Here is a 57,117-nt window from a genome sequence, read left to right as displayed (position 1 = left end):
TTACAGTGTGTGGAGCCTGTCTGTAATGTTGTTGTTGCTGCTGCGATATTACTACTGAGGGTACAGTGTGTGGAGCTTGTCTGTAATGTTGTTGCTGCTGCGATATTACTACTGAGGGTACAGTGTGTGGAGCTTGTCTGTAATGTTGTTGCTGCTGCGATATTACTACTGAGGGTATGGTGTGTGGAGCTTGTCTTAATGTTGTTGCTGCTACGATATTACTACTGAGGGTACAGTGTTTGGAGCTTGTCTGTAATGTTGTTGCTGCTGCGATATTACTACTGAGGGTACAGTGTGTGGAGCTTGTCTGTAATGTTGTTGCTGCTGCGATATTACTATCAGGTTACAGTGTGCGGAGCCTGTCTGTAATGTTGTTGCTGCTGCAATATTACTACTGAGGGTACAGTTTGTGGAGCCTGTCTCTAATGTTGTTGTTGCTGCGATATTACTATTAAGGGTACGGTGTGTGGGGCCATGATTTGTGAACCCTATTGTTTCTGTGATATAACCAGAAGTATAAGCAAGAATTTTAAATTCCTAAATTCCTCTCAGAGATTATTTCCAGTCCTATCAGAACAGAATATTAAGTAAAAACTGTTATCATATTTGGTATTTCATCATGTCCTAGTCAGTCTTTAGTTTGCGATGTATGCCTGAGTTTATCATATGTTACAGGATATATGTATAGAATATTTGTACAGACAAACTGAATGTCTTGCTCTTAGTCATTCTGTATCTGCCATTAGGCAGTTGGCAAAATAAAAAATTAAAATATCGTGTGATTTGAGGTTAAATTCTTTGATAAAATACAATCAAACGATGTTAAAAATACACACACATATACATAACATAACATAACAGCGTTTTTAGATTCTTTGAAAAAAATTATATTTTCATGTGTTAATAAGTTTAACCAGTTTGACCTCAGCATGAGGATTCATGCACATTTAAATCAAATCATTCTGCTTGGGTGAAAATTTCTATATATTTAAAACTGTTTGTACAAACTGCCTGTGATGAAAATAGATAAGCTTTCGTTCATGTATTTGTTGACTGCGGAGGAACACAAAGACACATCACCCACCCCAGCCTTCTGTCAACCCCTCGCTGTGCAGAAATTCTGCTTGGATAATCTCTTCTCATTTACTCTCAATATACTCTAGTTCTCAGGAAAACGGTTCAGTGACTGTTTGTTATATTTGTTTTCGGGAAATGAACTGTCGCAATCGCATTCAGCTTTGTGGAAAGAACATTGAATTGCACATGCTTTTCCTGAATGTTTGATATAAAAGCATGTTGATTAATCTTTAAGGGAGTCTAGCATCAACCATAGTGGTGGCTAGACGTTAGAACACATGGTTAGACTGATGATCATCATCATAGCCGGAATGACATCATTGGTAATAGTTTTACCTTCAGTCATATTCGGACTGATTTCGAAAAGGAAATGCTACTATATTCGTGTTGTGTTCTGTCTTTAATTGTTTTGTATGTAAATATGTTATTGTGGGACATTAGGTGAATAGAAAAACTTTGTTAACAAATTCATTTTCATTCCACTGCGAAACACCGCTAGTCACCTCTTACGACAGGCGTGGGTTGCTGAAGTAAACTAAACAGTAGGAGCCCATTTTTTGTGTCTTATATAATCATGTGTTGCTGTGTCATCTTTGTTGTGTTGTATAACATGTATCTTTTAGTTGTCGTTTAATGCCACTCAGCAATACTCCCACTATATGATGTCAGCCTGTAAATAATCAAGTCAGGACCAGATGAACCAGTGATTGATATTATGAGCAACTCTCAACACCATCAGGGTACAATGACATATACTCCCTGTGGGAATAGGTCTTCAGCAACCAATGCTTACTGAAAAAGGCGACAATGCTTACTGTAAAAGGCGACAATGCTTGTTGTAAGAGGCGACTCACAGGACCAGGTGGTCAGGCTCGCTCTACAGCAGGCAGAGGTTGCAGGGGACCTATTCTAAACCATAATTCTACAGAGCCTGCATAACACGAGCAAACAGAGCAAACAGAGCTTCCTCATCCCAAGCTGATGTAAACCGTACATTCATGTTGTACTACTTGTCCTTCTCTGTGCTGTTGAGTTTGCATGTATTTTTAATGGAGCTTCAAATAATGTTACTCTTCAATAACTGAATAAGAAATAACCTTGAAAAGATATGAAATTGTTTTTCAACAATGCCTAAATATTTATTTTATTCAAATCATGACATATGTATTACAAAATGTGCTCTGCAAATATATTAATCAAACTAAGATAAGGGTATCTCAGCTTAATCTGGCCGGTGGAGTAGCCTAGTCTCATCGACTTTTGTCTGCATTAAGTAGAAAGGCAAATAAATGTTGTGTGGGTTGGTGATACTTATTCCTTCCTTGCTGTATCGACCATTACCCAACATTTAAATAAATCATAATCTTAGCAATTATGTTGCTGAGCAGGATATTAAAAGTTTGAGGAAAAGAATGAAATTATCAATTCCAGTGTTGACAGTTTTTTTGTTTCTGCCTAGCCAATAAAACCAGATCTGCCTCTCAATAGACAAGACATTATATGTTATTGCTGATATCTCATGTTTCCAACACATTTTTTGCATCACGTCAAATTGGATTCATCATAAGTATGGAACAACTTCCCTAATATGACGTTGCATGACAACAGGATAGGGCTGGGACAGGTAACTCGGGTACTCGGGTCGGGTGGGTCCTGAGTAGGACCCGGGTACCCACAGTACTACAGTCACGAGACATAATGTTTAATGACAAAAACTCACTAGAGCTCAATGGTTACACTACAAGTCGCTAATGTTCCCATTTCTTTCTGATGATGCACACATTCCTTTTGACTTGTATATGTTTGAGTAAAGATAAAGCTTCAGTCAACTTCAGTGTACACATGATTTGATGGTTTCATAAGAGACCATATATATATTATATGGTCTCTGGTTTCATACATATATCTAAACAGTTTTTACCAGGGCTACAGTTAAACTATTCCCAGTTAGACATTGTGTTCCCGACTCGAGACCTACAATAGGTACCCGGGAAGGGTCGGGTAATAGGGGGTTGGGTACCCGGGTAGTAAATTTGGACTCCTCCCAGCCGTACGACAGGATTGTACATTTCAAATTAAAACAAACTACCAAAGATGAGAGATCTTTCGGAGATCAGGTTTTGGGGCTGGTTTAACTTTGCACTCAGCAATATTCCAACTTTATGATGGCAGCCTGTATATAATCGACACTCCAGTACAATGCTGGGTTTATAGCGCTAGTCCAATGAGATACCATGCCGCAGTTTAACATGAATACCCCACTCAGACACAGTATACTGACTCCGAGCCGACCAGTCCTTGTATAAGCCCCTAAATGCCAAGCGCCAGACAAGGTAACTCTCTTTTGGTACAATGTGGCCTTGGATCAAACCACCGACCTTCCACTCCCTGAGCAGATGCTCTATCCACTAGACCACAGGGTCGGTCGGGTAGCCTAGTGGTTAAAGCGCTCGCTCGTCACGTCGAAGACCCAGGTTCGATTCCCAACATGGGTACAATGTGTGAAGCCCATTTCAGGTGTCCCCCAACATGATATTGCTAAAAGCGGCGTTAAACCATACTCACCCACTCACTAGATCACAGAGGCATTTACATAGGGAAGAACCATGCTCTTCATGCAGTATGTACTGTATAAATCAAACACAGTCAAGACTTAACAGCCTCACAGAAGGGAATGGAGGGAAAGGAATCAACCTCATCACTTTGTGGCTGTCATCATCAGCTGGTCAATGAAACAACTATTCTCTATTCCACATTAAATATAGTTTATTTACACTCAAATACTTTGTACAAGTCGATTAAGTGGCACATAGTTGATATACATTGTATCACAGTTTCAAAAAATACAAACCAGTTACAAAACATCAAAACACAGTTTTCATCTTCCACTGGCTCGATTCTGAATCCCTGGGTACAGAAAGCAACAATGTAGCTACACTGGTAAAGCAGAACACCGATACCTCATCTCACCATAGCCTCAAAACTGTTCTAAAAGCAATCAGCACAACAATGTCATTACCAATATACTCAAATTAACATAGTCAATGGAGTCTTCATAGATAGACATACCACTGTCACATGCCATGTCGTTCCGTGAAAAGGAAACCTGTCATCAAGATGATCAGCTTTGTAAGAAGTCAATTTAACAGCTACCATGTCCGAGTGAGTCCTGTGTCACATGGTGTTTGCTGGCTGTCGACACAGTTGTGGAAATTAAATACTTGATTGACTGTGACCCTGGCAACATGTACACAATTAAACCAGCTGTGACAAGTGTTTATGAGATGGCGGTCTGGCGAGTACAGGCCTAGATCGGTGGGACAGTGAATATATGTGAAAAATGCACATAATTTCTTTTGATATAATCATATATATTTTAATGCACAATCACTCAAAATAACCAAATATGGATGCAGGTATCGGCATATTTAGTCATGACAAACTGAAGAAATATAATTAGAAAATACAAGTGAAATAATCAAATGACTATAGATACTATTCAATCTATATTAATAAATGTTCATACTACATGTGTGAAATGACACAAAAACATCTAATTTTGATGGTGCGCTGTATTGGAAAATGCTGTTCACAAAAAGTGTGACTGAATGTTGGCAAATACTGATATAGTCTGTTGCAATACTGTATAACATGTCCGTTGTACTGACGAGATATTGACTGAAATTGTACAGAAATTTCTCTACAGCTGACTACCACATTGTGTATCACTCCGTTTTAAAATAGTTGAGGCTTAGAAATGTAGAATTATTATCATGGAAGTGTTCAATATTGAATCTTTGCAAATACTGTAGCCATTTCTATTTGATGCATGTCATTCATTTACTGACTGAAGTTGTACTGAAATAACCACATTGATAAGCATACAGAGTTGTATTGTAGAGAAAAAACTATTTGAAGCTCAGAAATGTAGAGTTATTATCATGGAAGTGTTCAATACTGAATCTTTGCAAATACTGTGGACGTTCTTTGATTTGAAGCATATAATTCATACAACATCAATTTTCATTCATTGAAAAAAGCAATGACATGGACTATCTAACTTCAAAAAGGAAAAACTGTTAAATATTTGAATATACCAAATATTTGAATAAAGCAAATTATTATGCCATACAGTCAAAAATATAGTCCTGCATTGTGAAATACTGTTGACAAACACATGTAAAATGTGTACTAGCATGTTGTTGAATGGTACTGACATATTACAATGTCAGAACAAATGTCACTGACAACATATTGACAAGAATATTGATATTGATATACATAGCAAGTGTCATTATAGGAATCTGGTGGAGTATACTATAGACCCTCAATAGTGAGGTGTTGGAACCAGTTCTCAATTCACTCGCGGTTCATCATGTGTTTACATCATTCCAGTGGAAGAAAGGATTGGTGTTAATGTTTTATAATCTTTGTTAATACTTTTTCTTGGTGACAATAGCATCCGGTGGGAGAAGGGGGATGCTGCAATACTGAATGTCGTGAGTTATTCATCAGTTCCATTAAGGGAGAATATTGATAATACAATTGTCCATGAAGTTAGCTTAAAGCTGTCCAATATGGATCAACAAATATATGCTGAAGATAAACACATTAATACTGATTCAATTGTAGTGTCAAATTGGAATGTTTACAAACTAAAGGCTGAACATTACAGTGGATCTTCTGTCTATACATACCGTATTCGACGTAATAAGCTCCCCGCTCTAATAAGCGCCCACGGTGATATTATCTAATATATTGGCTAGTGAACAATCCTAATTAGCACCTCTTCCTATTGATCAATGTACTTATCTATTCGTGTATAATACGCACTCGTGTGTTATATGCACCCTTAATTATGGGCAATTGAATTCTGGATAATATTCGTGTATAATATGCGCAGATTTTTCTTTTGTATCATTTAAGGTACATAAACCTAGAAATTCACGATCTTTCAACTGTTCTTTTTTCACCAAAAATATATTCTCATAAGAGCCCCCTATTTCTAAATTTGAGAGAGCCCTGGACGCTTATTACGTCGACTATTGCTGCTTATTTGAAACACATATTTTCAAACTTCTGTAAAATTTATTTCCTATTTAGCTACAACCCAGACAGATGGTTAGAATAAATAACAATTAAGCCTCAATCTGTATGTGGAAAAGAGCCATGTGGCAGAAGTTTGAAAATGACAAGATATGGTGTAACATACTACTCAAAAGAAGTTAAAGAACATCCGTTTTTTTAATATGACCATAGTTAACCTGTCATGGCATGACAAATTAACTATAGTCATATGCAAAAAACAGGTGTTCTTTAACTTTTTTTGAGTAGTATATTTTCTTAATTAAAAGGATTGTATGTACACGTCTCACTATTCAAGTTGATGATGATGCGTTCATCTTCATCATTTGCTAAATGGCACGTAACAATGACAACAGTTTCACATGGTAAAACTAGGAAAACCTGTGACAAAACAACAGGGGTTGACAATATGCATAATAGCAATTGATATTTTACGAAATATTGTTAAATAGTAACAAATCAATATAAAAATACTTGTGCTGATAAAAATATTGAAGTGCGGGTGTAAAAATGAGTTTCTAAGACAGGAAAAACCTTACTACATTGCCACAGCTTGATGCAGCTTCTCGTGTTTATTTATTGGGTTGTAATACTATTGACCGTTGTCATAACGCTGATCTTATTGTTTCGTTGTTCAAAATAATACTTTGGAGGGTTTAAAACTGGTACTTCGTTTGATGGCAAATTCTAGTGACAGCTTCAGCTGACATATCACATCACATCATTTGCATCACAAATCAATCGTATACTAATATGGAACACATTATTCTAAGTTCTATCAGGAAATATCACCTAAATTTTGGTAAACAAATACACTGCCGGGCCAAAGAAAGTAAAAACTTCAAACTGATTTGAACTAAATGTTACAAATTTAATCAGAATGTTACTAGGCTGAAAGCAGTCGCCAAAACACTGCAAACTTGAGGTCCAAAACACAACCAGGGATAATTCTAGGGTGGGACTTGGTGCTTTTAGCCCCTAAATATGAAAAAAGGCCCACATTTTCAAGTACTCACATTTTAACATTGTGCTGTATGGGCAAGTGTGGGTGTACCTCTGGAATATTTGAAATTTTCACAAAAAGGGCCCATGTCACATTTACATGGTGTTGTATGGGCAAGTGTGGGTGTACCTCTGGAATATTTGAAATTTTCACAAAAAGGGCCCATGTCACATTTTAACATTGTGCTGTATGGGCAAGTGTGGGTGTACCTCTGGAATATTTGAAATTTTCACAAAAAGGGCCCGTGTCAGAAAATTCCGAGAATGAACCCTGCACAGCTATAATACCCGTATCAAATACATCCCCATCAATAACCATTCTTGTTTGTTTCAGTTTTTCCCACCATTAAACATGGGTGTATACTTTCTTTTGCCCGGCAGTATATATGGCATACATTTGAGATTACAAAATGCATCTTAGATTCACACCTGAGGATTTCAAAATAATATACTTCAACTATTACATGACTAAAACAAATCCACATTTTTTTTACCCATTATGTTAGTGTAGTTTGACCAGCGAATATTTTGATTATGGTTGCGTTACGATATTTGATTTAGAAGCAATCAATCTATATTAATACATGTTCATTCTACATGTGTGAAATGACACAAAAACATCTAATTTTGATGGTGCGCTGTATTGGAAAATGCTGTTCACAAAAAGTGTGACTGAATGTTGGCAAATACTGATATAGTCTGTTGCAATACTGTATAACATGTCTGTTGTACTGACGAGATATTGACTGAAATTGTAGAGAAACTTCTTTACAGCTGACTACCACATTGTGTATCACTCAGTGTTAAAATAGTTGAGGCTTAGAAATGTAGAGTTATTATCATGGATGTGTTCAATACTGAATCTTTGCAAATACTGTAGCCATTTTTTACGCATGTAATTCATTTACTGACTGAAGTTGTACTGAAAGTACCACATTGATAAGCATACAGTTGTATTGTAGAGAAAAAACTATTCGAAGCTCAAGAAATGTAGAATTATTATCATGGAAGTGTTCCATACTGAATCTTTGCAAATACTGTGGACGTTCTTTGATTTGATACATGTCATTCATACAACATAAATTTCCTGACAGAAGTTGTACTGAAACTATCACATTGATAATCACCCCTGTCATATTGTATAGAAATAAAATATTTGTGACTTAGAAATGTATAAATACCATGCAGGAGGAACTGTATCAGTTCATGTGTTATCTATCAGAACACTTCTGGGACATTAATTACTGATAAACAAATATAAAATAGTTTCCTTGTAATATACTGGCATGTTTACAACCAGAGCATTTCAACTTCTTATTATGTCCATGAGCATTAAGTTTGTTACCAAAAAATATAAAAAGTTATACACTAAATCACTTTAAGATAATAAATAGATAAATAAGATTGCATTGAAACTGTTATTTTAGACTGCCATGGGATGATTTTCAGATTTGATGTCTTCAGCCTGTATATCATCGAGGACGTTCCTGAAAGCCTCCAGACTGACGTGTCCCTTTGGGTGTCTGTCTGCCGCACATCTCCACACACTCTCAAATGTTTCCCCGGGCATGTGGACGCCGACCTGCGTGAAGACATCCCGTACCTGAAGCACACAAACATATCATGGTACACATCCAAGCTAAAGTTTAAGCCACATCCATGCTAAAGTTTAAGCCATGACTGTGAAGAGAAAATAACGAAGTATCAGGAGACATACTAGTGAGTGAGTGAGTGAGTGAGTGAGTGAGTTGGGTTTAACACCGCTTTTAACACTATTCCAGTTATATCGCGACGTGTCAGCTTAATGTGGGAGGAAAGCCCGAAGTGATGCAGGTCTCAGACGTTTACCACTTCGGTGAAACCCACGAGCACGAGTGCTAACAAACCTAGAAACATAATCGGGGTGAACCGGGATTCGAACCCACAATCATAGGTTTCTGGCGTGCCCAAGGGACGCAACTCTGCACAGCGAATCGCCTTAGACGACTGGGCCACCCGTGCCCCCAGGAGACATACTAAAGGAATATGTCTGGATGTGCTGTGTTCAAACTCATCAGTGTTATACAAATGTGACAGATACAACCATTGTACATATTTATTTTATTCATCTTCAGTGTCTGCTTTTTAGTGTTCAACTTTTGTGTATACTTAGTTGTTAAGATAGATTAAATGCAGTTCTTGTGTCCTCCATGTTGTAAGCCTTAACAAACCCAAGCCATGACGTCCTCAACTGATTGGCCAAGCTAACCCTCAAAGTTAACCCTTTGTCTCACTGCATGTTCTCAGTCTGCACACATTTTTTACACAGACAAGTTGCCAAGTAAAACCATCTAAATCAGGTTAGTTGAATATGTTTGTGTATACATGTATTTGTATTGTAGGTTATTGCATTTAAATGTTGCAGTATATTAAACCTGTAATAATTAACTTAACTAAACGTGATTAATATTATCATTAGGGCTGCAACGAATACACTATGAGGCAAATACGATTCATGTCATGAATATAGGGTAACGAATACGAATATTAATTCACAATTACATTAACAAGTCAGCAGTTTATGTAGTATTTATTATATTCAGTGAAACAATAACATCATAATTTATTTGACATGGTTTGTTAATTATTAATAAATTATACATTTATATACTGCACGTATCCAGGTACTAGTATCTGCTCAAATGCGACAATGACCAGTGACAAGAATACTATCAAATTAAATATTATTAGAGTGTTGTCATTGAAAAAAATCTATGCATATAATATGTTGTTATGGATATTTTTAGGTACAGGGTATGTAAATATATATGACTGCATATTCATAAATATTCGATTCTAGTGGCCATGAATAACAAATTCAATTCATGAATGGTTACGGTTTGATTCACCGAATACGAGAGTGAATCGTAACAGCCCTAATTATCATATTCTCAGTTACAATCTATTTAAGCAAATGTGGTAAACAAGACTTATAAATTGTAAGCTTTGGTAATTACTAATATATCAGTTTTCTGCCTTGTTATTCTTGTATGTATGAGGAAGAGTGTATGTGTTGTTTTACAGAATAGGCTATGTTTTAAATGCTATTGTGACTAGTTCTGTGTGATATACAGTCTGTACTATACGGGATCCGGAGTAATATTTTAAAGTGTATGTAAATAGTATAGTTGTATTAGTCATAGTTATAAAAGTATATGTTTTATTCAGATATGTACCACATGTGTGACCACATGTGGTGTCACCTTAAGCAAGTGACTTTGTTCGAAATGTGCCTCTGTTCACCCAGCAGTGAGTGGGTACCCGGTAGGATGAGATGGTAATGTGTCTGTTAACCTTCTAGCGCCTCACAGGCAGCTTGGGTTGTATACTCCCCAGGGAGCTGAGAATGAAAATGGAGTGCTCACTGATCCATTGGCTGGGGTAATAATAGTGTAGCGCTATGAGCATCCACATTGTGAATGGAATCTGGCGCATTATAAATGCACTTATCATTATTAAATCCGGAATATTGAGTTGCGGCACTGTGTTCGGGAAGGCACCCAAGTGCACACTATTACATGTAGAGTGTGTTTTTATATTGTCACACCCATAAATTCCTGTGCATGTATGTATTTTTAAAGAGATTTATAATATCTTTACACATAGATAATATGATATATGGATAATTATTCTATTTGGCTCTTACATCAATTAGCAGATTACTGTACACTATAACAACTAACATAAGAATAACATCTGTTTGTAATGTAAAACGGTTTGTGCTACTGTGATGTTGATGGCTGCATTATGTGTATTGTTGATATTAATTATTATCGATATCGCTGTATAAGGCGAGTTTTTTGTTCCTAAAATGAGGGGGCTAAGAAGGGGGGTCGTCTTATACACGGAGTCGAAGATCTCACATTTTTTTCCACTGGCGACGTCAACCGGCGTCCGATAGCCAGCCCAGCATTTGACAATAAAACTTTGCATTTCGTCCTAAATAACTGTTCCAATAACTATTTCCATACATAAACATGATTTGTATCTCTTTTCCTTGAATAAAGTTTAATAATTTCTGCAGTATTCCTTTAATATGTTTCAGGGTGTAGATAAATACATGAAACGTCCATTGGCGAAATAAAACATCTCTCGCCCGTAGCGTGTGTTTGTTTATTCCTCATTCACTGCCCTGCTACACAAACTTAACCATAAGGTTCAAAAGATGTTTTATTGTACAGAGAAAGGTGGAAATGTGTTTTGACGACCTGTTTCCCATTCCACAAAGCGATCTTAGTGCTAAGATCATCATAAGTCTATGTTAAAGTAAAGAAGTTACAATCACCTATGTGCTAAGATGGTTTTGAGGAATAAGGCCCTGTTCAGCATTACGTTCTCGCAGCATGACCTTTGGGAAAATTGCTCCGACATGTTCCGTGTCAGTGACATGCCAGGGGAGAGGGAAGAGGCAAAAGGTGTGTTGCAAACAAGATTGTCAGCTGTTGCCAAAGCAACCCCATGACAATAAATAGCCAGGTTGTCAGTAAAGTTACTGACAAACTAACAGCATTCTTGGTTGTCCCAAATCCGGCCGACATGAGTTACCACCCCTGTTCAGGACCATAACATCGCTGTCTCTCATCTGAACACTACCAGCGGACAACATGAACAATGAGGACTCTCCAAGGACAACAGGGACTCTCCTACAAGGACTTTCCTAGGACAGCAAGGACTATCCAAGGACAGCAGAGACCCTCCAAGAACAATGACTCTCCAAGGACAAAAAGGACTCTCCAAGAACAACAGGGACTCTCCAAGGACAACAGAGACTCTCCTGAACAATAGGGACTTTCCAAGGACAACAAAGACTCTTCAGGAACAAGAGAGACTCTTCAAGAACAAGGACTCTCCAAGAACAACAGGGCCTTTCCAAGGACAACACGGACTCTCCAAGGAGGACAAGGACTCTCCAAGGTCAACAGTAACAGTGAGGACTGTATGCAGCTGCTGACAGGCTGCAGGACCAATGGTCACTCTGAGCAGACGTGTGATGTCTGTAAGTTTCACTGATTGTTTCTTTGTATTGTTCCAAAGCTTGGATTTCAGATGGTAAGAAATAGATTTACTTTGCACTAAACAGATTCAAAGTTAGCACTTCCACGATCAGCTGGTGACTTTCTTTTGCCTCTCACTGTATATTTAAAATGACTGATGGTATGATTTTGTGCTAACATCTCAAATGTTGTGTACGAGTACCTATGGAAAGTCAACACTGGGTGCAGTCCAACTGTCAAGGAAACAGCACAACAACAACAATAATCATAACAATAATAACATTGTTCATTAGTACAAATCAGTATCACCAAATTCAACGCTTGCTGGTATGGTCAGTGCTGCAACATTATTACCCTGGTCAAAGTGAGTGAGTGAGTGAGTGGTTTTACGCCGCTTTTAGCAATATTCCAGCAATATCACAGCGGTGGGACACCAGAAATAGGCTTCACACATTGTACCCATGTTGGGAATCGAACCCGGGTCTTCGGCTTGACGAGCAAACGCTTTAACCACGAGGCTACCCGATCGCCCCACCCTGGTCAGAGACCATAAAATAAAAAGATAATAATCATTGTAATCCGCTAAGATCTGTCCTTTTGTTGGATTGTCGCTGGTTGTAGTCGGAGAAATTTTGGCTAAGGGACTTCCGTTTAGCCCTGGACAATATGTAATATTGTTTACGTGGTTACCGGAATGGTCCGTTGTGAATGTCTGCAGCAGTACAGGGAGGTTAACAGCAGGGTGTCGGAGTGTATCAGTTACATGCCAGACTGTAGCGGGAGGGCTATCCCTTTATTTTATTTTCTCTGGATCAATGGGCACTCAAATCCATTCTCAGCTCCCTGGGGAGTATACAATGACCTCTGTATCTTACCTCCTGCTGGCTTCTGGGGAGAAGGAAGTCCTTCTCATACACTCCATGCTGGCTGAAAATGGATGGGTTGAGGAGGCCATAGGCATTGGACTCATCCCCATAGTTGGTGCGGTCATCCACACGGCGGATGCGTGGCGCGGAGCGGTCAGTCCTGATAGTGGGAACTCCATATGTTCGATAATCTGGAGATAACAAATAGCATTATAGAATTGCTTGTCATTCACGTCACATGAAAACATCAATACATCATAATATATCAGTTAATGGGAAATGGGAAAAGGGCTCAGGAATATTTTAAGGGGAATGGACAATGACAGGGTTGCAATGTACAAATCGTTGTGGTTAAATAGTCATACATAACATTAATCAAGACCAAACTAGAATGAGTTTTTACCCATGAAAACAGATGTCTCCCTTCTCCGTCTTTTTGTATACACCAGTTCAAGTTGTTTCTATAAATGTTTGCAAACCCGAAAAACAAGAACAGTAAAAAATACTCGTACAGATTCTGATGAATGCATTAATGAGGCTGCATTACAGTTGATGCCATGTTGGCTCTATGGCTGATAAGACTATTGAACTGTTCCAGCAGTTTGGATAATAGATTGTATTGGGGAAGTAGAAACCATAATAAACAGTAGCTTTATGCTAAGTGGAAACACAAGAAATTAAAAAAACTAAAGATTTAAAAATATGAGAAGGCAATAGTTGAGAATGTGGTCATTGCACATATATAGTTTCATGTAAAAATAGTCATTATTTTGAGAGTTATGGCTCGGAGAAGGCCAAGAGTTGGTTTACACTAAGTCCAAATTGTTTCTATGGAAATAAATGAAATTTAGGAAAGTTTCAAAATAGCAAGTCACCAGTTGAGCTGATGAGTAATGCATATGCAATGTTTTGTTGAAAAAGATTGAATGTTTTTCAAGTTATAGCACGGGAACAACCCTAGGTAACCATGGAAACCTAAAACAATATGATTGAGAAAAATTTCAAAATACCAAAAGGCAACATGCCCAGTTAAGCTGCATCATGAGCAATGCATACGCCAAGTTTAACTGAAAAACATGGTCTCCCCTTTCTTTTTGGAAGAAACACAATTGCATATATACAGACATTTCCAAAGCTTCAGTCATTAAGTGAAAAACAATGAGATCTTGATTTTGTAATTTTGTACAATCTAAATCCTTATTCTGATTTTCTTTAAAATTACAATATCACACTTCATCCTAATTGGCTGTTAAATGTGCTGCACAAACCTTCATAGAAAACACAAAAAAATATTGCTCATTTTGAAATTGACCTGAAGCTTGGAGAATAAAGGGGCATAACTCTTACAGCCCCCTGTCCAGGGTACCTCAGTCATAGCTGCATACCTCGAGTGCTGAAACCTCCGACCACAGCATTGATCATGTTGGCGCTTGTCCTGTGTCCCCCGATAGCCTTGTCCACCTGTTTCTGCAGCCTCCGGGGGGTGCTGTCCTGGCTCTGGGGGGACTTGGGGACCAGGTCCTTGTCGTCAACCACCTGGCTGTCACTCACAGCAGGTGCGTCCTCTGATTAAACAAGGACACAGTCATATGGGCATTCTGCATCACAATGCTGTATCAGGTAGCTCCTAATGGTGAATCAATGACACGTTCATGTCTACTTGATGTACATCAACATGTCTGGCATTGTTAGTATTGATTTCAGAAATATAATAACTACCATATGTTCATAATAAACATGACAGCTTGAGTTATGAAAACGTTGAAAATCAAATATTGTTTGTGCAACAAGAAATTACCACATGTCATGATGGGAACATGAGCATAGCTTTTGTTTGTTTGTTTGTTTGTTGTTTATCGTTGCATTCCAGCTATTTGATGGCGGTCTGTGAATAATCGAGTCTGGACCAGACAATCCAGTGACTGACATCATGAGCATCGATCCACACAATTGGGATACGATGACATGCATCAACCAGAAGGTCATATTCTAACCTGGACCTTCATGGGTCGAGCTTAGCTTTTGAGGGATGGGTGAGAGTAGGGTGGTAGCTGGGAGTGGGGGGGTGGAAGTGGGGGTAAAAGTGGGGTGTGTGGTGGGTGAAAGTGGGGTGGGTGGTTGGATTATAGGAGGCAGTAAAATGTCAACAAATGTCATCGCTAAGGATGAAACTGTGATGATCATGAGAATATAAAGATCATTTTCATTTTATGCATAGGTTTGGACTTTTGTTTTTCATTTTAGACATAATCCGAAGATGACTCATGTTTTCCGGTTCACAGTAATGCCAACTTCTTAGCACCTAATCTACAGTTCAACCCATGGTCATGATAACTTCCTTGTATGGTGACTTGAATAACTAGTGATATCAGAATCCATGTCACTACAATAGTTTCATTCTAATGTGTAACAAATGGATGGTTTGTTTGTTTGTTTAACGCCGCATCCAGCAATATGACAGTCTGGACCAGACAATCCAGTGATTGATAGCATGTGCATCTATCCACGTAATTAGGGTCCATTGTGGAGTTTGTTTGTTTGTTGCCGCACTCAGCAATATTCTAGCTATATGACGGCGGTCTGAAAATAATCATGTCTGGACCAGACAATCCAGTGATTGACATCATGAGCATCGATCCACGCAATTGGGATACAATGACCTGCATCAACCAAGTCAGCGAGCCTGACCACCCGATCCGTTAGTCGCCTCTTACGACAAGCATAGTAACCTTTTAGGGAAAGTATGAGTTGCTGAAGACCTATTCTACCCCGGATCTTCACGGGTCTTGTGTAACAAATAAAAGTGAAAGTATTGTCATCATCAGCATTAACTTGAATTTTTAAATCAAATTTTACATTTATTGTAGGCTAATTTCTACACTAATTTAGAGCAGGTCGGGTTATTTCTCAAACTTAACAGAGGGAAATAGATAAATAGTGTTACATATTGCCAAAAGGATAATATTTAATATGGTACTATATTTCCCATGGGAGCAAAGATATCAGCGCAATTATTATCGGTAATTCTTACTGAGCTAATTCATGCCAACTGTTCCATTGTCTTACTTGTTTGTGAAGATGCCCATAGCCATGTGATATCACATCAACACACTGTTGCAATGGCTAAAGATGACATCATCCATTTATTATCATACCTCCATGTCAGAATGATGAGATCTGGTTGGTTGACGTGATCTTGATAAAATACTGTGTAACCCGCCTTGGAGGGTAATAAACTTCTCAATCGAGAGAATAAATCCCTTATACCCCACCATGAGGAAGACAGGCTGCACATGGATTTCTGAGAGGCAGAATAAATCCCTTATACCCCACTTCGAAGCAAATAGCTGCATGCTTTTTCCAAGTCAATGAAAGTCACATGACATAGCATAAGCTAACCTCAGCTCAGTCGATAGGCTGTTTTGCTATCAATTTTGAATTTGTCTTAATTCTTCTAAAGCCCCATTCACATGGACAAAATTTACTCATGTAAGCAAAAGTATATTTACATTGCGTTCACATGAAGTTTATGCAAGGCAGAAGTAAACATCATTTCATAAATAAATTGTGGACTTTTATCATTTGAGGCCATGTCGCTGTCGAAGATAGTCAACCAGAGGCGAAAGAGAGACTTTCCATACTTTCTTAGTATGGGATTAGTCTTAGGATTATGCCAGGAAAGAGAACTGTGGAAGAGAGAACGTTCTCAACACTGGTGGAACAATGTCGTCAAACGATCATTTGATGATAAACTGTGGATCGATAACTTTCGCATGACACGCGAAACATTTTATGAACATGTTATGTTCTTTGCAAGGAACTACAGCCGTATTTTCCTGATTATCAGTATCTTGGATTTAATATGCTTACGTAAGCAAATAGAGAATCTGTTCACATGACCAGAAATACTCCAGGAGCATTTATACTTATGAGTAAATATACTTTTACTAGACCTCATCAGGTGTAGCAAATATACTTTTACTCATGCCTCTTTACTCCTGGAGTAGATTTACTCACGTAAGCAAATGCGTTCACATACCACCACAAGTAAATTTACTTACGTAAGTATATATACTCACGTAAGTAAAAGTGTGCATTGGGCTTAAGTCATATTAAAACATGTTAAGATATACTTATACATTCTTGACATCACAGTTGGTATTATGTGACATATCCAACAATAATGGATGACGGAGCTGATCTCACCACTTATGATCAAGAAGACCAATTCTGTCTTCATTTCTAAGAAAAAAACCTATGGGTAATATATAGAATAACATACTTACTACTATGAATTACAGATAATCCCTCTAGGCTTACAAAATCAATTCACTTTGGCCTCTGTAATTCCCCACAGAACGTAGGTTATTCTCTAAATGTATCACATCCTCAAACAGAACACACTTGCTTGGTTTTATGGTCTACAGAGTTTTACCAAGAAAATTTGTGCAGCTCAATATATTTTTCTCAATTGTCACAAAGTTGTTTGGCTTGGTGAAAATTGTTTTTTATTGTTTAAAGTGCAGGATATTTTTGTACTTTTACCATGACATGTATATTATTTACTTCTAAGAAGTTTTTGTTCTCCAAATGGAAGGATTGTAGCAGGAAGAGATTACAAATAATTAATATCATACATCAATTGTACAAAAAAGTTAATAGTTGCTTGATATTTTTTGTAGTTGTGTGTTTTATTTTTACTAATTCATTCATTTATTTTATTTTCAAACAGTGACTTTTGGCTCAGATTAACTTGTAAAAATATAGTGTTTCATTGAGTGAATTGTGACGATATGATGAACACATAAGTTGATGTCTCCATTCAAATATTACCTGTCTTCTCGCCAAATCCTGAGTCAATCTTGTCTTTCCAGTTGAGGAAGTTGGAGAATTCCACATAGTCAATCTGGCCGTCCCTGTTCACATCACAGGTGTCCATGAGTTGCTCCAGCAGCTCAGGCTCCACAGGCAGGTTGAACTGGAAGCAGGCATCTCGCAGCTCCACCATGTTGATCTGCCCTGAATTGTCCTACAACATTGAACAGTCATTACACAGGGGGAACAATTTGTACAGTCACTTACACAGGGGGCACGTCTTGTACAGTCACTTACACAGGGGGCACGTCTTGTACAGTCACTTACACAGGGGGAATGCTTGTACAGTCACTTACACAGGGGGAACAACTTGTACAGTCACTGACACAGGGGAAACAACTTGTATAGTCACTTACACAGGGGGAACATCTTGTACAGTCACTAACACAGGGGGAACATCTTGTACAGTCACTTACACGGGGGAACATCTTGTACAGTCACTTACGCAGGGGGAACATCTTGTACAGTCACTTACACGGGGGAACATCTTGTACAGTCACTTACATAGGGGGAACATCTTGTACAGTCACTTACACAGGGGGAACGTCTTGTACAGTCACTTACACAGGGAGAACATCTTGTACAGTCACTTACAAAGGGGGAACAACTTGTACAGTCACTTACACAGGGGGAACAACTTGTACAGTCACTTACACAGGGGGAACATCTTGTACAGTCACTTACACAGGGGGAACATCTTGTACAGTCACTTACACAGGGGGAACATCTTGTACAGTCACTTACACGGGGGAACATCTTGTACAGTCACTTACATAGGGGGAACATCTTGTACAGTCACTTACACAGGGGGAACGTCTTGTACAGTCACTTACACAGGGGGAACATCTTGTACAGTCACTTACACAGGGGGAACATCTTGTACAGTCACTTACGCAGGGGGAACATCTTGTACAGTCACTTACACGGGGGAACATCTTGTACAGTCACTTACATAGGGGGAACATCTTGTACAGTCACTTACACAGGGGGAACGTCTTGTACAGTTACTTACACAGGGAGAACAACTTGTACAGTCACTTACACAGGGGGAACAACTTGTACAGTCACTTACACAGGGGGAACAACTTGTACAGTCACTTACACAGGGGGAACATCTTGTACAGTCACTTACACAGGGGGAACGTCTTGTACAGTCACTTACACAGGGGGAACATCTGGTACAGTCACTTACACAGGGGGAACGTCTTGTACAGTCACTTACACAGGGGGAACATCTTATACAGTCACTAACACAGGGGGAACATCTGGTACAGTCATTACACAGGGGAACATCTTGTACAGTCACTTACACGGGGGAACATCTTGTACAGTCACTTACACAGGGGGAACATCTTGTACAGTCATTACACAGGGGAACATCTTGTACAGTCACTAACACAGGGGGAACATCTGGTACAGTCATTACACAGGGGAACATCTTGTACAGTCACTTACACGGGGGAACATCTTGTACAGTCATTACACAGGGGGAACATCTTGTACAGTCACTCTGAGTATGACACCTATGATTGTGGGTTTGACTTCCGGTTCTCCCTTATTATGTTTCTAGGTTTGTCGGCACCATACGCATTTTCATGGGTCTCACCAAAGTGGTAAATGTCTGAGACCTGTATCACTTCGGGCTTTCCGCCCACATTTAGCTGACATGATGTGATATAACTTGAATACTATTAAAAGGGGTGCTAAAACCCAACTCACTCACTCACCCTCCAGTATCACACATAATTATCCTTAGTTTTCATGGATAAAAAGTCCACAGAAACAGGAACATTACTATTGCACACAAGGATGTTTTATACAATCACAACGTATTTATGGCATGTGATGTTTTAGGTCTGGAAGTCTTTCAGTCAGGTTTGATGGTCACCTTTAAACTCACCTTATCATAGAATCTAAAAGCATGAAGTAGATCGTGGAAGTTGTGGTAGTTCATCTTCTTGAGATGATGCCTGGTGGCTGCAACTATCCCCTGCTGGCGGTCGCTGCCACGCAGGTAGGAGCCCGGGGACCGGTTGTGTATCAGGTCACCGGCACCGTACTCATCAGGCTTCAGCAGGATACCAAACGTGTGGTCTGGCGTCACTTTCAGGGTGTCCTTGATTCTGGAAAATAATTGGCTATATGATGATATATAAACTTGAGAAGAGAGGAAAGGTAAAAAGTTTTTTCTAACACGAGTCATAAGAAGATGAAAAATCCCCCCAGTCCCTACAATAGCAAAAAGGCACCACATCAGCCCGAAGTAATACATGTACAAAGTTTGGATGAAAATCTTTCACAGCTTTCAAGTTATGCCCCCGGAAACAAAATACGGACGGACAGATGGACGAAGGACAGACCAGATGAAGACTATATCCCCCCGCATTATATGCCAGGGGATAAAAAGGGAAGAGAGTCCTGATTTTGTGAATTCTAGAAAAGAAATGAACGCATCTGCATGTGTACTATGAGACCCAAAGTGTCTCTCTTCTGGTTTCATAATACTGTGTCTTGTTCCCCATGCTTTTCGTACAGGTATCAACTTGACACACTTTCTGGCATTAATTTGACTGGGGTAGCTTGCTATGCAGTTTGTATTCTAAGACACTAACAACTTACGGGTCATGAACCTTCCCCAACTGAGGCTGTGTCCTTTCCCGGAAGTCATCCACTCTTTTGGACACGATCTTCGACGCCTTCTCCGACTCTGTCTCATGGAGCCACTTGAGTGTCTGCCTCACGTGACGCCCATCGTTGGCATGAGGTGTTGGTATTCCAAATCTGTTCTTCGGGTCAAAGCTTGGTGCCGTGTAACATCGCTGTACTCTTTCTCCAACCTCAAAGTCAGCATGGGTTTTGATATACAAATCGTGACCAACTACGTTCTCTTTCTCTACTTCTTCATACGTCTTTCTGGGGTTTATCAAGCCACCAGCACCGATATCTGCAATTAACAAATTTAAAATGTTAAGATCAGAATCCTGATATAGATTCATGCACTGGGGACTCCGATCGAGAATATAGGTCCCCTGTAACCTATACTTGTTGTTAGGGGTGACTAAAAGGATCAGGTGGCCAAATTACATGTCAATTTTGTGGATCAATGTTCATGATGTCATCACTGGATTGTCTGATCCAGACTCAATTTATTTACATACTGTTGTACAGTCAAGTCCCGTTAATCCGACATCGATGGTTGCATATGATTATGTCGGATTACCGAGTATGTCGGATAAACGAAATTAAGTAGTATCAACGTTTGTGATCAAAAATCGGACAGGTTCACGATACATAAGGATTCAAACACGTAATAAACAAAATAAAAAATAAATATTCATATTGTTATGTTACATTGTTGGCGGAATATGTTTTCTAATCATGCAACCTCTCAAGTTTAACACAAAACAACTGTTACGGACTGTATGACTTATTCAAAATACGGAGGCAGAGGATGAAAACGATTTTGGTGGTAAAGACACAATTAGTGATGATAAATCGTCTAATGAGAAGAGTTCTATGTCTGGCAAGGTTAAAATCGTGTAAAAAAACATGTAAAAAGAGAACGATGTGTACTAAAGAAAAGGAAGAGGTGTACTTAAGAATGTCAGTGCACAAACCACAAAAAGGACACTAAACAGGTAAAGGACAACATTGACAATAAAGAACGCAGGAATAATAAAGAATTCCTGATGCACTCATCATGTGGCGTCATATATTCTATCTATACATGTTGCGTTTATGTATCGAGTGTTCAGTCATCGTCACTGGAAAAGCGGCCCATTTTGATAAATACAGTATACTCTGTGTAATCCAACATCTGTCCATAGTACATGTATTTAGTTCCCCACCTTCAATAAACACTCATTTAACGCTTGACAAGGAATAATTTGGAATAAACGAATGAAAGGTACATGCATGGTGCAATGCGAAGGTGTTCTGATGCCGAATTATTTTTCCTCTAAGACATGCAATGGCAGGTATTACTCCACATCTATACCATCATGGTATTTTTACTTGAGGCCCGCTATGAATATGACTGATTGTTGTTAAAATATTATTTCGACCACCGAAATTTTCATTTGAAGACAATTTTCCTTTTTTTTTCGACCACCGACATTTAAAGAACAACACAAAATTCTGAAAACAAAACAAAAATAATTAATTGCCTAAGATTTTATCAGCATCCTGGGAGTAGATTTTAAGATACCATTGCTGACATTATTCAAAGAGCCAGTATCATGCCTTTTTGAGATGAGGGCAATAAAGTTTAGGCGACTATGCTTGTCGTAAAAGGCGACTAACGGGATCGGGTGGTCAGGCTCGCTGACTTTGTTGATGCATGTCATCTATCCCAATTGCGTGGATCGATGCTCATGATGTCAATCACTGGATTGTCTGGTCTAGACTCAATTATTTACAGACCGCTGTCATACAGCTGGAATATTGCTGAGTGCGGTGTAAAACAACAAACCAACCAACCAATAAAAATAAAAGTGAATAAAAGGTCGTAAGGTGACTTTTACTGTGGCCATATCTCACCAAGTTCGGTTGGGATCCCGAATGTAAAGGTGCGGGAGTCGAGTCTTGGCGGAAGTCCAGGCCTCTGATCATGTGATACGCCGAGTGGAGCACGGATGTGTGTTGCATAGATATTCTCTTTCCTATCGGAAAGGCGTTGTTTGAATAAAGTTTTGGGGTGTGGATTCACAAGTTCTCCGGATGTGAAAGAAGGTCGTGTGCTGACCCCATGGGTCATCTCTGCTGCCCAACGTCTATGAGGATCCCGAGCTCTTCCATAAAACACTCGCATTGCACCTGCACCTGGCTGCACACTGGCACGAAAACGCCTGATGACATCTGCACTTTCTGGCTACAAAAGAGCAGAAAATACACGATGAAATGACAGAGTATGCTACAAGTACAAAGTTTGTGACTTTTTTTTATTGACTTTTCCCTTCTTGAACAACAGGGACCAGTACAAACGTTCGCTGAGCAGTACTGAAATGTTTCTGAATTAGGCAAGATCTGTTACTCAAAAGGGTCCTTGCAATAGTTAATGATCTACTTGAAAATACTGTACAGTATAATAGTCGTAACAGAACAATTTGGGTTTGCTCAAGATACATAAAAGCTGTTCAGTGATGTTTCGTTTCATCGAGTTCCTGATTGACAAATAAACACACAAGGGGCCATTTTCTTTCACAGCCATCTTCCTGCAGGAAATGTAGCAAAATGATATATCAATTTGGAATATGGGTTTCTATTTCAAGAGATCCGACTCTGTGAGATATATTGGTTTCATACATCATTTCCAGATAAACCAGCGTTAGAAATTGGCACTAGTCCTGTAGTCCTTGCTAAACTGCCCAATATATCATAAAGACCACTAGAAATTTGCCATTTTCAAAGATTTTGCTGCATGTTATCATTATAAGGACTAGTAGACTAAATATGTTACTTTCTAAAGCTGGATTGACGAGGGTAGATTGGATGGCCTAATTGGCGAAAGCATAAGGACAAAGACTGGGTTCTATCCCAACATAGTAATGATGTGTGAAGCCAAATCTTGGTGTCCCACATATAATGCTACAATGGCGTAAACCCCCATCTTATGAGTGGGGGTCAATAAGGCTAAGTCTGGGCTGTAGGGTGGGTGATTTAACTGTACAGCCCAGACTTAGCCCCCAGTGACTATTTCCTGTTCCAGCAAATGAAATCTGCCCTACGTGGATGACGCTTCCAGCATGACAAGGACATAAAGGCTGCCACAGAGGCGTGGTTAGAGGGCCAATCTGCGGATTTCTATAAAAGTGGTATTAAAAGCTTGAAGGACAAATGGAATAAGTGTATTGAGTTGAATGGAGATTATATTGAAAAGTAAAAGGGCAAAAGACATTCTGCGACTTGGTCTTATATTGAAGTTGCAAAACTTATTGAACGCCTCTCGTACTTCAGATATTAATTCCGAATAAACATCAATGTTTATATAGAAATATTTTGTTTACACAGAATACTGTATGGAAGGTGGGATTTCTGAATATTCTATAGATGATTTGGGCTCTGTGTAGTTCAATGTTGTTTGTCATCTGATGTATACATGAACTTTACATCCTCATTACAAAAGTGAGTGAGTTTGGCTTAATGTCACTTTGAAAAGAATTTCAAGTATATCGTCTCATGCAATGTCCAAAATAACTGCCTGCCCGCCTGTCCGTGGCTGGTAACTTTCCTGTCAGGCTGCATGAGATTTTACTCCACTAGCCAGACTGTCTGGCAAATAATTTTAAGACTACTTATGTACCCAGTAGTCAGTTTTATTATAACTCCTTGTAGATTCTCCAGCAATTGTTTGCATTATTTCAACTGAATCAAAACGTGATTTGTCTCTTAGTTTTGTTATTTTTCAATATTTATAATGCCTGAATGTGGGCAGGTAACTTTGAAGATGGGCAGGCATCACTTAAATTATGGGTCACCTGCCTGACTGTTGGGTATAAAAATTATTTCAAACACTGATTTCATGTCAGCATAACGTGCGAGGAAAGCTGAAAATGATGCAGATAAAACACACAAGAAAGAGTGGTGTTGTGGTGGATCAGGCCTTTTCAGACCTTGTAAAATACTACTACTGAACTTACTCTGTCCTCTGGTGGTTTCAGACATAGCTCTGTTGTGTCTCCTGTTGCTGTCAGCTTCCCAGCCTGTAAAATAATAAAAGTTTATTTTTCTGAGTACATATGCATTTCACTGGACACCTATCGGCAACATGTTTGTTTGATGCTACTAATATAGCCACACGTGTCTGCGTCACTACTTGAAAAATAGGGTAAAAAATAAGCAGAAAAAATTACTCCACTTGCATTTGTATGTTTTATTAAGATTAAACCTCGAATCTGAATATGAAAGCAATCCATAAACATCGAAAATTGGACATCAACATAAAAAAAAGTACTCAAAAATAGAAGTTCCATAATGGCGTGCCACAGTCCATCAGTGACATTCATCAAAGATGTTGTATTTTGTTTTAAAATACATTTACTTACGAAAGCATTTAATTCAGGCTGTTGTGTTTGGGGCAAGCCCCCTAAGAACCCTGTTATTTAAGCGAGACGTCAAAAACTGATATATGAAAATCTTAGAAATCGTGGTTTATTTTTGTTACTCAGAACGGAGCTCGTACACAAAAATGGAGGAAGGTGCAACCTTGTATTTTTGAAACATGACTCAGTGAATTTTAAAGTTGCTTTTAAAGTTGCTTTTCAAGCGCAGCAAATATTTTCAAAAGAGACATTACCATATTCTTGCAGCAAACAATCTGATTGAAATATATATACGGTAGATCTAGCTACATATTTTTGTTTGTAAACTCAAGTTTATTTTAAATGTAAAATAGCCTACATGAGCTTCTTGTACAGATAATTGATTCTGCTGTCTGTTCTTCAAGTTGTTGATCAAGTTCAAAATATCAAAATACTGCAGTCTACCCAAGTTCCACAAATCAATCTTTGCAAGTTACGAAAGTCGGTGTTAACTATGGGAGTAAGGTTAGCCTTTACTCTTTATTGTGGTTAGAGGGAGTGAGTTTGGTTTTACGCCGCCTTTAGCAATATTCCAGCAATATCACGGCGGGGGACACCAGAAATGGGCTTCACACATTGTACCCATGTCGGGATTCGAGCCCGGGTCTTCGGCGTGACGAGCGAACGCTTTAACCACTAGGCTACCCGACCGCCCCTATTGTGGTTAGAAGGTGGTAGAACTGAGAGTACTGGATCATGTGAGGAGTGACTATCCACACTATTTGAAGTAAATATATCCTTCTGCTGGAATTCATTTTCAGCAGAAAGTCACTAAGAAGAGATGCAACATGTCTCAAATCGCATTCTTTTTGAGGAACTCAAAACGAAACACTACTTTTGTCAACGGAGTTCCTAGATATTTGAATATTTCTGTATCCGTATTGGAACAGGTTCAGCAAACTAGAAGAAAAACTCAAAGGAAAGCAAAGACCACTCACCGCACGATACTGAGGGGTCCAATCTTTGTATTTTCCAGCATATATGGTTCGTGTCTGTATTTCTGGAAAACGGACAGAAGCTTCCGCTGTTGTGGAGGCCATGCTGGTGATTAGTAAATCAGTAATAAGTCGCTTTCAATAAACGCTTAAATAAAGTCACTGCTGAACTCTAACAGACATGAATTCTCCTTTGCGCATAATAATAAATGGCAAAGTAGTTACACACGATCAGAGGCCTAATCAGACATAAGACACAAGTGTGTCGACGAAAAGTTGCAAAGAAGCAACCTATTGTTTTGGTGACCCTAGCAACAGTTGCAAGGTGAAGGACGTTTCCTGTTGGTAATCTCAAGTAGACGAGACTTTGCGAGAGTAGTTAAAGCAGTCTCTTTATTTTCAGGAGTTATTGCAACACATTTTAAAGGGGACACATCACAACTAGTCTATAAATAATTATGATGTTACTCGAAGTAAATGCCATATTAAAATTAATAACTGTTGACATCATTTTGTTCAATATACTGGTCCCACGCCTCTGTTGCGCACAGTACACAGATGTGTACCGTCAGCAAGCTGGGGCAGGGGACCCAGTCTAATCTGTTCAACGGGTAACATTGTGAAATAAGCGCAACCGCAAGTTTGTCATAAACTGGTTCTACTGTTGTGTACAGCGTCCTTGAGACAGGCGCTTAGTACAAATCAAACATGACTCAGGAGCCTCGCATTGGGGAAATATAAACAATATTAAAAAATCTTTATTTAAACATATAAAATGGCTACAAATACAGCATAATCAGCGTCAATATAACATGTAGTTACAAGCTATATCGCATTTATGAATAACCGCCTCCATGGCCAGGTCACAGCGTCTGCCCGGAGAGCAGAAGATCAGGGTTCGATCCCCGACCGGGTCATACCAAAAGACGTTAAAAGATGGTACTTGATGTTACCCTGCCTGACGTTTGGTATTAAGTCAGTTTGCTGTGTTTGGGAGAGGTATCTGGTTATTTAGTGGGCTAGCACTATACAACAAGCATTAGTCCAAACTAGAACAAGCAACCGCACGCACGCATACATACATGCAATCGCGTCGCTATATAAGTGCAATACTCTCGAACGCGACGTAAACCCCATTTCACCTCACCTCCAATCCGCATGTATTTGCAATATTTTATTTTGGAGAGAATGTATACTTGTACAACGTTACTGTTGTGAACGGGTTATACACATAGGACAGTAAATATAGATATGTACCACCCATTTTGTAAGTAGAGCAAATAAAGATATACAGACCCTATGTTGAGTCCCTAGTTTTAGTGGAAGATTCCATTCTGAGGTGGAGTCATTCAGCTGTTTAGTTTAACGTGTCAATGTGCGCCTGAATTGGCCTAACAGAGCTATGTAGTTTGTGCATGTCGAGTGTCACCCTCCATTATGATAAATAGCCTTGAGCCATTCGCCATTATGGTTTCGTCTGGAGCCCGAACCCTTCGTCATGCTACATATTGCAATCTACTCAAGTTACTCTGAGCTGCGTCTGGATGCCAAAATGGCCGTCCACTAAAATTACTCTTACCTGCGTCACAACGCTAAAATGGCCGTCCACTAAAATTACTCTTACCTGCGTCACAACGCTAAAATGGCCGTAAACTCAAGTTACTCTGAGCAAGGGATATTCTGTGCTCAGCTGCAGATAGGAGCTATGGGAGTGGTGACGAATGCTTTGGTGGCGACTGTGTCCATGCTATTTATGATAACAGAATGGAGATGAGCTATACTTGATACTCGAGGATGATCAAATGTCAGTTCATTCGTTTCATCTTGGATCCCGTTGGTTGCAGACTGGATAATATAAGTAAATGAGTGAGTGAGTGAGTATGGTTTTGCGCCACCTTGAGCAATATTCCAGCAATATCACGGCGGGGAACATCAGACATGGGCTTCACGCATTGATTGTTTTTTGTTTAACGCCGCATTCAGCTATATGACGACGGTCTGTAAATATTTGTTTGTTTGTTGCTTAACGCCGCACTCACCAATATTCCAGCTATATGACGGCGGTCTATAAGTCTGGGCCAGACAATCCAGCGATTGACATCATGAGCATCGATACACGCAATCACTATGTGATAAAACTATATTATAGGAATACGTGAATGTCAATGGCAAAAATAATAATATAACCACCCACATATAGAAATTGCATGCCAAATATCCCAATACGCAAACAGAAATGCCATTTTCAATTTGTGACCCTTGGATGCAGTTTTATTTAACATCCTTGTGTACGTTTCACCGTTGTTAGGATATGTTGTACACATAATTCATAAACAGACGTCTCAGGAATATATTAGTTTCAAAATATCAGCATTACCCACCACGAAGAAACAGTACTTCCCACATTTATTCATGCTATAAAGCATTATCCGAGGTCAATACGACAAATTTTGAAAAATACGTATTAACCGCCAGATTTACAACTTGTTAACGCGGGTCTTGAAATAAAAGCATTACCAAGTCCCATGTTTTCACGTATTTTCAAACGAAATAATCATAAGTGCTGTGCATATATTACCAGTGGGGTTTGAAATAGCCGATTTCAGAAAAGTCGTATGTGTAAAAGAGCAACTATCCCTTCTCAAGCGCCAGTGTATTGTTGACGTCATCGGGATGGCATTGTTGACGTCATTCGAATCTTATTGTGACGTAAGGGCGGATAGCTGAAGATTGTTGACGTCATTCGACAATGGTGTTGTTTTTAAAGACGGCGGTCGTGATCAGTGTTCAAAACGATTAAGAAATAATTGGTAATACATGTACAGACATCATTACACTCGCATATGTGTCATACTGATTTTACAAAATACTTGTAAGAAGTCATGTATTACCCACGCTTTGGCTCGGGAAATGCAAGACTTCTCGTAAAATCAGTATGACACACATGCCCATACAAGAATCTTTAGATACGACACGGATTTAAATACTCTTGAAATCTAGTAATACTTGTTCAGATTTAGCTATAGCAAATAGTTCAGTGGTCTGTAATAAAGCGGAGTTATATTACCAACGTGGGCTGATTAGTGTGTCTTGACGTAATGTGATAATTCGTATCATATGCGGGAGAGAGATGCTTAGTTTGCTGTGCACTGACTACCTCGCTGTGTACGCTGCGTCACTTTTTAATTTAAGAATGGCTTAGAGTGAGTAAAATGTAAAAGTTATCAATGTGTTGTTTAACTTTAAGGATGTAAAATGTACGAATCGGGGCGGTCGGGTAACCTAGTGGTTAAAGCGTTCGTTCGTCACGCCGAAGACCCGGGTTCGATTCCCGACATGGGTACAATGTGTGAAGCCCATTTCTGGTGTCCCCCGCCGTGATATTGTTTGAATATTGCAAAAAGCGGCGTAAAACCATACTCACTCACTCTCTACGAATCAAATGGGTATACAGAAGCGCGAAGAACAAATATCACTTGTACGCATGTTTTCAAGAAAATAATCTAAATATGGGGGGCACGGGTGGCCCAGTCGTCTGAGGCGCCGCGGTTCGCTGTGCAGAGTTGCGTCCCTTGGGCACGCCAGAAACCTATGATTGTGGGTTCGAATCCTGGTTCGCCCCGATTATTTTTCTAGGTTTGTCAGCACAATACCCGTGCTCGTGGGTTTCACCGAAGTGGTAAACATCTTAGACCTGCATCACTTCGGGCTTTCCTCCCACATTAAGCTGACACGCCGTGATATAACTGGAATACTGTTAAAAGCGGCGTTAAAACCAACTCAGTCACTATCTAAATATGTATGTTTCCAAATGGGACCTTTGGATATTGTGGCGAGGTGGGGATTTGGGGTCGTTTTGACATTAAAAATGTAGACTGACGATACTGAGATTAGCATACGTTGAGTACCTAAAGGACCTTCTGAGAAACATCTCAGTATGCTTTGACATACGCGCCACAAAAGAGTATTCACCATCGAAGCTAGGGTCCCAGGCCGTGTTTGCTATTGTCCTTTTATATTATACACGTTTGTGAATTCAAATTGTTTTTAATAGACCCGGGGTTCATTGCATAGCACAGTAGTGATGCATCGTTATCTTGCAATTCAATTCAGTTCTTTATTCTTATGGAACAACAACATGGGTTATCACCCATTTAAACTGTATGATCTGCGTTTAAAAGAAGTATGAACTGTAAGCATAGCACAATCTGTACATGTAATAAAGAAATATTGAAAATAGAAGAGGATATAGACTTTCACCCTGAGAGAGTATGGTTTTACGCCGCTTTTATCACCAGAGTAACTGAATATGAGCAAGTGAGTGAGTTGGGTTTACTGCCGCTTTTAACAGTATTCCAGTTATATCACGGCGTGTCAGCTAAATGTGGGAGGAAAGCCCGAATTGATGCAGGTATCAGACGTTTACCACTTCCGTGAAACCCACGAGCACGGGTATGGTGCTGACAAACCTAGAAACATAATCGGGGCGAACCGGGATTCGAACCCACAATCATAGGTTTCTGGCATGCCCAAGGGACGCAACTCTGCACAGCGAATCGCGGCGCCATAGACGACTGGGCCACCCGTGCACCCAACTGAATATGAATTCAGGTACAAAATTGTTATGCATAACATATGAATTGATATTATCATCCAAAACTGGCTCACACACTGGGTCAGATCTAGCGATATCTACATTGTAGATATCGCTGCAATGAAATTGCATCACATGCAGACCATTGTGACGTCATTGTTACCATGACGTCACAATCAAATGACATCACTAATCGCTCTGCTACTGAAGCTGTTAGCAGTACGTTTTACGCTTAGACAATGCTTATATCTCTCTACAAACTGAAAAGATTGGAAGAATGATGTTGGATGATAAATAAAATCTCACCCTCGTGTCTTTTGATATCAAATATATCAACAAAAAAGACACTCGGGTGAGATTCTCTATTTATCATACACATTATAGTAACTATATTAAAGAATTTTACATTATACTTCAGTAATGTTTGCCAAAGGCCTAAACTCCAGACATTATCAAAAGCTTTTGAGAAATCGATTTTGCTCTCATGGAGCGTACGCTGCATAACCCTCGTCATTGTTGCAAGTACTCGTATGTTACGATCATCTGAACGGGGTTGAAATTTTGACAACAATTTAACCCACATTGTTTACGATATTATTTCTGCAGCGTGCGATAGATACCGAAAGCTTGTTAAATATCAAAAGGACAAGTATAAAAGTTCCGTTGGATATTATGCCAGTTGATGAAATATTTGTACTGATTTTATTTAACATAGAGAAAGTTAACCTCATCTTCTGAGAATCTAAAATTTAAACAGGCGAAACAAATCTTTAAACATGTTGGAATAGAAAATCTTTAATGCCTATTTCATCCTTGAAACTCAGACGAATGATATTACAATATGACTTTGAAAAGATACTCTATATATACTTCCTTGTTATATACAATTCAAAAGAAATTAAGCAAATCCGAAGCTTTCGCGTTACTCTTATGTGTCACGCCATGCAAGTTTAGTAATATGAAAGAATCGGGTGATCCTTTATTTCTTTAGAGTTGTGTATGTTCAAGATTTCCTTGTGATATCTTGCAAACTATTTCCTGTAAGCTGTCACTCTGTACGATCTCACTTCTAGCTCAACGGAACCGTATGTCCCCGGACAAGCGATACGTACGTTATATCGGTATGTCGATCCACTTGTCCACTTTGGGCAAACATCCTTAAAGATAGTGTTTGTTTGTTGTTTAACGCCGAACTCAGCAATATTCCAGCTATATGACGGCGGTCTGTAAATAATCGAGTCTGGACCAGACAATCCAGGGACTGACATCATTAGCATCGAATTACGCAGTAGGGATACGATGAAATGCATCAACCAAGTCAGCGAGCCTGACATCCTTTCCCGTTAGTCGCCTCTTACGATAAGCATACAGTCGCCTTTTACGGCAAACATGCATGGGTTGCTGAAGACCTATTGTACCCCGGCAGATAGTATTATAGGGAATTAAATATTGATAACCGACATTCCATGTGTACGAGTACCTACGAGCAGCAGATCCAGAAAAGGGCAAGGGGCGCAACCTGTACTGCGAATGTAGCGCTATATAAATAGACCAGCTGACCGCCCGTGACCCCCCGAAAACTAATACAGGCTAATAAGGTGTCAGTAACACTTCTCATGCACACATTCTCTGAAAGTGATATCACACTACATATACATAACAGGCCATATACTTTTTGTTAGCCGCATATTGAGGAAATATTACCATTTAATAATGCTATCCGTATTGTATTACGTCGCGACGTCCGCGAAATATCCCTTGTGTAATATACCACATATATTTCAACATACAGCTCTCGAACAGGGATATGATCATTTATGCATGGGTCCGCTTATGTATGTGCAGGATATGGCTATAGCATGATATACACTGTGCATGATTTTTTTTCAAGTCTTCGCTTAAGTACAATTTGAGTCATATTAAAAACACGTGTAAATGAAGGCTCGTCACAATGAAACTGTTTTATAACTCAACCATCAATATCTATTAGTAGTCACTTTTGAACTATTTTGTTGCTAATTTCCGTTTAAATAATGTGGGATAAATGGATCTGGCATTGTTATTTATCTGAGTTAATTTAGAAATCTTACTATTAAGATACGAACCGCAACAATCTTGATACACAAAAATCGATAAGCTAGCTCCTTACAGTGCCCATAGTTGAAAGTCCTGTGACATATATAACTTATATACATTGTACACACACGAGTGATACTGGGATTATATTAGGCCTACACGGTCAAGGACTTTTCTGTTTCGCATTGTAAAAATAATAAACGAATTGTTCTGTAATAATTTATAACAACATTCTAACTTCACGATACATAGGAAGCAATGTGACGTCTGACATTTTAAAGATCGAAGATGCTCCGACTCTGAAATATATTGTATTTATGACGGGTGACGTCATTCCTATGGGGCGTACATTTACAACACAAGGTGCGTCTGGCAGCTGATATCAATCCGCGTCGGATGATTGTGTGAAACTTTGGTGAGTTATATTACTACATACACTTCTGCATAGAACTTGACATAAGCAAAGTAATTATTATATTAGTAGCATGCATTGATGTGTGATTGTTGTTCATATTCACAGAAGAATGAGAATTATATTTTTGTGCGGAGACACATCCTCTATCCGCATAAATTAGCCCTGCTCAAGGAAGGAGGGTGTAAACGGCGAAGATAAAAGCGATATTACTTTGTGCACCATCATCCTCTATCGCTATTATTTCGACAACGCTTCGTGGTCATTTCTGATCTAATTATATATTACTGGTAAGTAGATAATCAGTTGATCGTTGATTGTTTAATTTCTTCTGGACGTGTAAAGAGACTGCCCGTCTCGCTTTTCCGATTCAAGATGGCGACTCGATCATGATATGTTTACATCGAATAGAGTGTCAAATTTATTATGTCATTTGTGTTGTTTGGTCCATATGTTGCCCCTGTTGGTCAAAGCACAACCTCAACGTATTTACCTAGTCAATGAATAGTTTTGTTCTGATTTGTTGTGCCCTGGACATGAGAAATTACCTCTGAATTTAAAACGTCGAACAAATGGGAAAAAAATGTCACAAACATGACGCGTTACAATTCATAGTTTCCAAGGTATGTTTAATTTACGTTTGATGTTTCATAACTGAAGCTGCTTGTCTCAACTTTGTATTTGAAAAGTACATATTCGGGAAAATGTTTTGAATAGTTCTGAATAAATCATGTCAATTTCATGACTCATCATGGGTATCAAACTACTATACTGTCAACCTACTATGTAGATTACTCGTGTCGTATTGTCCCATCGTTTCCTATACGTCAACTTTTGAACCTTCATTGTTTGGTCTGATTCACTCAAACCTCTTGACGCCAAATGACACTTGATTTTGATTACATTTATCAACTTGACAAAGACATACTGTTCTCTGTGGACAGTACACAGGGTCATTAACGGTAACTCATTTTGTTTGTAATATTTGCTGGTGTTAAAAGATGACCATAACTGCTTTATCAAATCAGTTTTGTTGAATTTATTGAAATTAGGTATGAAAGTGAAGGGTCCAACTGCTAAACATTACAGATTCTATGGGTTCTTATATGTGCAGACTAAGATTAGGGATCCGACAGTTTGGGGGAAAAGGGACTGCTCATCCGTCCATGTCTCGAGGGCGAGTACCCGAGTTTCGATCAGAGCCATAATTAAAATTATATGGTATTCTCCGGGGTCCCATGACTTCCATTTTTTCTTTGAGTTGTAGTGTAGTGTTGTAATAACATAGGCATGGTTTTAATTGTGAAAATTACATGTATGGGATAAGACCGACAGTAAAGTATCTTTTATCAGAACGTTTACCTTGAGCTTACACCATTAATCAATTTTGTATATTTATGCCAGCTACTCATATGACAACCAAATAGTGACAGACAGAAAGGTAAACTACAACAACAAAGTAATTCTTGCCTGAAGGCTACCTGTTACATTGGGCACAAAGCTGTGAGAGAGTGTCTACTGATAAGGCAATATAAGTTCAGGTTAAACCATTGCTCCTTTGTTTCTGTCGGGGCATTTGCTAACTTTGTTGTTTAACAGCATGCTCAACAATATTCCAGCTATGTGATGGTGGTCTGTAAATGATAAAGACTGGACCAGACAATCCAGTGTTTGACATCATGAGCATCGGTCCATGCATTTGGGATACGATGACATGCATCTACAAAGTCAGCATGTCTGACCACCCAATCCCAGTCGCAGATCTTCACAGAGATCATGAACTAAGTGAATTGTTAGATAAACGCCACTTGACAGTGATGGTAGAACAATTTTACGAAAAAAGGTGTCACCAGCCTGTGAAGTTATACCGAAGGATACGAATGTGGTATTCTGTAAAATAAGACATCATTTGAAATTGGCAATGGCATATTTAATGGCATCATTTTCATGACTTGGTATATTTGTGACTTATTCAGATGTTACCCTTTGTTTTATCAGAGCTATGTTTGATCATATCAGGCAAATGACATGTGATTGGACAAACTCAAGCACATTTAGATTTATCAATCTGAATTGTATGCTTGTCCCAGGGCATGTGTTTCATATATTTTATTTTGTTCACAAAGATAGTTATTCAACATGGCAACTGTTACCCTTTCCACTTGGAAAGTTGCTTATAGTAGAATGAAAATTTTAAGCCAATTGAACAATGCCAGAAAACATGGCAGTATGTTCCAGATAAGTTGTGGAGCCTGGCAATGAATTTGGGTAAATATCATGTGTCAGCATATTGTTTATTTTTAAACGTCATCTTCAGTTGAGAAATTCCCATGATTGTTGCTTCTGAATTAAAAATTATACAATATGTCATCATAGGTATTGCAGTACAGCCTTGTGTATCATGTTATATTGTGTAATCTCATTTAAATCAGACTTCTTTACTCCAGTACAACATCCCTCTGCATCAAGATCTGAGGACACCTCAATGGGAGGTTGTGTCTGGCCAAATTCCAAATCAAGGTGGCAAAGAAATAAAGCTTAATCGTTTTAGAGACCTGACATCTTTTTTTGACACATATTGTGATACGTCTCAAGACTTCCCAATACCCATCCTTTGTCAGTTGGTGGAAACTCCAGGTCACCAGGAAAATATTCAGTGCATGTCCATGTTGCACCAGGTATCCTCCAGCAATGTACAGGCATATTTGCCTATATGTTATCATCATTCGCGTCATTTCAGAGAAAAAACAAGTCATGTTCCCTGCTGTACATGAGTGCACATCATGTAAATATTGTACAAGGGGTTAGGGTAAAGTTCTGTTTATTATGTGAGGAATTTATGTCAAACAGTATGACAATTTAACCAGCATCCTCTATGGTGTTAGGAATCACAATTGGAATATGTTTCTGATCTTCTGTTTTATCACAAATTGTATTTGAATGCTACATCCAGCCACGAGTGATATCATGAATTGAACAGTGAATTTAGACCAGGACCTTCATGGAAGTCCTTTCATAATGATTGCTCTTACAGGTTTGAAAAGGCCTTGAATTTTAAGGTCCCTCTTGAAAAACCTTGAGTTTTAGTGTCATCCTTGAAAACCCTTGAAAATCACCAAAAGAGCTTGAAAGACATGGATTTCTACAAAATGACATATACTTGTATATACTAATATATAGTATGCTGGATTTAAAACCAATATTGACATACTAACACTAATAACCCAACTAAGGCCTTAAAAAAGACTTTTGAAAGCCTTGAAAAAGTGTTGAATTTTAGTGTTCCATATCTGTATAAACCTTGTTTAAATAGATCTGGTGTTTGATAATGTTGGAAACATTTCCTTGAGACCATATTGCATTCTACAAACAAAAGTGTAAACATGGTAAAGATGCATGTTTTACAATGTTATGCCTTAAATAAGCAACATGATATATGTTGGCATATACTATGATGTACACTTTGCAGTGAAATAGTGGGTTCAGTCAGTGAATGGGAGTATGAATTCAACTATAAGGGCCAATGAAGCTAATTATAGGCAAAGGAAGGGCCGTGGTAGATAGTGATACTATTTCAAGTTTATTTAATGTTTTCATCACAAAGATTTTGTTTCTGGATTGGATTGAGTAAATCACTCCCAGTCCCAACCTGTCATTTTAGCACCATCAGCAAGCACATGCTTCATTCCTTCTCTCTGTTAAGTATGTGTCAAATGATGCTCTGGATTAATGTTTGTGTAATGAAAGCCTCATCATTGCATACACTGTGGTTTTTGCTTCATCTGAGGGATAGCTTGATTCATCTGGTTTCAGCACAGTTCAAATAATGATAACATGTGGACAAACACCAAATTTGACCTTTCCACTCCCTTTTGGCAGTCCTTTTGAGGTTGATTGAAGTGAGGGTTAAAAGTTAACATAGTCAGCTAGCCAGAGTAAGATTCAGGAAGGACTAGCAACATTTCCTTGTGGCGTACCAACTTAACTTATTATAAAATGTCAAAGAAACTACATGTACCATGAGTAGAAAGGTTGAAGATAATTAGCAGGTATCCACATGAGTCGGCTAGCCAGAGAGCAGGAATATATTCAGGAAGGACTATCATGGTCTTATATCGGTTCATTTGCTTGGACTTTGATCGCCATGCAGACAGTCCTGTAAATATTTTTCAATTTTAGTAGAGATATAGGAGAATGCCCAATGAAGAGTTGATAAAACGAAAATATCCCAATTTCATTTCTGCCTGTTAAGATCCAGGTTAGAATAAGTCTTCAACAACCCATGCTTGCTGTCAAAGGTGACTTTGCTTGTTGCAAGAGGCGACTACTGGGATCGGGTTGTCAGGTTCGCTGACTTGGTTGATGCAGGTCATTGTATCCCAATTGCGTAGATCAATGCTCATGATGGCAATCACTGGATTGTTTGTTCCAGACTTGATTATTTACAGACCACCGCCACATAGCTGGAATATTGCTGAGTGTGGTGTTAAACAAACTGATGACATTTTGTGACCAACAGAGGTGTTAGAGAGCCTGCTATTATTCTGCGCTTATGTGCCAGTCAGTTTGTTGCAACAGGAGTTTGCAGTGTTGTCCAGTAGATTTTTTTTTCTTAACACAGTATTAGTCCTGGGTTTTAACTGACCATGTGGAAGAATGTTACGTTACATATTGGAATTAATATTAAGTTCTGGACTATCGGATGTAGGTTTTGATGTTTTCCTGGAATAACTTGTCTATATATTGTATTATGAAACCATCTGAGAATGTAGGCCCGGGAAATTGGGTCCCTCCTCAATTTCTTGTTTCCCTGTACTTATGTACCTGTTAGTCGGTTGTTATCCATAACATAAAGTGACCTATTCACTTTTTAGGTGGGGGCACGGGTGGCCCAGTCATCTAAGGTGTCTGTATTCACTGTACAGAGTTGCATCCCTTGGGCATGCCAGAAACCTATATGATTGTGGGTTCCAATCCCGGTTCGCCTCGATTATATTTCTCGGTTTGTCAGCACCATACCCGTGTTGTGGGTTTCACCGAAGGGGTAAATGTCTGAAACCTGCATCACTCCGGCCCTTCCACATTAAGCTGACACGCCGTGACATAACTTGAATACTGTTTAAAGCGGCGTTAAACCCAACTCACTCACTCACACACTTTGTTGGACCCGTGAAGATCCGGGGAGGAATAGGTCTTTAGCAACCCATGCTTGCCATTAAGGCGACTAAGCTTGTCGTAAGAGGCGACTAACAGGATTGGGTTGTCAGACTCGCTGACTTGGATGATGCATGTCATCGATCCCAATTGCGTGGATTGATGCTCATGATATCAATCACTGGATTGTCTGGTCCAGACTCAATTATTTACAGACCGCCGTCATATAGCTGGAATATTGCAGAGTGCGGCGTTAAACAACAAACAAACAAATCCTATAGCATGTGCATGTGATTGTGACATTGGCAGTGTTGGCAGTTTAGTGCAGTTTGCATACAACAACAGTGTGTTTGGTTTGCTCATGTACATTGTTTTCTTTTGCAGTTACTTGAATCTCTGAAGTAGGCTGAGTGAGCTACCATCGTGTCCAACAATGGCAGGGCGAGGCGGGGCACAGCGGCCTAATGGGGCAACCCAAGGAAAAATATGTCAGTTTAAATTGGTGCTGTTAGGAGAATCAGCTGTTGGAAAGTCCAGCTTGGTCCTTCGATTTGTCAAAGGACAGTTCCATGAATATCAAGAAAGTACTATAGGAGGTATGTAGACAGATTTCCTTGTTTCTATTCATTTCAAAATATTTCCCATGAATCACTGTTTGAGTTGAAGGGGTGGTGGGGTAGCCTAGTGTTTAAGGCGTTCGCTTGTCTCACTGAAGACCCCGGTACAATGTTTGAAGCCCATGTCTGGAGTCCCCCATCGTGATATTGCTTGAATTTTGCTAAAAGTGGCGTAAAACTATACTCACTCACTGTTTCATTTGAAATTCTGAAATGTATGTACACGTTTACAGCAGTGCAGGTTGGCATTTCTCAAGCACTTTGTTCATCAGGCTCAATGTGATAAATTTCAAAGTGCAGTTTTTCCCCAGATTAAGCATGAAATTGTCATGTTTTGTGCTTCTCTGCCCCAGTGGCAAAAGTATATGACAAGGATTACTCAGTGATTGTTCAAATATACACCAGTACCTATCTTTTGCAGCTGCTTTTCTGACCCAGACAGTATGCTTAGATGATACTACAGTGAAATTTGAGATCTGGGATACTGCTGGTCAAGAGCGATATCACAGTCTAGCACCTATGTACTACAGAGGAGCCCAAGCTGCCATAGTTGTATATGATATCACTAATCAAGTAAGTTGCTCAGTGATTATCAAGTATTTTCAGTTAAATCAGTTTCATGGTTGTCGACTACTAGAATTCAGCAATTCACAGTAATGTAGACTAGTAGATAAAAACATTTATTTTTATGCCATACTTCATTGTTGTGCTTAGTCAGTGTAAGCTATGTATTGGATTTTGTGATGAAGATTCACCAGTTAATGCATGGAATAACTCATGAATTTCAATCCAGAAATTCTTGTCAAAGGGTTTAAAATATAGCTGTGTGATTGAATTATAAACAGTCGCAGACGTAACGTATAGGCGAGACGGGTTCGGTCCGCAGTACTTAGTGAAGCGCTTGATACTAATTAATTCAATCACTGTGGCTGTGCTGTCACCCGTGACCTATTATATGCACCATTCTGATTCAGACACATTTAGTGTAACAAGATGGATGTTCCGATTGAACATTTTAGTCAGGCATCGGTTACCTCCCTTTATCAGCTTGTCGACCAGTCACTTGTATGCGAGACGGTTCGCTGAGTTTCGAAGAAAGTAAACATGTTTCAATGCGATGGCAAACTGATGTGCATGAAATACGTAATTTTGTTTTATTATTTTCACAAATAACACTTGTAGAGACATTTTTGTGCAACATGCAGAAATCCATGGTCCAATGACAGACCGTCACACATACGAGTGACCCCCTCTTAGGTGGTCACTTAAATGCAAATCGTGAGACCCGTCTCGCATACACGTTACATCCTCTACTGATAAACAGGGCTTTACCCTGACTAACAAACATGGGGATCTAGGAGACCCCAAATAATTATTATTAAAGGTCCTTGCAGCCAATGTGAGGTCCTGTAAAGTTATGAAATGGAGTGTACTTTACGTTTTGATAATTACTTTGGAGTCTGAATCAATAATCATGTGGAGAGTGGTAATTATTGATAGATTAAATGACAGACACCCATAACCACACTTGATGTGCTGTAGGCACAATTAATATTGGTGTGCATCCTTCGGGAAGCAGTAAAAAAAATATCTGCATCCATTGTCAACATTTTTACGTACTGGGTGCACATTTGTGCATTGTGTAAAACCCTGATCTAGCAGGAAAAGTGACATTCCACAAGACACTTGTGAGCCCCAGGCTAGCTTCGGGTTCACAGGCTGTATTTTGCTGCCAACATAAAGAGCAGTGATCAGTCCAAAGCTGGAGTCAAATAAAATGTTTTGTTTTGTAATATGATCTTATGATAGTCCGTGTGTGAAAGAGTAAAACCTAGTGGTCTCTTGGAACATATTCAAGAGATATTGGTGAATGCAAATTCCAAGTTGTCTCCCTTGACTAGCCACGACCATCATTGTTTTCATTCCATGTGGAGATTTACCCTAGTAATACATGTGATTAGCAAGCAGTGCTGAAATAATGAGATAGGTATGCAGGTACAAACACAATATTTTGCTGCCAAACAAGGAAGTCGTTATCCATAAAAAATTGTTTCAACTCCTACATGCTAATCAGTATTAATTATGCTGCCACTTCCCCTTTCTGTTTGTCTGAAGTGTTTTGGGAAACTTTTTTTCTACTTCTGTTTTTTAGCCCAGAAACATTGATTGAATGTGTGCTTGCCTCATGTACTAAATGGTTGCTCTTTATTAGGACACATTTGGCAGAGCAAAGACTTGGGTAAAGGAATTGCAGAGACAAGCCAGCCCTAACATTGTGATAGCACTGGCAGGGAACAAAGCTGATCTGGCCAACAAGAGAATGGTGGAGTATGAGGCAAGTTAAATCTCTTTCCCTTTCTTAACTGTCTTAGAACAACCCATTTGTCAAATAGCAAGAATGCAACAAGTTCATAACCAACTCTTTATCATCTTTTTTCAATTATTTTGAAATCACTTTGTGAACAAGTAATATGACAAAGGTAACATATTCCTTTCTTCAACAGGAAGCTCAAGCATATGCAGAAGAAAACAGTTTACTATTTATGGAAACTTCAGCAAAGACGGCCATGAATGTTAATGACATTTTCTTGGCAATAGGTGAGTTGAATGATGTATTTACAGCTAAAGTTTTTAGAAACAGTTGACGCTTTTGTATAATAATCTTGGAAAAAATACATGGTGATATTAGTGAGTACAAAGTGAATGTTTTTTTCATGAATTTGTGTAGTGTTTTTGAATTCTTGAAGGATAGAGACTCTGCTGTTTTTATTCTGGAGTGCAAGATTTGGGAATTGTTGAGGTCAGTTTGTCAGATCTGCTGGCAATAAAATGAAAATGTCACATTTTTTATTATACCCTTTCAGCGGTAGAAACTAACATTTTTAGTCCACTATTCCTTGTAATGATAACATAAATAGCAAAACCCTTAAAAATGGCAAATTTCTACTAGTCCTTATGATACCTTAACTATTGGGCAGTTTGACAAGGACTACAGGACTAGTGACAATTTCAAACGCTGCCCTTTTCTTATTACATGAGAGATGTATTGCATCACAATGATAGTCAATGAAGATATCTGTTACTCAATTTTCTGTAGATCATCAACAAAATTCTGTGAATCAACTTTCACTTGACATATGTATTTGATTGATTTGACTACATATTTCATCATGTTCATGCAACATGAATATCAATACATACCTCGTGCTGTTGTCATGGGTACAAACACTTCTTCCCCATGGGAGTAAGGGGCAACAAAGATCTAACAATGTTTGGCTCCCTTTACAACAAGGTGGGCTTATGTCATGGCTTGCTTGTTAGCTTCCATCGTTAATATCTCTTTTTAAACTATTGAACATAACTATATCCTATTGACAACACAATTTGTTCTAAATGTTCCTGGCTACAACAAATGTGACCCTTACATCACAAAGGCCTCCGCTGTAGCACTTTTAAGTGAAAACTTCAATCCTTTCACAATCCTCTTCTATTGGACATATTACCTTCATTGTTTGGAAAATGGTCTTAACTTTGAAGTAAGGCTTCTTTTTTGAAAAGTCCAAATGGCCACCATGGCAGCTGTCTGACATAGGGTATGTTAAGATGTTCTCTTTGGCATATGAGTGACTTTGAAGGTCAAGGTCAGTTCTTGTGAAATAGCAGTTAAGCAGTTTATGACCCATGATTTGAGATTTTGTAATAGATTAGACAGTGAGACAAATGTCATTGGGATATTTTCATCATTGAAGCAAATATTGATAGGACATTCTACTATACCTTTACCTAAATTGAAAAATATCTTCTGGACATTTTTTATGATAATCACTTGTGTCCAAGAAAATGAACCGATCTCAAACCATGTAATTATACAACTGGGATTATCAAGTTTATTAGTTACATATTTACAGTCACATCTGTCTTTTGTCCCAATATATCACAAAATATCCAAAGAGGTATGTATGAAAAATGTTCAGAATGAACTATCCATGATAACTTAGTGTATCCTATCCCAGTATGGTGGTGAGACAAATAAGTAGGTTCAGCACACCCTTGCAGCTCAGTTTTTTATATCTCCCCTCTAAAGGGATGGGAGACATTGTTTTTGTCTTGGTTCATGTTGGTGTCGACGTTCCCATTCTATTCTGAGCCATTACTTGAAACCTGTTCAGTGTTTTTCATTGAAACTTGTCATGTGCATTGCTTATCAGCTGGTGCCTTTTGCTATTTTGAATATGTTTCTTAACTATATTTTTTTTATGTTCCATGAAAACATTTTCTACTTAAGGGTGGGGTTTGTTTTCGTGACATAACTTGAAAACCTTTCAACATTTTTCAGTGAAACTTGTCATATGCTTTGCTTATTAGCTTAACTGCTGTCTTTTTCTATTTTTTTAAAATTTATATTATAATGTTTCTATGGAAACAATTTGGACTGAGTCTCGAACAACTCAGGTTTCGTTTCCAAGCCATAACTCTCAAACTAATGAATTTTTTTGCATTAAAACTCTACATGTGCAATGACCACATGCTGAACAAGTGCTCAATTTTTAATGTTTACTTTCTTTGTGGTTTCCATTCAGACAATTTTCAAACATGTAGCATTTGTTTCCTGCCAAAAGTCTATAGCTAATGATTATTTCTGCATGAAGCCATTATCCTTCCATGCTATAATTTGCTGTTATTGTTTTTTTGATTTACAGAATCATTTCTAGTAAATACTTGAACTAATGTATAAAAAAAAGGAGGGGGAAACATGATTTTGAGCATATACACTTTCAAGTTTATCATTGAATAAAGGTGAGCTTCTGTACATCTGGTACTCTGGTTGTAATCCAAATACTGGATTTTCTGGTCCATTCTATGATCAAGTGACAAAGGACTTTGTTGAGCATACAATAGTGACATCTCCATAAATATACAAAGTCTACAACCCCAATTGGCAGCAGGTTACTGACAGTCAAGTGGTGTTTAGATTGGTTGTGATGTCTAACGGTGTCTCCCCTCATCTGCTACAGAATTGAGGCCGTTGTGTTGCCTCTTGTGTTAGGATAGCATGTCTTCTGTCACATGATTAGAAACAGCTAGAATCACAATACACCTTGCGGACAGGAATAGGAACTATTCACTCATTCTTTAATATTTTTATTGCAGCAAAGAAATTGCCGAAGAATGAAGGTGGTGGCGCTGTGCAACAGAGGAATCAGGGAGTGAGGTTGAACAATGAACAGAACCAGCAGTCAGAGGGGGGCTGCTGCAAGTAATACAACCATTAGTGGACAGCAAGGCTGTCATGTGATCAGACTTTGGTCCAATCAGAAACTTTGTTACATCATGTGAGCTGTGTGCCAGCCCATTGTTTCTGAACTTGACAAACATGTTCAGCAGTGAAACTTTTTGAGGGTGAGGAGCCCCACAGATGAACAAACATTGAACGGATTACTTTACAAGGAAAACAATTTTTGAAATGGCGGCGTGCGGCTGTTACTCACTCTTCAGTATGGATGCGTATTTATTGCTGAATTTGTAAATTTTCATGATAAATGTCTCCTGATAATTTTGAAATAACAGAAGGGACAATTGGGGGTGGGATGGGTGTTTTGTTCTTATCTTCTAAGATTAATGTTATTGATTTTGCATGGTAATTACGAGATAGTATTGGACAGTGTACAGAAATCAATATGAAACTACTCTCCATGTTACACTTCTTTTGTTACTGAAGCACGAGTGATGAATTTGTAGAGGCTCCTTTTCAATAAGTCTATTTTACAGGTTGTAAGATGCTAAATTTGCTGTATGATTTTCCTTAAAAAGCAATTTTCTCTTCTGCTTATTTCTTGTCAGACCAGGGTGCAGTTCGGAGGTATCATTAAAACCAAGCAAGGAAGCTGCTGCTTTCTGCACAGACAGGTCGTTGACAATTGTAGAAGTGTACATTTTCAGTGTCCAGCTATGATCTAGCATACATGGAAATGTGGTTGTGCTTTCTTGCTTTCAGCTTCACCACCTGTCTTCTCTTACTGTCCATCTTCACTGTGAGGACTAGTCTGTGCAATAAGCTGAGCTTGGTTTCCATATGCCCATTAATGATACAATGATATATTTGTATATAATATATCAAAGACTTCAAAAGGATATTGTATGGACCATTTTAAACCAGGCATTGGTTCCTTCAGAAGTGTTTCTGGTACTACCAGTTAACATGACATGATGCCTAAATAGTATACAATGGCCTGTCTAAAATTGAAAATACCAAATTATAAATTCCTGTTATGAACAACGTACAAGTTATTTCAAGTGAATTACTCCATTTAAATGTGTTCCTGTATGTGTCTGAAAGGAGATAGGATTCCTCCATTGTGTATTGCCATGCCATTAGTGTTACTAACATAGGCATATATTTCCTTATACATTACAGTCAACTGTCTGTGTGATTGCCCCCTGGTCTGAAGTGGGAGTTGTGTATATGAGAGCTGAAATTGGCTGTTGACTGTAATATATCTAGCAAAGTGAGAATTGCACATTGTAATTTTGTTGTAAAGGTCCTGTTGTGATCGTGTATCAAAGATTAACATGTATATTCATATTCTGTACATAGACATCGATGAAGTGTTTTATACCAAGCCCATGAAGAATACACACATGGTCTTTCATAAACAGAGACAAGAAAGATGACATAAGGCATTGTATATGTACGTTCATTGTGGTCATGTGCTGCAGGTTCCACTAGAAGATAATTTGACATTGGTACAATGTTCTTTCAGAACAGAAGTTCGAACTGCAAGCATTCTGCCAGTTCAACTTCAGTTTCCAATTTGTTGAAATTCATCCAAATTGAAAAAAACTACAGATTTCAGTCAAATGAAATGATAGTTTGAAATGAAGTTGTGTATTCCTGATGTGATGAGAAATTTTGTTTCAACAGTCAAATCACATTATTACTTTCCCTTGGAAAGAAGAAACATATTTAGTCATTACCTTTCATTATCATTGTAGTTTATATACTGCCAAATGGTGTCCAGGATACACAACCAAATGATTCATCTTTCTCTTCCAAAACATAGTCCTTAAGACATGCTTTTGTTGCAAGTGTGTTTCAGCTTAAATGTACACAGTATTTAAAATATATATTTATCTTTGAAATATTACTAGTATTGGTTTACATCATCCAAAGGCATATGGTTAATTTCAGATATTTAATTATACAGTAGTGAGGTTACTTTGAATGGTATCCTTCTGGAACTGTGTTGTTTAGTGAATATCAAGATGCCATGCAGAGGTGATGAAGCTGATTTATGAAATTTCATATTTAATCTACAAGTCTGTGTTTAAGGTCAAATTTCAGAACCTGCCAGGTTTTTGATGCAATTATTCTCCTGCTCATCATTTCAGAGAAAACATGTAAATGTAGTGATTGTCTTGTCTGCGATACAATGCATCAGTTGAATGGAAAACATCACAGTCAGACTGTCCAACATTTCCAGATTAGCACCTACACTGACTGAATGCCAAGAGTATTCCTTCAAGTGAACGAATAGCAAAGTTGTAATAGTTCGCAGATTTTCATCCATCGAGTCAAAGTCTGTGTCATACATTCAATGTTTCATATGGACAAGTGCAGGAAACAGAATTTCATGAAAATTATCTTGAAACATTTATCTTTTAGAAAATAATTCTAATAAATGTAATTTTTATTTAGGCACGGTATGTCTGTATCTTTTTCAGGTTGATCTGCACCATACATTACCATTTCATCAAGTAATGATATTATTGGCACAGGTCCGTTTTAAAGACTCACTTGATGACTTTCAGACCATTGAAGATCTGAGTTGATACGTAGTTAGTCTGACTCAGCTGACCATGGACACTATCATAGATAATATTCAAAGTTACGGTTTGCTCATATATGTCGGTCCTGTTCATGGATGTTGCAAGGTTCAGCCGTGTACAAACTGATGGAAACCATGTATAATGTACACTTCACAAATAAACTTCTGTATATAGTAAAGAAGAAGGACCTTGTTTGTTTTTTTTAACCTCCACATATTTAATGTGGGTTTGTCATTATCCTTGTCAATCACCCATCAGTTAAAGCTGATCAGGATGGTGTGACTTGGCTAATTGTGCCATTGTGTCCAAATGGTAATAATAAGCCATTTATATTGCACTATGTTTCCACATCACATGGGAATGCTCAAATTGCAGGACTAGGGATAGCGGGCCGCTCTTTAAGTGCTAGGACAAGTAGGACTGCAGAATCAATGGGATAGTGCTGGAAGATATGTGTTTTAAGTGCAGCGTTGGGAGATGTTTTCAGTGTGAGAAATAGTGCATTCCACAAAGAAGCAGCAGTAATGCTGAAAGATCTGGAACTGAATGGTGTGGATTGTTGCTCATGCTGTCAGCCATTTGGTTCAGAATAAATTAGTTTCATGCCACTGTAATACAGCTGGAATATTGTCGACTGCAGCATTAACAGCATTTAATAACTCAGGCAAACTACACCATAGTAGCACATTCTGGTGTTGGCTTCAGAGCGAACTGTCCCAAAAAACATATATGCTTCAGTGTTTGAGATCATTTGTCTACAATAAGATAAGGCTTTTATTTTGAAATTTTCAAAATCTGCTATTGAATCTAGGAGAAATTTGGTATCTGAAAATGCTGAATATTTAATTTTTGTTTATAGTCGCACATGCTTGATATTTGTCTTTAGGCATGTTAATCTTGTTACAGTTGCATTTTTCATCTTGATATACCTGTCTGCATCAAGATCTGACACTTCCATAGAAGGATGCATCAGGTGAACTTTCTGGCAGGCATTTTGAAAGTCACTGATCAGGAAAATAAAGGTTCAACTTTTTGAGCACAATAATTACTATGATTGGAAATCTTTGGCATAAAAACTATAATTACTAAGTTCCCTAGCGATTGATGTCTGTGATATAACAACAGTGTGAATGTTTCTTGGTGAGTTGACTGAATATTAAGAAATATAGCATATCTTAAACGATTACTTTGTGTTAATGCCTTTATATTGATTTGATTTGATAAAAATGAAATTATTTGGTAATCGTGAGTGAATATTGTTCATAGCTGTATGTTTCCTGAAATTTGATATGCCGTGGTATGCTACAAGCTGCCTTAGTTTCATTCCTGCTATGACCTCTTACACTCTTTCTTGGTACTGTTTTTAGGTATCACTGAAACTACCAGGTTCATGAAATTGTGTGTATTGTCTTGGAGATGATTTGATAAACATTTTCTCACAGAAACACACCTGATTTAAATCTGGTGACCATAACAAGGTTAGATTTTGTGCCCTCAAGGGGCTTCTTAATGTCCAATTTTAACTCCTCTGCTAAAGTTTTTCTCAAGTTTCTCCAATGTCAGAGGCGTCATACCCAGTATATATATCTCCTACATATATCTTGGTGAAGTTTTCTAATATATTAGTGGATGACATTGAAGGTCATGCATAAAAAATGCTGAACATCCTGGCATCAAAATTGACAAAGCTCAATATACGTGATTTCTAAGGTGGGATCTCCATCACATTAACCATTAGGCAACCTCTGTGTGAGGTGAAGGTCACATTAGAGAAACCTAACTCTAAATAACCAACTCTACCTGTCATGTCATGGATGTGCCAAAGGTCAAGGTTGCTGTTCAGGTTATTGTCCCCCGCCGCGCGAAAGCGCGAAGCGGGGGGATATAGTATTCACGACCGTCCGTACGTCTGTCCGTACGATTCACCTGTTGGTTACCACGATATCTCAAGAACTAAACACTGGATTGTCTTCATATTTGGAACTATGGTGTATATACAGACTCCGCAGACACCAGTCGGTTTTGGTGACCTTGACCCCATTTTCAAGGTCACAGCAGGCAAATCTGCTTTTGGAGTTGGAAAACGGTGTTGCCGCGATATCTCAAGAACTAATCGCTGGATTGCTTCATATTTGGAACTAGGGTGTATATACAGACTCCGCAGACACCAGTCGGTTTTGGTGACCTTGACCCCATTTTCAAGGTCACAGCAGGCAAATCTGCTTTTCGAGTTGGAAAATGGTGTTGCTGCGATATCTCAAGAACTAAACACTGGATTGTCTTAATATTTGGAACTATGGTGTATAAACAGACACAGCAGACACCAGTCGGTTTTGGTGACCTTGACCCCATTTTCAAGGTCACAGCAGGCAAAGCTGCTTTTGGAGTTGGAAAAAGGTGTTGCCGCGATTTCTCAAGAACTAAACACTGGATTGTCTTCATATTTGGAACTAGGGTGTATATACAGACTCCGCAGACACCAGTCGGTTTTGGTGACCTTGACCCGATTTTCAAGGTCACAGCAGGCAAATCTGCTTTTGGAGTTGGAAAACGGTGTTGCTGTGATATCTCAAGAACTAAACACTGGATTGTCTTCATATTTGGAACTATGGTGTATATACAGACTCCGCAGACACCAGTCGGTTTTGGTGACCTTGACCCCATTTTTCAAGGTCACAGCAGTCAAATCTGCTTTTGGAGTTGGAAAAAGGTGTTGCCGCGATTTCTCAAGAACTAATTGCTGGATTGTCTTCATATTTGGAACTAGGGTGTATATACAGACTCCGCAGACACCAGTCGGTTTTGGTGACCTTGACCCCATTTTCAAGGTCACAGCAGGCAAATCTGCTTTTGGAGTTGGAAAACGGTGTTGCTGTGATATCTCAAGAACTAAACACTGGATTGTCTTCATATTTGGAACTATGGTGTATATACAGACTCCGCAGACACCAGTCGGTTTTGGTGACCTTGACCCCATTTTCAAGGTCACAGCAGGCAAATCTGCTTTTGGAGTTGGAAAACGGTGTTGCCGCGATATCTCAAGAACTAAACACTGGATTGTCTTCATATTTGGAACTAGGGTGTATATACAGACTCCGCAGACACCAGTCGGTTTTGGTGACCTTGACCCCATTTTCAAGGTCACAGCAGGCAAATCTGCTTTTGGAGTTGGAAAATGGTGTTGCCGCGATATCTCAAGAACTAAACACTGGATTGTCTTCATATTTGGAACTATGGTGTATAAACAGACACAGCAGACACCAGTCGGTTTTGGTGACCTTGACCCCATTTTCAAGGTCACAGCAGGCAAATCTGCTTTTGGAGTTGGAAAAAGGTGTTGCCGCGATTTCTCAAGAACTAAACACTGGATTGTCTTCATATTTGGAACTATGGTGTATATACAGACTCCGCAGACACCAGTCGGTTTTGGTGACCTTGACCCCATTTTCAAGGTCACAGCAGGCAAATCTGCTTTTGGAGTTGGAAAACGGTGTTGCCGTGATATCTCAAGAACTAACCGCTGGATTGTCTTCATATTTGGAACTAGGGTGTATATACAGACTCCGCAGACACCAGTCGGTTTTGGTGACCTTGACCCGATTTTCAAGGTCACAGCAGGCAAATCTGCTTTTGGAGTTGGAAAACGGTGTTGCTGTGATATCTCAAGAACTAAACACTGGATTGTCTTCATATTTGGAACTAGGGTGTATATACAGACACAGCAGACACCAGTCGGTTTTGGTGACCTTGACCCCATTTTCAAGGTCACAGCAGGCAAATCTGCTTTTGGAGTTGGAAAAAGGTGTTGCCGCGATTTCTCAAGAACTAAACACTGGATTGTCTTCATATTTGGAACTATGGTGTATATACAGACTCCGCAGACACCAGTCGGTTTTGGTGACCTTGACCCCATTTTCAAGGTCACAGCAGGCAAATCTGCTTTTGGAGTTGGAAAACGGTGTTGCCGCGATATCTCAAGAACTAAACACTGGATTGATTGTCTTCATATTTGGAACTATGGTGTATATACAGACACAGCAGACACCAGTCGGTTTTTTGTGACCTTGACCCCATTTTCAAGGTCACAGGAGGCAAATCTGCTTTTGGAGTTGGAAAACGGTGTTGCCGCGATATCTCAAGAAATAAACACTGGATTGTTTTCATATTTGGAACTAGGGTGTATATACAGACTCCGCAGATACCAGTCGGTTTTGGTGACCTTGACCCGATTTTCAAGGTCACAGCAGGCAAATCTGCTTTTGGAGTTGGAAAACGGTGTTGCCGCAATATCTCAAGAACTAATCGCTGGATTGTCTTCATATTTGGTACTATGGTGTATATACAGGCGGGGGACATTTCGTCACTTTGTGACAAATACTTGTTCACTAATGAAATGAGTACTGGTTTTATCAGTGTGGTATAGCAACTCACATTTGTAACACTACCAAAGTTACCTGTAACCTGTAATGTTCTTGCAGTGATTGAATGGTATTGAAGGCCAAGGTCACACTGTTAAATAGATGTCAAGAAAACTTGTGGACACAATAACTTGCATATAAATTATAAATGAAACTCAGTATGTATGATCTCCGAATCAGGGTCTCTATCGCATCGACTTTTGGGTGACCTTCATGAAAGGTCAGGGTCACTAGAGGTCAAATTATGAAACATGGTTCATATTTCACGAAATTTCAGATTAATTCATGAAATATCAAAGATGGTCCAGTTGTCCAATACACCACAATTCGCTCTGCAAAGTTGGGTCCCTTGGAAACGTAGGAAACCTATGATCGTGAGTTCGAATCCCAGGTAGCCTCAGTTTTGTTTCTGGGTTTGTCAGCACCATACCCGTGCTCATGGGTTTCGTCAAAGTGGTAAACGTCTTGCACCTGCATCACATTTGGGTTTTTCTTCCACATTAAGCTGACACGCCGCGATATAACTGGAATACTGGTGAAGGCAGGGTTTAATACAACTTACTCACTCATTCACCCTTATCACATGTCCTGTTTGTGTCAAATGTAAATGTTGCTTTGAAAGTTTCATTCAGGAAGTAGTGTTAAATATTACGGAGAGTTCTTACCTGGCACACAGCAATAGTTTTGCAACCAGTAATGCTCTTGCATATCATTGGATGGCGTTGAAGGTCATGCTGACTCGGTGGGAAGTAAATGTTCCCAAAGGCTTGTGTATACACCACATCTTGAGCATTTAGCTTTGGAATTTGACGAAACGATCTCTTGGCAGTTTATTACTGAGATTAAAAGTCAAACCGGAAGTGCTTCTTGCTTTGGTATTAAGGTAGCTGGATGCATCGTCTTTTCTGTTTCAAAACTGTACTGCACAAGTCATGTATTTTCCCTCACCTCAAGTTATGTTATTAAACTGGAACTGCTTATAACTGTGTTAGTAAGGAAGCTGAAGGAATAGGACTGTGTTTCAAATGTGCACTTTATTGGTCATGCGTAATTTCCAAACCATAAGTAATGTTATTAAATTGGAAGAACTAATAACTTTGTTATAATGGTAGCTAAAGGGAGCACCGTCTACGGAATATTTGTGGTCTGTGTCTTTTCATTTTCACAAATCGAAATATTGGAACTTTCTATAGAGGAGTCATCAGATCTTAATGCAGATAGGTATCCCATCGGAGGAAACGATCTCATTTAATGAGATTTCAAGAGAGTGAGTTGGGATATACGGATCTTCCCGAAGCAAAGGCGTTTCAACCCTTGTCGAACTAGGCTGGAATTTCCATGCCCGGTCGTAGCGCCACCAATGGTTATTCCGAGTTATGTCCCTTCTATGTTCCCCCTATTGTCCAATCAGATTCCATTTCTCATATCACTTGCATTTGCATCTAACAAAATGGCGGCGCCCAGTTGAAGACTGTCTGGTCGATAATCAAGATCTATATTGTAATAAAACGAGTCTTACCCCGCGAAGTGCATGAAATCTCTTGAACACCTTGATTAAAAACATTAAAGAATTTGCAAAATATCTGTCGAAGCCCATTTGGCGGTACACATGCTGTGTGAATCCTGCATTCGGCCGAAATCCGCACGTTTTTTACGAACCGGATGTCGAGTTCGTTTCGCGATTTTGATTGGACTGTGCATAGACTCGTTAGTCCAGTCAAAATGTAACTCCATAATTCCAGCCTAGTTCGGCAAGGTTGGAAACTGGACTTATATAGTCAGTTAACTCACTTACCTCGAGAAGATGGGATATATGCTGATGTTAGCAATATTCCAGCAATATTCCCAAACAATATTCTTCACTGGATGAAACAAAGGTTAGTTGTGGGTTCTTATGAGGTCAAAGACACAAATGTCCGGATGCAATTACAGAAAGTAGTATTCGCCAATAGAAATTCCTGGCTGAGGGCAACTTTTATAAGTGGCTGCATCTGTTGATATTTTATACGGTTGATTACCTCCTCAGGTGAGCTACAGTGTCCCGGCATTATTTTTTGGTTTATTATCAAGAAAACTTTTGTCAGATATAACTTGGTTGTAATCAGATATGTATCCAAGACATGTGAGCTCACTTAACAGTTATACAATGTGTGGATGAAGCCTTACAATTAGGCGTGGCGACGTTTTGAAACTAAATTAAAACAATTTTGGATGTTTCTTTCTACAGGTGTACATACCTACTCTCATATTAGTAGTACCGGGGAACGACGTTCATGTTCATGATATAGTCGGAATCGTGCGCTCGAGTCTGCTACACGCAGGGATTCCTTATGAATATGGAAAGGGTTTTGCAGCTTCTATTTGCATATAACCTATATGCAAATGTTCTGCTACACATGTATGAGGAGGGCGTCGGGCAGCCTAGTGGTTAAAGCGTTCGCTCGTCACGCCGTGGACCCGGGTTCGATTCCCGACATGGCTACAATGTGTGAACCCCATTTCGGGAACACACACCCCCCCCCCCCCTCCCAGCCCCCCCCCCCCCCACCCCCCCCCCCCACATATTTTCTTCATAGTTTGATGGGGTTGACTCAGTGAGACACGACGAAGAACCGGGTTCGAATCCCCAGGTGGGTACTATGTCACTGTGTGAACCCCATTCATGGTATCCCCGTCGTGATATCGCTGGAATATTGCTGAAGGCGGCATAAAACCATACTCTCTCACTTCTTCGTTCTTCTGTTACTGATGCATGCTTCGTTCTTCTGTTACTGATGTATGCTCACTTAAAGAATCACCATCTGAAGCCATTCGTGTCGAAGATTTATCATTTTCCAGTTAAGTACGTATTTTATAGGGCGGTGGTGTAGCCTAGTGGTTATAGCGTTCGTAACGCTCGTAACGCCAAAAGCGCTATTTCGACTGAGTAAAATGTATGACGCCCATTCCTGGTGCCTCCGCCGTGATATCGGAATATTGCAAACAGCGGCATATACAACTCACTCACTCACTCACTCATTTTATATGTTGTTTGGAATAATTCCTTCATGCAGAAACCAAGTTTCATGAAATACTATCTCCGTCATGAAGCTTGTGGATGTGGGTGAGTGCTCAATGGTTGCAAGCGATAGGAGTTGTCTGTCCTTGGGATAGATAGAGTTCCGATCATTGGAATGTGCTCTGGCTGGACATTCGCTGTTGTAATAATAGATAACGACAGATAACTTGCTCATTAAAATCATTAAAAATGGGACTCGGCGCGGGCAGTATAGGCAGTCTCAGTACGTTTGATTCAAGTCATTAAGTACAATTTGTGAACTAAGTGTTGTAACGTATATATCCATTTATATGTATGTTCCAATGTAACAATCACTGGATCGGGTGGTCAAGGCTCGCTGAGTTGGTTGATGCATGTCATCGTATCCCAATTGCGTGGATCGATGCTAATGATGTCAATCCCTTTGCTTGTCTGGCCCAGACTCGATTATTTACAGACCGCCATCATATAGCTGGAATATTGTTGGAAATAAACAACAAACAAACAAACAAATCAATAATTTCACACATGGCACTGATTTCAACGTCTAGACTGGAAACAGGCATGTTATGGATTATATCGACAACCAATCGGGATAAGCAAGACAATCCTGTGTGCGGAGGTGTCCAAGTAAGACATCCTGTGTGCGGAGGTGTCCAAGTAAGACATCCTGTGTGCGGAGGTGTCCAAGTAAGACATCCTGTGTGCGGAGGTGTCCAAGTAAGACATCCTGTGTGCGGAGGTGTCCAAGTAAGACATCCTGTGTGCGGAGGTGTCCAAGTAAGACATCCTGTGTGCGGAGGTGTCCAAGTAAGACATCCTGTGTGCGGAGGTGTCCAAGTAAGACATCCTGTGTGCGGAGGTGTCGATGTACGTAAGTCATCCTGTGTGCGGAGGTGTCCAAGTAAAACATTCTGTGTGCGGAGGTGTCCAAGTAAGACATCCTGTGTGCGGAGGTGTCCAAGTAAGACATTCTGTGTGCGGAGGTGTCCAAGTAAGACATCTCGAGTGCGGAGGTGTCCAAGTAAGACATCCTGTGTGCGGAGGTGTCCAAGAAAGACATCCTGTGTGCGGAGGTGTCCAAGTAAGACAATCCTGTGTGCGGAGGTGTCCAAGTAAGACATCCCTTGTGCGGAGGTGTCCAAGTAAGACATCTCGAGTGCGGAGGTGTCCAAGTAAGACATCCTGTGTGCGGAGGTGTCCAAGAAAGACATCCTGTGTGCGGAGGTGTCCAAGTAAGACAATCCTGTGTGCGGAGGTGTCCAAGTAAGACATCCCTTGTGCGGAGGTGTCCAAGTAAGACATCCTGTGTGCGGAGGTGTCCAAGTAAGACATCCTGTGTGCGGAGGTGTCCAAGTAAGACATCCTGTGTGCGGAGGTGTCGAGGTACGTAAGACATCCTGTGTGCGGAGGTGCCCATTTAAGACATCCTGTGTGCGGAGGTGCCCATTTAAGACATCCTGTGTGCGGAGGTGTCCAAGTAAGTCATCCTGTGTGCGGAGGTGTCAAAGTAAGACATTCTGTGTGCGGAGGTGTCCAAGTAAGACATCCTGTGTGCGGAGGTGTCCAAGTAAGACATTCTGTGTGCGGAGGTGTCCAAGTAAGACATCTCGAGTGCGGAGGTGTCCAAGTAAGACATCCTGTGTGCGGAGGTGTCCAAGTAAGACATCCTGTGTGCGGAGGTGTCCAAGTAAGACATCCTGTGTGCGGAGGTGTCCAAGTAAGACATCCTGTGTGCGGAGGTGTCCAAGTAAGACATCCTGTGTGCGGAGGTGTCCAAGTAAGACATCCCGTGTGCGGAGGTGTCCAAGTAAGACATCCTGTGTGCGGAGGTGTCCAAGTAAGACATCCTGTGTGCGGAGGTGTCGAGGTACGTAAGACATCTCGAGTGCGGAGGTGCCCATTTAAGACATCCTGTGTGCGGAGGTGCCCATTTAAGACATCCTGTGTGCGGAGGTGCCCATTTAAGACATCCTGTGTGCGGAGGTGTCCAAGTAAGACATCCTGTGTGCGGAGGTGTCCAAGTAAGACATCCTGTGTGCGGAGGTGTCCAAGTAAGACATCCTGTGTGCGGAGGTGTCCAAGTAAGACATCCTGTGTGCGGAGGTGTCCAAGTAAGACATCCTGTGTGCGGAGGTGTCCAAGAAAGACATCCTGTGTGCGGAGGTGTCCAAGAAAGACATCCTGTGTGCGGAGGTGCCCATTTAAGACATCCTGTGTGCGGAGGTGTCCAAGTAAGACATCCTGTGTGCGGAGGTGTCCAAGAAAGACATCCTGTGTGCGGAGGTGTCCAAGTAAGACAATCCTGTGTGCGGAGGTGTCGATGTACGTAAGTCATCCTGTGTGCGGAGGTGTCCAAGTAAAACATTCTGTGTGCGGAGGTGTCCAAGTAAGACATCCTGTGTGCGGAGGTGTCCAAGTAAGACATTCTGTGTGCGGAGGTGTCCAAGTAAGACATCCTGTGTGCGGAGGTGTCCAAGTAAGACATCCTGTGTGCGGAGGTGTCCAAGAAAGACATCCTGTGTGCGGAGGTGTCCAAGTAAGACAATCCTGTGTGCGGAGGTGTCCAAGTAAGACATCCCTTGTGCGGAGGTGTCCAAGTAAGACATCCCGTGTGCGGAGGTGTCCAAGTAAGACATCCTGTGTGCGGAGGTGTCCAAGTAAGACATCCTGTGTGCGGAGGTGTCCAAGTAAGACATCCTGTGTGCGGAGGTGTCCAAGTAAGACATCCCGTCTGCGGAGGTGTCCAAATAAGACATCCTGTGTGCGGAGGTGTCCAAGTAAGACATCCTGTGTGCGGAGGTGTCCAAGTAAGACATCATCCTGTGTGCGGAGGTGTCCAAGTAAGACATCCTGTGTGCGGAGGTGTCGAGGTACGTAAGACATCCTGTGTGCGGAGGTGCCCATTTAAGACATCCTGTGTGCGGAGGTGCCCATTTAAGACATCCTGTGTGCGGAGGTGTCCAAGTAAGACATCCTGTGTGCGGAGGTGTCCAAGTAAGACATCCTGTGTGCGGAGGTGTCCAAGTA

At 39.6% G+C, this 57,117-nt stretch overlaps 2 protein-coding genes across 3 annotated transcripts; one reads left to right on the top strand and one right to left on the bottom strand.

The window, feature by feature from the left end:
* Window positions 1-3,825: 3,825 nt before the first annotated feature.
* Window positions 3,826-26,288, bottom strand: LOC124134695 (EF-hand domain-containing family member B-like). The gene is made up of 9 exons (XM_046499714.2): window positions 25,956-26,288; window positions 24,577-24,639; window positions 22,478-22,808; window positions 20,558-20,882; window positions 19,839-20,061; window positions 17,897-18,092; window positions 14,449-14,628; window positions 13,073-13,254; window positions 3,826-8,767 (listed from the first exon to the last, which is right to left on the bottom strand). The coding sequence occupies exons 1-9, from the start codon at window positions 26,055-26,057 to the stop codon at window positions 8,588-8,590; spliced, it is 1,782 nt and encodes a 593-aa protein (XP_046355670.2). The 5' UTR covers window positions 26,058-26,288; the 3' UTR covers window positions 3,826-8,587.
* Window positions 26,289-32,950: 6,662 nt separating this feature from the next.
* Window positions 32,951-46,816, top strand: LOC124134696 (ras-related protein Rab-5C-like). Of its 2 annotated transcripts, none has more exons than XM_046499716.2 (6): window positions 32,951-33,037; window positions 38,573-38,784; window positions 39,227-39,378; window positions 41,018-41,140; window positions 41,310-41,403; window positions 43,957-46,816. In XM_046499716.2, exons 2-6 carry the CDS (start codon window positions 38,622-38,624, stop codon window positions 44,064-44,066), a joined length of 642 nt encoding a protein of 213 aa, XP_046355672.1. In that variant the 5' UTR covers window positions 32,951-33,037; window positions 38,573-38,621; the 3' UTR covers window positions 44,067-46,816. The 2 variants fall into 2 exon arrangements, with proteins under 2 accessions (XP_046355672.1, XP_046355671.1); XM_046499715.2 differs by lacking the exon at window positions 32,951-33,037 and adding an exon at window positions 33,170-33,324.
* The last annotated feature ends 10,301 nt before the right edge of the window (window positions 46,817-57,117 follow it).

The sequence above is a fragment of the Haliotis rufescens genome, unplaced genomic scaffold (assembly GCF_023055435.1).
Source record: "Haliotis rufescens isolate VD_foot unplaced genomic scaffold, xgHalRufe1.0.p SCAF_4, whole genome shotgun sequence".
Lineage (NCBI taxonomy): Eukaryota > Metazoa > Mollusca > Gastropoda > Lepetellida > Haliotidae > Haliotis > Haliotis rufescens.
Note: the sequence above shows the minus strand (reverse complement) of the source record. Positions and strands in the feature narration are given on the sequence as shown.

Bases quoted from the DNA above. Each gene is read 5' to 3' on its own strand.
- LOC124134696 (XM_046499716.2), top strand. From the start codon at position 38,622: ATGGCAGGGCGAGGCGGGGCACAGCGGCCTAATGGGGCAACCCAAGGA. The intron at 38,785-39,226 runs GTATGTAGACAG...TATCTTTTGCAG, and splicing joins TCAAGAAAGTACTATAGGAG to CTGCTTTTCTGACCCAGACA. The intron at 41,141-41,309 runs GCAAGTTAAATC...TTTCTTCAACAG, and splicing joins AGAGAATGGTGGAGTATGAG to GAAGCTCAAGCATATGCAGA.
- LOC124134695 (XM_046499714.2), bottom strand. From the start codon at position 26,057: ATGGCCTCCACAACAGCGGAAGCTTCTGTCCGTTTTCCAGAAATACAG. The intron at 24,640-25,955 runs GTGAGTGGTCTT...ATTATTTTACAG, and splicing joins GGACCCCTCAGTATCGTGCG to GCTGGGAAGCTGACAGCAAC. The intron at 13,255-14,448 runs GTATGCAGCTAT...TGTTATCTCCAG, and splicing joins CGGAGGTTTCAGCACTCGAG to ATTATCGAACATATGGAGTT.